Source organism: Lolium rigidum, chromosome 5 (genome assembly GCF_022539505.1).
Source record: "Lolium rigidum isolate FL_2022 chromosome 5, APGP_CSIRO_Lrig_0.1, whole genome shotgun sequence".
NCBI classification, from domain to species: domain Eukaryota; kingdom Viridiplantae; phylum Streptophyta; class Magnoliopsida; order Poales; family Poaceae; genus Lolium; species Lolium rigidum.
Genome location: NC_061512.1, coordinates 178,522,361 through 178,588,915, shown reverse-complemented (window position 1 = coordinate 178,588,915; position 66,555 = coordinate 178,522,361). Strand labels below are relative to the sequence as shown.

At 44.6% G+C, this 66,555-nt stretch overlaps 4 protein-coding genes across 6 annotated transcripts; 3 read left to right on the top strand and 1 right to left on the bottom strand.

Annotated features, from left to right (window-relative positions):
- Positions 1-36,532: 36,532 nt before the first annotated feature.
- On the bottom strand, positions 36,533-37,892 carry LOC124656760 (serpin-Z2A-like). Its single transcript, XM_047195447.1, has 2 exons — positions 37,494-37,892; positions 36,533-37,384 (listed from the first exon to the last, which is right to left on the bottom strand). Exons 1-2 carry the CDS (start codon positions 37,890-37,892, stop codon positions 36,533-36,535), a joined length of 1,251 nt encoding a protein of 416 aa, XP_047051403.1.
- Positions 37,893-40,754: 2,862 nt separating this feature from the next.
- On the top strand, positions 40,755-43,246 carry LOC124652765 (F-box/LRR-repeat protein 14-like). Of its 3 annotated transcripts, none has more exons than XM_047191806.1 (2): positions 40,755-40,894; positions 41,431-43,246. In XM_047191806.1, exon 2 carries the CDS (start codon positions 41,452-41,454, stop codon positions 42,877-42,879), a length of 1,428 nt encoding a protein of 475 aa, XP_047047762.1. In that variant the 5' UTR covers positions 40,755-40,894; positions 41,431-41,451; the 3' UTR covers positions 42,880-43,246. The 3 variants fall into 3 exon arrangements, with proteins under 3 accessions (XP_047047762.1, XP_047047763.1, XP_047047761.1); XM_047191807.1 differs by having other exon boundaries at positions 40,755-40,897; positions 41,439-43,246; XM_047191805.1 differs by having other exon boundaries at positions 40,755-40,897; positions 41,433-43,246.
- A 9,263-nt stretch (positions 43,247-52,509) lies between these two features.
- LOC124652446 (F-box/LRR-repeat protein 14-like) lies at positions 52,510-54,582 on the top strand. Its single transcript, XM_047191459.1, has one exon. It carries the CDS (start codon positions 52,716-52,718, stop codon positions 54,168-54,170), a length of 1,455 nt encoding a protein of 484 aa, XP_047047415.1. The 5' UTR covers positions 52,510-52,715; the 3' UTR covers positions 54,171-54,582.
- Positions 54,583-62,489: 7,907 nt separating this feature from the next.
- On the top strand, positions 62,490-65,343 carry LOC124653296 (F-box/LRR-repeat protein 14-like). The gene is made up of 2 exons (XM_047192364.1): positions 62,490-62,625; positions 63,540-65,343. Exon 2 carries the CDS (start codon positions 63,553-63,555, stop codon positions 65,011-65,013), a length of 1,461 nt encoding a protein of 486 aa, XP_047048320.1. The 5' UTR covers positions 62,490-62,625; positions 63,540-63,552; the 3' UTR covers positions 65,014-65,343.
- The last annotated feature ends 1,212 nt before the right edge of the window (positions 65,344-66,555 follow it).

Genomic DNA, 66,555 nt, shown 5'->3' with positions numbered 1-66,555 from the left:
TCGAACCATTAAGCTGAGCTCTATGAATCATCTTAGCTAGACAATTAACTACTAAATTGAACAAAGCAGGAGCAAAAAGAAAACTGCCGTTTATTTTTCTCCATCAGAAATATAACATTCCTGATTTCCTCTTCTCTAAATGGTTTGTCAAGCTCCATTCTGTCAAGGGAATCCAATTTTTCCCCATCTGACCAAATGTCCTCTCTTAATCTTGTTGCAACCGTCATTTTAGGGCCAAACAACCACTTATAAAAGGAAGTTCCATGTTTTAGCAAATCATGTATCCCTTGAACTACATTGGTCCCATCTTGGAGAGAGAAAATGTTGTTCTTCCTTTTGTGCCCATTAGCAATTCTGTGAAAGTACTCAGTGTTATTGTCTGCTTTCAGCAGCCACATGTCTATGGATCTTTGGTGCCAATATTCCTCTTCCTTCTCATATAAATGTAGAAGATCTTTTTGGACCCTGATTTTCCTTAATAACACTGGGCTCGGGAGAGATTGGAAATTTCCTCTAATTTTTTTAGATCAAGCAACTCTTGGGAAAGATCTTTCCTTTTCTTCTTATCATGTCCCCTCAAGTTGGCACCCACCCTTTCAGATCCTTTTTAATTCTCTTCAATTTAATTTGTATAACCTCCAAGCTATGTTCTGCAATAACCGGTAGAGATCAAATTTTGGAAACTCTAACTAAAATCTTCCGCCTTCAACCATCTCTTATTAAATCTGAATTATTTGGTGCTAGGAACAGAGTCTTACATAGTATTTAGGATGATGGGATTATGATGAGATATCTCTCTAGTTAGCTTGTGGACTGTGGTGATCTGAAACAACATTTCTCAATTCTTACTAACAAGGAATATGTCAAGTTTCTCCAAAGTAGGAGAGGGATGGTTATTGGTCCAAGTGAACTGGCCACAAGCCATGTTAAATTCTCTCAACTCATAAGTATTGATGACTGAGTTGAACAAATCAATCCATCTGCTAGGTCTTACTATCTTATTTTATCATCAGGACCTCTGAGTAGACTGAAATCATCACCCATAATGAGAGGCAAATCTTGACAACTACAGATTTGTCCCAGATCAAGCAAGAATTGTTCTTTATCACATTCCTGAGCAGCACCATAGATAATAACCATGCACTACTTCGTATGAATCTTGATGTCATATACAATTACTTTTATGTAAAATCTACTAACAAAGGTATCAAAAATATCAAATATGCACACTTCAAATCCTCCAAGGATGCCTCGTGCCCTACCACACCAACAGAAGGTGACCATTTCCAGCGGAACTGATCAAAGGGTTCGATTCTCTTGAAGAAGGAATGAGAATAATCTTTTTTGACTGTTGATGTCTACGGGTGCTTCTATTCTTGTAGACAGTGTTGGGCCTCCAAGAGCAGAGGTTTGTAGAACAGCAGCAAGTTTCCCTTAAGTGGATCACCCAAGGTTTATCGATCTCAGGGAGGAAGAGGTCAAAGATATCCCTCTCATGCAACCCTGCAACCACAAAGCAAGAAGTCTCTTGTGTCCCCAACACACCTAATAGGTGCACTAGTTCGGCGAAGAGATAGTGAAATACAGGTGGTATGAATAAGTATGAGCAGTAGTAACGGCGCCGGAAAAATGCTTGGCTGGCGTGTGGTTGATGGTGGTAATATTGCGGACGAGTAGAGATGCGAGTAAAACGAGTAAACAAGCAGCGATAGCGATATTTAGGAACAAGGCCTAGGGATCATACTTTCACTAGTGGACACTCTCAACATTGATCACATAACAGAATAAATAGATAGATGCTAGACTCTACACCCTCTTGTTGGATGATTAACACCACTAACTGTGTAGGATTACAAGAACCCTCAATGCCGGAGTTAACAAGCTCCACAATATTCAATGTTCATGTTTAAATAACCTTAGAGTGCATGACGGATCAACATAACCAAACCAAGTACTAACATAGCATGCACACTCGTCACCTTCACACTACGAAAGGAGGAATAGATCACATCAATACCATCATAGCAATAGTTAACTTCATAATCTACGAGAGATCACAATCATAGCCTACGCCAAGTACTAACACGATGCACACACTCGTCACCATTACACCGTGCGGGAGGAATAAACTACTTTAATAACATCACTAGAGTAGCACATAGATAAATTGTGATACAAAACACATTTCAATCATAAAAAGATATAAATAAGCACTTCACTACGCCATTCATAACGGTGAATAAGTATTATGTGAAATATAGCCTAAGAGACCCACACGGTGCACACACATCGTCACCTTTACACACGTGGACGAGGAGTCTCCGGAGATCACATAAGTAAAACCCACTTGACTAGCATAATGACATCTAGATTACAAGCATCATCATATGAATCTCAATCATGTAAGGCAGCTCATGAGATTATTGTATTGAAGCACATAGGAGAGAGATTAACCACATAGCTACCGGTACAGCCCCGAGCCTCGATGGAGAACTACTCCCTCCTCATGGGAGACAGCAGCGTTGATGGAGATGGGCTGTGGTGTCGATGGAGAAGCCTTCCGGGGGCACTTCCCCGTCTCGGCGGCGTGCCGGAACAGAGACTCCTGTCCCCCAGATCTTGGCTTCGCGATGGCGGCGGCTCTGGAAGGTTTCTCGTACCGTGGCTTTTCCGTCTCGAGGTTTTAGGTCAGGGACCTTTTTATAGGCGAAGAGGCGGAGTCGGAGAGGCGACGAGGCGGTGACACACTAGGGGGGCGCGGCCAGGGCCTGGGCCGCACCGCCCTGTCATCTGGGGGCCCAGTGGCCCCCCTCTGGCGACTCTCGGGTGTTCTGGAAACTTCGTGGAAAAATAGGATGCTGGGTCTTGATTTCGTCCGATTCCGAGAATATTTCCTTACTAGGATTTCTGGAACCAAAAACAGCCGAAAACAGGAACTGGCCCTTCGGCATCTCGTCAATAGGTTAGTTCCGGAAAACGCATAATAATGACATAAAGTATGCATAAAACATGTAGATATCATCAATAATGTGGCATGGAACATAAGAAATTATCGATACGTCGGAGACGTATCAGCATCCCCAAGCTTAGTTCCTGCTCGTCCCGAGCAGGTAAACGATAACAAAGATAATTTCTGGAGTGACATGCCATCATAACCTTTATCATACTATTGTAAACATATGTAATGAATGCAGCGATTAAAACAATGGTAATGACATGAGTAAACAAATGAATCATAAAGCAAAGACTTTTCATGAATAGTACTTTCAAGACAAGCATCAATAAGTCTTGCATAAGAGTTAACTCATAAAGCAATAAATTAAAGTAAAGGTATTGAATCAACACAAAGGAAGATAAAGTTTCAGCGGTTGCTTTCAACTTATAACATGTATATCTCATGGATAATTGTCAACATAGAGTAATATAACAAGTGCAATATGCAAGTATGTAGGAATCAATGCACAGTTCACACAAGTGTTTGCTTCTTGAGGTGGAGAGAAATAGGTGAACTGACTCAACATAAAAGTAAAAGAAAGGTCCTTCAAAGAGGAAAGCATCGATTGCTATATTTGTGCTAGAGCTTTTATTTTGAAAACATGAAACAATTTTGTCAACGGTAGTAATAAAGCACATGTATCATGTAAATTATATCTTACAAGTTGCAAGCCTCATGCATAGTATACTAATAGTGCCCGCACCTTGTCCTAATTAGCTTGGACTACCGGATCATCGCAATACACATGTTTTAACCAAGTGTCACAATGGGGTACCTCCATGCCGCCTGTACAAAGGTCTAAGGAGAAAGCTCGTATTTTGGATTTCTCGCTTTTGATTATTCTCAACTTACACATCCATACCGGGACAACATGGACAACAGATAATGGACTCCTCTTCAATGCATAAGCATGTAGCAACAATTAGTGTTCTCATATGAGATTGAGGATATATGTCCAAAACTGAAACTTCCACCATGATTCATGGCTTTAGTTAGCGGCCCAATGTTCTTCTCTAACAATATGCATGCTCCAACCATTAAGGTGGTAGATCTCTCTTACTTCAGACAAGACGGACATGCATAGCAACTCACATGATATTCAACAAAGAGTAGTTGATGGCGTCCCCAGGAGCATGGTTATCGCACAACAAGCAACTTAATAAGAGATAAAGTGCATAAGTACATATTCAATACCACAATAGTTTTTAAGCTATTTGTCCCATGAGCTATATAAGGCGAATGATGGAAATTTAAAGGTAGCACTCAAGCAATTTACTTTGGAATGGCGGAGAAATACCATGTAGTGGGTAGGTATGGTGGACACAAATGGCATAGTGGTTGGCTCAAGGATTTTGGATGCATGAGAAGTATTCCCTCTCGATACAAGGTTTAGGCTAGTAAGGTTATTTGAAACAAACACAAGGATGAACCGGTGCAGCAAAACTCACATATAAGACATATTGTAAACATTATAAGACTCTACACCGTCTTCCTTGTTGTTCAAACTCAATACTAGAAATTATCTAGACCTTAGAGAGACCAATTATGCAAACCAAATTTTAGCAAGCTCGTGTATTTCTTCATTAATAGGTGCAAAGTATATGATGCAAGAGCTTAAACATGAGCACAACAATTGCCAAGTATCACATTATTTAAGACATCATACCAATTACTACATGTAGCATTTCCCGATTCCAACCATATAACAATTTAACGAAGAAGATTCAACCTTCGCCATGAATACTATGAGTAAAGCCTAAGGACATATTTGTCCATATGCAACAGCGGAGCGTGTCTCTCTCCCACACAATGAATGCTAGGATCCATTTTATTCAAATAAAACAAAAAACAAAAACAAACCGACGCTCCAAGCAAAGTACATAAGATGTGACGGAATAAAAATATAGTTTCAGGGGAGGAACTCGATAATGTTGTCGATGAAGAAGGGGATGCCTTGGGAATCCCCAAGCTTAGACGCTTGAGTCTTCTTAAAATATGCAGGGGTGAACCACCGGGGCATCCCCAAGCTTAGAGCTTTCACTCTTCTTGATCATAGTATATCATCCTCCTCTCTTGATCCTTGAAAACTTCCTCCACACCAAACTCGAAACAACTCATTAGAGGGTTAGTGTACAATAAAAATTAACATGTTCAGAGGTGACACAATCATTTTTAACACTTCTGGACATTGCACAAAGCTACTGGACATTAATGGATCAAAGAAATTCATCCAACATAGCAAAACAGGCAATACGAAATAAAAGGCAGAATCTGTCAAAACAGAACAGTCCGTAAAGATGAATTTTATTGAGGCACCAGACTTGCTCAAATGAAAATGCCAAATTGAATGAAAGTTGCGTACATATCCGAGGATCACGCACGTAAATTGGCATAATTTTCTGAGCTATCTACAGAGAGGCAGGTCGGAATTCGTGACAAGAAAGAAATCTGTTACTGCGCAGCAATCCAAATCTAGTATGAACCTTACTATCAAAGACTTTACTTGGTACAACAATGCACAAAACTAAGATAAGGAGAGGTTGCTACAGTAGTAACAACTTCCAAGACTCAAATACAAAATAAAAGTACTGTAGCAAAATAAACACATGGGTTATCTCCCAAGAAGTTCTTTCTTTATAGCCATTAAGATGGGCTCAGCAGTTTTAATGATGCACTCGCAAGAGATAGTATTTGAAGCAAAAGAGAGCATCAAGAGGCAAATTCTAAACACATTTAAGTCTAACATGCTTCCTATGCATAGGAATCTTGTAAATAAACAAGTTCATGAAGAGCAAAGTAATAAGCATAGGAAGATAGAACAAGTGTAGCTTCAAAAATTTCAGCACATAGAGAGGCATTTTAGTAACATGAAAATTTCTACAACCATATTTTCCTCTCTCATAATAACTTTCAGTAGCAACATGAGCAAACTCAACAATATAACTATCACATAAAGCATTCTTATCATGAGTCTCATGCATAAAATTATTACTACTCCACATAAGCATAGTCAATTTTATTAGTTGTAGTGGGAGCAAATTCAACAAAGTAGCTATCATTATTATTCTCATCATCAAATATAGTAGGCATATTGTAATCATAATCAAATTTATCCTCCATAACAGGTGGTACTAAAAGACTACTATCATTATAATCATCATAAATAGGAGGCAAAGTATCATCAAAGTAAATTTTCTCCTCAATGCTTGGGGGACTAAAAAGATCTTGAAAACCAGCTTCCCCAAGCTTAGAATTTTCCATATCATTAGCAACAATGGTGTTCAAAGCGTTCATACTAATATGTTCCATAGGTTTTTTAATTTTCACATCAAACCATCCATGTCTTAAATCAGGAAATAGAATAAGAAGCTCATTGTTGTCCATTATGCCTAACTAGTGTAAACAAGAAACAAAAAGATGCAATTGCAGGATCTAAAGGAAATAGCTTCGAGTACTTACAACGGCAGAAATAGCTTAGTAGCCGAGATCCGGAGTGTGAGTACCTTTTACCTTTCCTCCCCGGCAACGGCGCCAGAAAATAGCTTGATGTCTACGGGTGCTTCTATTCTTGTAGACGGTGTTGGGCCTCCAAGAGCAGAGGTTTGTAGAACAGCAGCAAGTTTCCCTTAAGTGGATCACCCAAGGTTTATCGATCTCAGGGAGGAAGAGGTCAAAGATATCCCTCTCATGCAACCCTGCAACCACAAAGCAAGAAGTCTCTTGTGTCCCCAACACACCTAATAGGTGCACTAGTTCGGCGAAGAGATAGTGAAATACAGGTGGTATGAATAAGTATGAGCAGTAGTAACGGCACCAGAAAAGTGCTTGCTGGCGCGTGGTTGATGGTGGTAATATTGCGGACAGTAGAGATGCGATAGAAACGAAGTAAACAAGCAGCGATAGCGATATTTAGGAACAAGGCCTAGGGATCATACTTTCACTAGTGGACACTCTCAACATTGATCACATAACAGAATAAATAGATAGATGCTAGACTCTACACCCTCTTGTTGGATGATGAACACCACTAACTCGTGTAGGATTACAAGAACCCTCAATGTCGGAGTTAACAAGCTCCACAATATTCAATGTTCATGTTTAAATAACCTTAGAGTGCATGACAGATCAACATAACCAAACCAAGTACTAACATAGCATGCACACTGTCACCTTCACGCTACGAAAGGAGGAATAGATCACATCAATACCATCATAGCAATAGTTAACTTCATAATCTACGAGAGATCACAATCATAGCCTACGCCAAGTACTAACACGATGCACACACTGTCACCATTACACCGTGCAGGAGGAATAAACTACTTTAATAACATCACTAGAGTAGCACATAGATAAATTGTGATACAAAACACATTTCAATCATAAAGAGATATAAATAAGCACTTCACTACGCCATTCATAACAGTGAATAAGTATTATGTGAAATATAGCCTAAGAGACCCACACGGTGCACACACTGTCACCTTTACACACGTGGGACGAGGAGTCTCCGGAGATCACATAAGTAAAACCCACTTGACTAGCATAATGACATCTAGATTACAAGCATCATCATATGAATCTCAATCATGTAAGGCAGCTCATGAGATTATTGTATTGAAGCACATAGGAGAGAGATTAACCACATAGCTACCGGTACAGCCCCGAGCCTCGATGGAGAACTACTCCTCCTCATGGGAGACAACAACGTTGATGGAGATGGCGGTGGTGTCGATGGAGAAGCCTTCCAGGGCACTTCCCCGTCCCGGCGGCGTGCCGGAACAGAGACTCCTGTCCCCCAGATCTTGGCTTCGCGATGGCGGCGGCTCTGGAAGGTTTCTCGTACCGTGGCTTTTCCGTCTCGATGTTTTAGGTCAGGGACCTTTTTATAGGCGAAGAGGCGGAGTCGGAGAGACGACGAAGCGGTGACACACTAGGGGGCGCGGCCAGGGCCTGGGCCGCGTCGCCCTGTCATCTGGGGGCCCAGTGGCCCCCCTCTGGCGACTCTCGGGTGTTCTGGAAGCTTCGTGGAAAAATAGGATGCTGGGTCTTGATTTCGTCCGATTCCGAGAATATTTCCTTACTAGGATTTCTGGAACCAAAAACAGCATGAAACAGGAACTGGCCCTTCGGCATCTCGTCAATAGGTTAGTTCCGGAAAACGCATAATAATGACATAAAGTATGCATAAAACATGTAGATATCATCAATGATGTGGCATGGAACATAAGAAATTATCGATACGTCGGAGACGTATCAACTGTCTCTTGCAAAGCAACAAAATCGAGCATCTGATTTTTGATCAAATCTTGCAGAAAAGCACTCATGCCTTTCTTACCAACACCTCTGCAATTCAAACTGTCACCAATCATTGATATCAGGATTTTGTTTCCTCACTCTGGATCCAGACATAACCCATACAAAGGGTGGTTGTTGTGAACTTTCACCGAGGTGGCACTTGATTTTGAATGTGCTCCTCCATCAGATTTTCTAGCACCATATCTTGGCATTGACATTTTTGATTTGGAAGCAGATTTCATTTTCTTCCTATTTCTTCTGGAAACAACAGGAGTAAACCCTTCCTCATCAGTGTCTTCTTCACCAAAACCCAGTAGTAACACCTCATTGACTTTTTTGTTTTCACATTTCAAGAGCAATAGGAAAAATATCATCATTATCAGGTAAATCAAAGGAATTATGGGAATCAAGGTTAGCACCTTGAAGATTTCTGGAGGAAACATGCCTTTGAGCTCTTTCATCCACAACCATATTAAAGTTGGGTTGGGCAGCCAGTCTTGAACTAGCTCTGACATTTTGATTCACACTAGCAATAGCATCCTCTTCCCCATCTTCCACTTGAGAGCAAATCTTGGGTTCCTTCCACTTCAGGTTGAGAACCATCCACTGGAATGATAACAGCTGTATGTTCATGCTCAAGATGTGGAGCAACAAGATCCATGATAACCATTCTAGGATTTCCACCACCTTCCATTTCCTGACTGAGAATTCCACTGTCGGATGAAGAACTTTCATAATCCACTCTTTCTTCAGACATCTCACGTCTTCAGAGTTTTCTTCAACAATGGGGCCAGTCAGGTAGTTGTATTGTTTATGTATGGGCATCACTTTGTCACTGCTAAACTTTGCCATACCACGAACAAAATTTCGGAAGGAAGGATCATCCAGAGACACAATATGGGGCACTCCAGTCCCCAGTTAAGATTGTGCAACTTCACCAACAATTTCCAAGATAGCAGGATTCGTTTTTGGAACAGAGGAAGCAGTAGAGGTGGAAGCATCACCACCTTCCTATGAGGAGGTTACAGAGGGAACAGAAATAGTTCCAAAAACACTTTTTCCTAGTATCTCTGAAGAGAGCAGATTTATTGCAGTTGGTAATCAATCTCTGGGTACTCTGAGTTGATTGGAAATTGCTTGTGACTTTAGAAGGAGCAGACTGAGATCCTGTAGCATTACTCCCTCTAACAATTCTCTGACATTTTCGTGTACCATGTTCTTCCTCATCAAGTTGATTTTTGTCACCCACTATAATAGGAGTACCAGCTGGAGCACTGGGCTCAATTAACTCTCTAGTATATTGTAATTCATAAAATCCACCCTCGATTTCACCAATTCTGGTGTTAGGAACAAGGATAAATCAAAGCAGCCAATTTTTTATCTAACATAACTGAAATTCCTGAGGAAGTTTTTATCAAGAGACACAAGTTTGCCAACCAGACTAGCAGCATAAAAAGCAATATATATGTTTCTACATTTCATGGGAATGCCTTTGATCCTGAACCAGGCTTCTTCCATAAAAACTAAAGACTCAATGTCACTGCGACCATTTTTCTATGGTGATAATAGCATCAGGCACAATTTTCATAAACGACTTACCGAAGTGAGCCAGCTCTTCATCACCGCTGCTGCTCCCATGAGGAGGGAGTAGTTCTCCATCGAGGCTCGGGGCTGTACCGGTAGCTATGTGGTTCATCTCTCTCCTATGTGCTTCAATACAATAATCTCATGAGTTGCCTTACATGATTGAGATTCATATGATGATGCTTGTAATCTAGATGTCATTATGCTAGTCAAGTGAGTTTTACTTATGTGATCTCCGGAGACTCCTTGTCCCACGTGTGTAAAGGTGACAAGTGTGTGCACCGTGTGGGTCTCTTAGGCCATATTTCACGGAATACTTACTCAATGTTGAATGGCATAGTGAGGTGCTTATTTATATCTCTTTATGATTGCAGCATGTTTTGTATCACAATTTATCTATGTGCTACTCTAGTGATTTGTTATTAAAGTAGTTTATTCCTCCCGCATGTGTGCAAAGGTGACAGTGCGTGCACCGTGTTAGTACTTGGTTTATGCTATGATCATGATCTCTTGTAGATTGCGAAGTTAACTATTGCTATGATAATATTGATGTGATCTATTCCTCCTACATATGCATGAAGGTGACAGGTGTGCATGCTATGCTAGTACTTGGTTTAGTCTCGTTGATCTATCTTACACTAAAGGTTACTAAAATATGAGCATTATTGTGGAGCTTGTTAACTCCGGCATTGAGGGTTCGTGTAATCCTACGCAATGTGTTCATCATCCAACAAAAGTGTAGAGTATGCATTTATCCGTTCTGTTATGTGATCAATGTTGAGAGTGTCCACTAGTGAAAGTCTAATCCCTAGGCCTTGTTCCTAAATATCGCTATCGCTGCTTGTTTACTCGTTTTACTGCGTTACTACTGCTACATTACTATCGCTTGTTTACTCGTCCCGGGCAAAGCACTTCTCTCGGTGTCGTTGCCGTTGCTACTGCTTATTCATACCACCTGTATTTCACTATCTCTTCGCCGAACTAGTGCACCTATTAGGTGTGTTGGGGACACAAGAGACTTCTTGCTTTGTGGTTGCGGGGTTGCATGAGAGGGATATCTTTGACCTCTTCCTCCCCGAGTTCGATAAACCTTGGGTATCCACTTAAGGGAAACTTGCTCGCTGTTCTACAAACCTCTCGCTCTTGGAGGCCCAACACTCGTCTACAAGAATAGAAGCTCCCGTAGACATCAAGCACTTTTCCGGCGCCGTTGCCGAGGAGGAAAGGTAAAAGGCTCTCATACTACGGTCCCGGTGTAAAGTATTTTTCCGGCGCCGTCGTGTGTGTGCTCGAAGCTATTTCCTTTAGATCCTGCAATTGCATCTTGTTGTTTCTTGTTTACACTAGTTTGGCATAATGTACAAGAGTGAGCTTCTTATTCTATTTCCTGATTTAAAACATGGATTGTTTGATGCGAAAATTAAAAAACCTATAAAATCTTCTTTGCATGTCGGTAGTAATATTAGTATGAACGCTTTGAACACCATTGTTGACAATAATATAGAAAGTTCTAAGCTTGGGGAAGCTGGTTTTCATGATATTTTTAGTCCCCCAAGCATTGAGGAGAAAATTTTCTTTGATGATACTTTGCCTCCTATTTGTGATGATAATGATAGTAGTCTTTTGGTACCACCTGTTATGGAGGATAAATTTGATTATGATTACAATATGCCTCCTACATTTGATGAGAATAATAATGATAGCTACTTTGTTGAATTTGCTCCCGCTATTACTAATAAAATTGATTATGCTTATGTGGAGAGTAATAATTTTATGCATGAGACTCATGATAAGAATGCTTTATGTGATAGTTATATTGTTGAGTTTGCTCATGTTGCTACTGAAAGTTATTATGAGAGAGGAAAATATGGTTGTAAAAGTTTTCATGTTACTAAAACACCTCTCTATGTGCTGAAATTTTTGAAGCTATACTTGTTTTATCTTCCTATGCTTGTTACTTTGCTCCTCATGAACTTGTTTATTTACAAGATTCCTATGCATAGGAAGCATGTTAGACTTAAATGTGTTTTAAATTTGCCCCTTGATGCTCTCTTTTGCTTCACATACTATCTTTTGCGAGTGCATCATTAAAACTGCTGAGCCCATCTTAATGGCTAAAAAGAAAGAACTTCTTGGGAGATAACCCATGTGTTATTTTGCTACAGTACTTTGTTTTATATTTGTGTCTTGGAAGTTGTTTACTACTGTAGCAACCTCTCCTTATCTTAGTTTTGTGTTTTGTTGTGCCAAGTAAAGTCTTTGATAGTAAAGTAAGTACTAGATTTGGATTACTGCGCAGTAAACAGATTTCTTTGCTGTCACGAATCTGGGTCTAATTCTCCGTAGGTAACTCAGAAAATTATGCCAATTTACGTGAGTGATCCTCAGATATGTACGCAACTTTCATTCAATTTGAGCATTTTCATTTGAGCAAGTCTGGTGGCCTAATAAAATCCATCTTTACGGACTGTTCTGTTTTGACAGATTCTGCCTTTTATTTCGCATTGCCTCTTTTGCTATGTTGGATGAATTTCTTTGATCCATTAATGTCCAGTAGCTTTATGCAATGTCCAGAAGTGTTAAGAATGATTGTGTCACCTCTGAACATGTTAATTTTTATTGTCCACTAACCCTCTAATGAGTTGTTTCGAGTTTGGTGTGGAGGAAGTTTTCAAGGGTCAAGAGAGGAGGATGATATACTACGATCAAGAAGAGTGAAAAGTCTAAGCTTGGGGATGCCCCGGTGGTTCATCCCTGCATATATCAAGAAGACTCAAGCTGTCTAAGCTTGGGGATGCCCAAGGCATCCCCTTTTTCATCAATAAATTATCGTGTTCCTTCTCTTGAAACTATATTTTTATTCGGTCACATCTTATGTGCTTTACTTGGAGCGTCTCGTGTGCTTTTGTTTTTGTTTTTGTTTGAATAAATTGGATTACATCATGCTTGTGTGGGAGAGAGACACGCTCCGCTGGTTCATATGAACACATGTGTTCTTAGCTCATAATATTCATGGCGAAGTTTCCTCTTCGTTAAATTGTTATATGGTTGGAATTGGAAAATGATACATGTAGTAATTTCTATAATGTCTTGGGTAATGTGATACTTGGCAATTGTTGTGCTCATGATTAAGCTCTTGCATCATATACTTTGCACCTATTAGTGAAGAATACATAGAGCATGCTAAAATTTGGTTTGCATAATTGGTCTCTCTAAAGTCTAGATAATTTCTAGTATTGAGTTTTGAACAACAAGGAAGACGGTGTAGAGTCTTATAATGTTTACAATATGTATTTTATGTGAGTTTTGCTGCACCGGTTCATCCTTGTGTTTGTTTCAAATAACCTTGCTAGCCTAAACCTTGTATCGAGAGGGAATACTTCTCATGCATCCAAATACTTGAGCCAACCACTATGCCATTTGTGTCCACCATACCTACCTACTACATGGTATTTCCTGCCATTCCAAAGTAAATTGCTTGAGTGCTACCTTTAAACAATTCAAAATTTATCACCTCTAATTTGTGTCAATGTTTTATAGCTCATGAGGAAGTATGTGGTGTTTATCTTTCAATCTTGTTGGGCAACTTTCACCAATGGACTAGTGGCTTCATCCGCTTATCCTATAATTTTGCAAAAAGAGCTGGCAATGGGATTCCCAGTCCCAAATTAATTAACCAAAAATAGACACTCCTCCATGGTATGTGATTGTTGGACGGCACCCGAAGGATTCGGTTGGCCATGGCTTGTGTAAGCAAAGGTTGGGAGGAGTGTCATCATAATAAAACTAAAATAAAAGGGCACTCCTTCATGGTATGAGATTGTTGGCAGGCACCCGAGGATTCGGTTAGCCATGGTTTGTGAAAGAAAGGTTGGAAGGAGTGCCATCAAAAAATAAAATAAAATGGGAGCCGCTCTTTGAAGGTTTGTCTGGCAAGGGGGTTAGAGTACCCGCTACCATTCGTTGACAACAACATACACCTCTCAAAACTTTACTTTTATGCTCTCTTCATGTTTTCAAATAAAAGCTCTAGCACAAATATAGCAATCGATGCTTTCCTCTTTGAAGGACCATTCTTTTACTTTCAATGTTGAGTCAGTTCACCTATTTCTCTCCACCTCAAGAAGCAAACACTTGTGTGAACTGTGCATTGATTCCTACATACTTGCTTATTGCACTTATTCTTTGAAGGACCATTCTTTTACTTTCAATGTTGAGTCAGTGTTATTCATGAGAAGTCTTTGCTATATAATTCAGTTGTTTACTCATGTCATATACATTGTTTTGATCGCTGCATTCACTACATATGCTTTACAAATAGTATGATCAAGTTTATGATGGCATGTCACTCCAGAAATTATCTTTGTTATCGTTTTACCTCGCTCGGGACGAGCAGAACTAAGCTTGGGGATGCCGATACGTCTCCAACGTATCGATAATTTCTTGTGTTCCATGCCACATTATTGATGTTATCTACATGTTATATGCACACTTTATGTCATATTCGTGCATTTTCCGGAACTAACCTATTAACAAGATGCCGAAGTGCCGTTCCTCGTTTTCTGCTGTTTTTGGTTTCGTAAATCCTAGTAACGAAATATTCTCGAATCGGACGAAATCAACGCCCAAGTTCCTATTTTCATCGGAAGCATCCAGAACACCCGGGAAGGACCAGAGGGGAGCCCTGGGGGCCCCACACCACACCCCGGCGCGGCCAAGGGGGGGGCGCCCCTAGGGTGTGGGCCCCCCAGAGACCCTCCGACTCCGACTCTTCGCCTATTTAAGCCGTCGTGACCTAAAACCTCGACACCAATTGACGAAAACCACAGAAACCTTCCAGAGCCGCCGCCATCGCGAAGCCAAGATCTGGGGGACAGGAGTCTCTGTTCCGGCACCCTGCCGGAGCGGGGAAGTGCCCCCGGAAGGCTTCTCCATCGACACCGCTGCCATCTCCACCGCCATCTTCATCACCGCTGCTGCTCCCATGAGGAGGGAGTAGTTCTCCATCGAGGCTCGGGGCTGTACCGGTAGCTATGTGGTTCATCTCTCTCCTATGTGCTTCAATACAATAATCTCATGAGCTGCCTTACATGATTGAGATTCATATGATGATGCTTGTAATCTAGATGTCATTATGCTAGTCAAGTGAGTTTTACTTATGTGATCTCCGGAGACTCCTTGTCCCACGTGTGTAAAGGTGACGATGTGTGCACCGTGTGGGTCTCTTAGGCCATATTTCACAGAATACTTACTCAATGTTGAATGGCATAGTGAGGTGCTTATTTATATCTCTTTATGATTGCAGCATGTTTTGTATCACAATTTATCTATGTGCTACTCTAGTGATTTGTTATTAAAGTAGTTTATTCCTCCCGCATGTGTGCAAAGGTGACGAGTGCGTGCACCGTGTTAGTACTTGGTTTATGCTATGATCATGATCTCTTGTAGATTGCGAAGTTAACTATTGCTATGATAATATTGATGTGATCTATTCCTCCTACATATGCATGAAGGTGACAAAGTGTGCATGCTATGCTAGTACTTGGTTTAGTCTGTTGATCTATCTTACACTAAAGGTTACTAAAATATGAGCATTATTGTGGAGCTTGTTAACTCCGGCATTGAGGGTTCGTGTAATCCTACGCAATGTGTTCATCATCCAACAAAAGTGTAGAGTATGCATTTATCTCGATTCTGTTATGTGATCAATGTTGAGAGTGTCCACTAGTGAAAGTCTAATCCCTAGGCCTTGTTCCTAAATATCGCTATCGCTGCTTGTTTATCGTTTTACCGCGTTACTATCTGCTACATTACTACCGCTTGTTTACTCGTCCCGGGCAAAGCACTTCTCCGGTGTCGTTGCCGTTGCTACTGCTTATTCATACCACCTGTATTTCACTATCTCTTCGCCGAACTAGTGCACCTATTAGGTGTGTTGGGGACACAAGAGACTTCTTGCTTTGTGGTTGCAGTGGTTGCATGAGAGGGATATCTTTGACCTCTTCCTCCCCGAGTTCGATAAACCTTGGGTATCCACTTAAGGGAAACTTGCTGCTGTTCTACAAACCTCTGCTCTTGGAGGCCCAACACTGTCTACAAGAATAGAAGCTCCCGTAGACATCAGGGTCTTTCGCTCCCTGCTCATGAATTCCTCCTTCATCTTCTGCGGACTTACGAGATCCAATTGTGGCAACTTACTCCTAACTCAATCCTTCACGTTGCCGTGTTCATTACCCTCTGTGAGGCGTTTTTGGGCATCGAACCTCATTTTGGATTGTGGAAAAAGATCTTTTATGTACAGAGGTACATCAGTAGTAATGGATCCTTCGTTACCGGAGGAGTGGGGTTTGTGGCTCGTTCGGAGGTTAATTACTTCAATTTCCCAATGAGAGAATCTGTGCAAGGGTGGAGACTGAAATGGTTTTATGTTAAGGATTCCCTGTCACCCGAATCCCAGCTTCCTTGCTTTACCGACGTCCTCGAAGCCAAGCCCAAGAATTCCTGGAAGAACATTCTCTCTCCCGGCGAAAGAGTAGCAGCGGATGAATTATTTGCCAAATTTCTTCGAATCAAAGAGGCCGATGGCCAAACTATGGTCGGCACAGAGGTGGCAGCGGTGTTCCTGAGACGTCGAGTTCAACCAGTCATGGCCAGAGTTCGCCCGATGTGGTTGTATTCAGGCCCAAAGGATGAAACCAGGATTAATGCTGCCAAACTGTCGGAAAAGGAGTTGCTTGATGAAGTCCGTCGCCTTACTTCCTTTAGCCAGGAAGACTCGATCCCATTAATACCTTCTTACACTCCTCTCGATGCTGATCATCCGCCACCAGAGGTAACTTTCCTTTTGATATTCTTACTATGCTATTTCCACTTGGCCAATACGATTACTATTATTCTTATTTGTTCTTCTTTTCGACAGGTCCCCATAGCCTCTGGAAACTTGCATGATTCGCCAAATGATACTTCTGAGGGAAGAGGCTCCTCAGTACCAGTTGATTTTCATACTGTCGAGCACGCAGGCCCAGTGAGCGAACACGAGGATCCGATAGATTCCAAAACTGTTCACAGCGACCTTCCTTCTTCAGCCGACGACGCTTGCAACACAGAGGGATCAGTGCGTAATGATGACGCTGATCGTGATGCCTTTGTTAATGCAGCTGTGGAGGCGACCAGGGCTTCGCCCGCGAAGAGATCAACCGGCGGCTTTGCCGACAAAGACGATCTCTTCGACATGTGAATACCTTCTTCCTTTCCGCTGTGTTTTGTCCCCTTGTTTCTCGCATTCTTTTCATAACTTCTGTCGACCATTTCCTTTTCGCAGTGACGAAGATTTTGCTGAGCCTCCGCCTAAGAAGGCCAGATCTGATGCTATTCCGCCGGCCGTTGCTGCTTCCGAAGCTTCGGCTCCTAAAGCAGCCCCCGCGGCCCAGGCATCGACTGCTTCTTCCCTTTCCAAGGGGAAAGATGTTCGTGCTGCTACCACGACTCCTCCTTCTGTAAGTCCTTTTTCGAATACAGCGTGAATTTCTTGAAATGTGCTTTGTCTAATGCTTCTTTGTAAAACATCCTTTTTTTCCTTAAGGATCTACGAGGTGTTATATCTTCTTTGGAGGCCTTTGCCTCTCAATTTACCTCTCTGGAAGCGGACAAAGTTCGACTGCAGGAGGAAGTTAAATCTTCCTCTTCGAAGTTGGACAGTGCCATTAAAAAGGCTGCCACAGCTCGCCAAGAGGTCGACTCCCTGAAAGAGGAGCTGGGTAAACTGAAGGAGAGGCTAAAAGAGGAGGAAGTTCGGGCAGCTGAAAAGGATGAGCTCCTTCGTCAATCTTCTTTGGCTTTGCTTGGTAAGCTCTTTCGTACACCTCTGTCGATTGTTACTCTTATGGATTCGTTCCTTTATCGATGATCCTTTCCAATTCATTTTCTTGTAGAAGCTGCCAACATTCCTGATGCTTCCTTGGACAAAGTTCCAAACAACTCTCCGGCAAATGGTGTGTCGATGGCTCTCGCCTCCCACCAGCTTACGCGGGAGCTTCTTGAAAAGGGAAAGGTTGCCCTGGCGCGGATGCACCTGATGATTTTCCCTAAGATCAAGCAGGACAAAACTCTAGGGCAGTTGATCGATGCCTTCGCGGTTGACACCAAGGAGGTTATCGAGGTATTCAAGCGTACTTCGCGTACCTATGGTGCCCTTCTAGCCTTCCAACTTATGATGGGTTACGGCTTTAAGGCTGACATTGAAGAAATGACTAAGGAGCTGCCAAAGACGCAAGATGGGCAATTTGTTGACTTAAGCGCCTTTAAAACGTCTGCCCTTACTTGTGCTCGCCAGCTCCTTGAACTAGTTTCATCAAGGAAGTCATCGGCTGGACCCAGTCCATCGACTCAGACCCAAGCCCCTTGATTCTTGTAACAAACTTATCTTTGAGCTGATGTGAAACATTGTTCTGTTGCAAAACTTATGTTTGTAATAAACTCCGTGCTGGCGATGTTGCTAGTACACCTTTATTACGATATTTTTGCTTGCACTTCTCCCGATGGGAGTTACTTCGGATGCTCAGTTTGACCATATCCGTCATCCTTTTTAACGTTGTTTCCTGCAGGTTTTCCCAGTGCCCTCGTTTGTTGATGATTCTTCGGGTGCTCTTCCTGAAGGTGATCGAGTCCAGCGTATGAAGGATCGGATCACTCAGATGGAAAAGGACCTGCGCAGCACTTATGCCTTAGCTGCTATTGTCAGTAAGAAGAGCGAGATTGCAGCCGAAGTGGAGCGGTACGCTCTTACTGAGCTGCATAAAGCTATCGAGAGTTTGAACTGTAAGCTTCTTGATTCCTGCGCCCTTTTGTCAACAACGCCTTGTCTGATCCTCTATTAATTTCTTTGCCAGTCATAGCGCTGAACCGTGCGGAAGAGAACAAACGGATTCACGAGCGTGTGCATGCTTTAACCCAGCTATCCTCATCCGAAGAGATTTTCTGGCGGGAACACTCGAAGGCTTCGGCTGTCGCAAAATTTCAGGATCGGGTTCAGCAAGTCCACCATTTCTTCGACAAGTGCTACAAAGCTATGAGGGTGGTTTGGAAGACGATGTTCCCTTTAAACGCAGTTCCCCCTACGCTGCTGACTTTGATGTCTGAGTTTGGGAATGCCAAGAAGATTCAAGACTTGGTACAAGCTCAGGTTTTCGCAGGGGCCAGGTTGTCGTTTTCCCTTGTGCTTGCACGTTACCCCTCAGTGGATCTGCTTGCTATCGCCAACGCTGTTGGTGACTTCGATACTTTGTATCCGGAGGTATTGCTTCCTACCAATATAATTGTCAACAAGCTTGAAGAGCATTCGAAGGTACCTGAGGAAAGAGAAACTCCACAAGGGTGATTTCGTGGATTAGGGTTGTTTTGTAAATAGGTTATTTTGACTACTTCATCCAAGTGTTAGGATTGTTGAGCCGATAATTTTTTTTATTCGGTAGATACATGTATATGTATTTTAACCGTATTGATGCCGTTGGCAATTTTTGAGGGAGCAAATCTTAATTGTCCGCTTAAGAATTTTTCGTATTTGTTGGTCAGCAAACGTTTGAGTGATCAGCTCGTGTTGCAGGTCTTGCTAAACCCGTTGTATGTGCAACTTTGCTTTCAACCAATGTATGTTGCGACAATCACTCTCGAATATTTCGGGTGTAGTGGTTCTGCCGATGATCCCGTTGTTCATTGATATTTCCATAAGTAAAATATCGAACGTGGGTTGTGTTATATATGTATTTCCAAACTCTTGCTATTTACGGCACTCGTAGAGGCATCTATAGCCGAGGGAAGGATTAACATCCTTGTTTGCTTTGTAACTTTTAGCACTCGTAGAGGCTTTTTTTTACGCACGTTCTTCTGCTGCGTACTGGTGATGCAGCTTAGACGTTTTGAAGTACTGCAATGATCAACAAAGGATCGAAACTTAGGTTCTCATTAATAAGGTAAGCACGAGACTAGAGGGCGAAAAAAGGAAGGCCCTGTTTATAAAAAGGGAAAAAATTAACACTAATAAATTGCTTAAGCAAGGAAAGGGTTCTTCTCATCTTCTGGCTTTTTCACCACGTTAGTGGTTGCTGCGGCGTTGTTGACTTTACCAGGGGTCTGGGCAATGATTGCCAACGTCTTGCTATCTCCTGTGCCTTCTATGCCATCAGCTGCCGAAACTTTTGGTGCCGAGGCTTTCGCTGCCGAAGCTTCTGCTGCCGAAGCTTCGAGAGCAAGGTCGGCTGGCTTCTTTTTGGTTTCCCTGACATGTTTTTCCTCCTTGATTTCACGTATCGACAGCTTGGGCAGAGGGTCGACAATTTCTCGTTGTGGCCCAAACTTCGCAGCAATCCTTTGAAAGTCACGATCACAATTGTCCGAGCGTGAAAAACTTCCATAGAATGTGATGTTTGTCCCGTTGTTCCCAGGCATTTTCAGCTTGAGGTATGCATAGTGCGGCACAGCCATGAACTTGGCATAAGCTGGTCTCCCGAGTATAGCGTGATACTGTGACTCCCAGTTCACTACTTCAAACTCGATCTTCTCCTTCCTGAAATTGTCGGTTTTGCCGAAAACGACGTTCAGGTAAACTTTGCCAAGAGAGTAGCCCGGTGCGGTTGGAAGGATCCCATGGAAGCAGGTGTCTGTTTCTTCTAGCATTTTCATGGTGATCCCCATACTTTTGATTGTGTCGACGAATATCAGGTTTAACCCGCTTCCACCATCCATGAAAACTTTGCTCATTTTGAACCCCCCAATTTGTGCCTCGACTACTAGAGCAGCGTGTCCTGGTTTTGGTATGGTCATCGGGTGATCTGCTCGACTGAACGTGATGTTCTGAGAAGACCACTCGACATACTCGGGGATGTTCGCCATGATGCTTTCTGCCAGATTAATCTCTCGGGTGAGCTTCTTCATCTCTCTTCTCGAGACACCTGTCATATGGATCATGCTCATCTGCCCCCGTGGTGGTGGAAACGCCTCGTTGGGCTGATTAGGCTGAGCCTGCTGGATTTGATGCTGCGGTGGAGGTGGAGGTGGTGGTGGTAGCTGTAATATCCCAGTATCTGGGGTTACAAAAATAGAGGAAACAGATGTGTGCATTGCATTCATGCATAGAAAATCCGGGGAATTTTCGCGCTTTTGCTTAAACCCATCAAAGTGATCGGGGTTTCTTTTACATCGATGGAATTGAGTTAGTAATCGACGTGAGTGCGATAAACATCGACGTGACCTTTGTAAATTCATGTGTTTTAGGGGAACAATTTGAATTCAAATTTAAATATGAAAGGTAGAAATTCAAATAAGAATTTGAATTGGAACTTTAAATCTAAACAAGTATATAAACATAATATGTAATAGTAAACACATTTAATAATTCCAAATGAATAAATAATTCAAACTTTATTACAAATAACATTATTCAATACATTACAAGTTAGAAAAGAAATAGAAAATTATAAAATAATACAAGAAATTGCTAAACTAAATCTTCATATTCCATTCCCAATTTTCTTATCATTTATCTGCAAAATAAATAATAAAGACAAAGAAATGTTGTGTTAAGGTTAAAATGTCTGTCTCCGCATTTCGGGAGACATTTTAATATTGGAAACTAGCTATTAGGAATTAAGAACTTGTCTTAATACCCAAACGGTGATTAGAGGGAGTAAATCTTTAATAGGCAACAAGAAACAATCCGAGAAGGCTGATCACTATTCCATCGGAGGCAACAACAAGGCATATTCATTGACAATCACTAACAATCTCTCAGACAACAAGGGACAAGCAGGCAACAACTGATTGATTCAGTTTATTTTTAGGCAATAAGGCAACCATCTTAATCTCCCTCTAATCTAGCTAGAAACCGTAATGTCCACAAAAAGGTATTTATCTAGATCATGTTTGACATTGAAAAGTCAAAATGATCATAACATTTAAAAGCATCTGTTAATTAAGCAGAAGCTTAATTAACATCATAGTCACACTGGATTTATTTAGCTCACATAATATTAGCCAATAAAGATTAACCACTTGGCAGCACATAAAAGAATGGTCTAACAAGGGATAAAGATCACTCAGCCGTTGCTTGCACTAGGAGGAGAAGCAAACCAACTTGTTAACATACACATGGAAAGGGGACCACCTGCAAGCAGCACAGTCACAGAATACAGGGCATGTGTTGTCGACACCACAGCAGCAGCCCAACTGTTTATAAACAGCACCCCATCTGCGCCAGCAGCCTTTCTAGCACACACACAACTTTCCCAGCCGCACCAAATGTCTCTCACTACAGCAAAGGCAGTACCAGCAGTTCGTCTAGCAACTACTTGCAATACCTAGAATCATTAGAAAAGCAACACCAATACCAACAGTCTTAGAACAGTCAGAGGACTGCAACTAGATCTCAGGAGGCATATTAAGCAGCTAGGAGGAGCAAGCATGCCACCAGGAGATGGAAATATCATAAGCTAGAAGAATAAGCTATCAAGTGCATCAGCACTTAAATCCAACCACCCTGCTCTAGTCCAGGAAGAATTATTCCTCTCAAACGTGCATAGAAGTGCTATGCATGATCATCACCGAGAAATTAGAGAGGCACCTGTGAGTATCTGTTCTTATTACCATTATTTTTGCCTCAGCCTTTGCATCATAGGCTGTGCTAAGAAAGCAAGCATAGTATCTGATCTTATCAAGTAAAACACATCAGAAATTGTATAGGAGTGAACAAATAACTAAAACCTACCGATCTGCAATTAGATCGAGTCTAGGCGGTCAAGAGGGGTTACTTTGCACACATACCAACACAAAGTTGTTCAAGATCTTACAAATATATGATTGGATAGTCCAAAGACCATCTAAACTAGCTTTAAAGCTACCAAGTAATTCCCTGGAATACCACAATAGTAGCCAGCCACAATCTGAACAAGCATAGTTGTATTTGTTCTTATCACATACATGCACTACAACACCTTATAAATATATGTGATGATTATGAACATTTTAATAACATGAACTAGATTAGGCAACAAAACCACCACATCAAGCTCAAGTTAAAGCTTGGGACATTCACAAACATCCTTATATATATCTGGCAGTCAGTTTATAATAGGAAATGCATCTGCAATCATCAAGTAACCAACCACAAATAAATATATACACCACAAGCAAGTGTAAACACGTAAAACCATTTCTATTGCATTATTTCTATAAGAATAAGTGCATGTAATTTGCAGGAATAGATATAGCAATTGTTACAGCAAGTGAACTATAATACAACATAAATATTTCCTCTATGATCACTCATGCACATCACTTACACATGATCTGAGAACTAGTTTGTGTGGATAGCCAAAGTAACTAGAGACCATTTCTTGTAAAATAGCATCAAGGAACTAATCACCAGATTGCTAAACAAAGAAAAGCATTTGTTCTATTTTGATAAACACCTACATGTGTATATATTAATTAGCAAGAACAAAAGGAAACCATGAATTTTCAGTTATAAATCTTATAGCTAGAAACATCAAACCAGCAACATATCATCACAATAATTAAACAAATATCACTTATCGAGTAGATCACCAAACATCACCATAACCTGTCCTATGGTCCTAGCACATCATAGAACTAGTAGGAGTCTAAACCGTACAGATTTATCAAACACCCAACTAGATAGCATCATCCTATTCCTTGTAGATCATTATGAAGGAGACTATTTATACACCAAAAATCCCATGGATTAACACCATAGCTCACTAGCCAGATCACTGAATCATCACCATGTATTAGAGAAAACTGGGGAGAAGCAGAGATTACCCTTGAAGCGTGACCAAGACGGTAGTCGAGGGAGATGGCGAGGGAGTCGTAGCAGGAACCGAACAGCTGCAGCCTACCATCACGCTATTGTATGGGAGCCATGGCCAGCCCTGGGGGGGCAGCAGCCGCATCACAATCACCACATCACCATCGCCACACGGAGGAGATCGACACGGGAACCGGGAGGAGGTCATCGGCGTCGGGGTAGTTGAGCTGGGGCTCGAGGTCAACGACGACAAGGCATCGCGGCGGAGTATCCGGAGGCGCGAGAGCCGGGACCGGCGACCACCGTGGCCGCAACGGCGAGCCCAAGCCACGACTAGGGTTTCGTGGGGCTACGTATGGGGGCGCGGGCGAGCGCCGTGGCGGCGGGGAAACAACCGGGAAGGCAGAGCCGGAGTTGCGGCAGCGTGCAGCGGCGCCGGACTTGGCCGGCGTACGGCGGCAAGGGCAGGTGGCGGCGACAGCGTCGCAGGGGCGTGTTAGCCTGAGGTGGGGATCGATAGGAGAGGCGTGTGAGCGTGAGGGCAAGGTCGTGTGCTCGTGTTGGTCCAACCAGCATGCGTGCGTGCGTGCTGGACTGCTGGTGTTTGGCCCAGCCGAACTTTTGTGCATGTGTTGAGTTGGGTTTGAACCAACCCGTTAGGCTAGTATGTGTGTGTGTCTATTAAGCCCATTAGTTGTAATCAAAATAACTAGTCTACTAATGTGTGAGCATGCCTTTGTTTAAAAGTAGTCCTACTAAAACATACACACTTATGTGTTTAATATTTAAATGTTAAATAAAATTGTCCTCTACATTTTGCGAGATAACTTGTATAATTATTATATCATCATTTGGAATATAAAATTACTTCACACTTTCTAGAAAAAAATGAGTAGTAATATTTCTTTTGAGAAAATATTAAATATAATTTCTAAATGTTTGAAATACTATTTCAACCTTATTAAGGTAATAAATATTACCATTGTGATTTTAACATGGTTTAATAAATAGGACTTAGTATTTTTTTATTAATTAATAAAAATCAGATAAAAAATCCATAAAAATCTAGAATCAATAGTAACTAACTCTAAATTATACTCTGGCCCTAGCTTATATCTTTAATGAATATATTTTATTTAACTTAAAGTAGTTAGCTAAAATCTAACATAATTTGATACTTCAGGAAATTCCTAAAACCCTAAAACCTTAGGACTTATGAAATATAAGTGTGTACCTTCATTTGCATTCATATATTCATGACTAGTAACTCAATACATGACCATGTCCACATAAAATATAGAAGCCCTATCACTAATAAGTTGGTATTCCATGTATGCATATCAATCAAACTTAGATGATCAAATAGGGTCAACCAAGTGTAAACCCTAGTCCTATTACCAAGGCCATCATCCTTAATTGATCACCTTTAGTATCAACCCAATTTGATCAACCCTAATAATAACCATGATTGATGATAGCCCTTACATATCATACCCCACTAAACTCTACTAGTGTTAGATACTTATGAACCATCATATCTAAAAGCCAACTATTCATTACTTAATGAATTCAATAGCAAACCCTAGACAACCTCAACCCTAATTGAAATACTTCTTATTACTTAAGAAGTATGTTCTTCAAAAGTTATTCTTTTGAAGTAAATAGGGAGTAGCCATCAAACCTACTTATTATGATCTATAAACCCTAACCAACTATCATTAGCAAGGTATACCAACCTTGATAGCACCTATGAATAATGATTTGCTTAAGATACTTAGGCTTAATTAAAACCATACAAGCCCTAGTAGTTGATGAATCCAACTCTGTTGGGATCCATCTAATTCTTACTCCAGAAACCAATTGGAACCCTAGAAACCACAGACCTAATTATCATACTTGTTCTTTACTAAAGAACATGTCCTTCAAAAGTTATTCTTTTGAATTATATAATAAGTAATCATCAACCATGCACTATAGGACTCAAAGTTGACAACTGCTCTTTACTTATTATACAACTACTATTCATTGGTGTGGATGATTGTTACTATACATTTTACCACTTGCTTACGATTCTAAAACAACACAAACCTGAATAAGAACCTTGTTTGTGAATCTCTCTAAAAGTGCAACACACCCTGAACTAATCATTACCACTCACTAATCCTAAATCATCGGGGTTAGGTCACGCTTAGAGCGATTGCATCTCATACTTATGCATTATTGCATCCTTGCCAATCTTTTAAACATCGTCCTTACCGGACGATGATGCTATTTCAGAATTTGGAGTTATTACGCATCGAAGACCTTGTCTGCATAATCTTGCAGCCAAGAAAGGCAAGTTCATCACTTGCTCATGTCATTTGAGTATTTTTACCAAATTACTTGCAAAGTACTATGTTTATCACTATTGCATAAAAAGCAAAACCACTATTTTCATAACTATGAATATGACTATGTGGTGGGCAATGGAACCATGGATTGTGTTGATATGGTGGAGGTTCCATTGCAAGGGTTTATATCCATCTAGGATTAACAACAAATGTCGCCAGTGATTCTTGTGCCGTAATACCCGTGTTAACCATAAGATCTGGAGTGGGACGGAATAGTCAATTGTATTTCCACCTCTTGTACATCAACGGATGCGCTTTACCGTAGACCCTTGATCCAAGAGAGGACAAGTGGTACCCTTGATCCAAGAGAGGACAAGTGGTAGGGTGGGGGTCCCGATAAAGTCCCCACGGTAATTGCGGTCTATGATGGGTTGCGACTGCCGGCGAAGGAGTTCATGGTAGAGACCTGAAGCTGTTGTCGTGGTCGGGGTCCATCCTTAATTGGAGTAAGAGGACCGGCGAGGACCCGGGGTCGGGGTTTGCAACAACGGGTGGGTGTATGAGGCGGCGGAGGAATATGATTGGCTATGACCTTATACCGGGCCTCACACCAAAGGAAGTGTGGACGAGAACTTAAGCTCGGTTGGCACCAAGGTTAAGATCTCTTATGGGTAAAGCAACACACCTCTGCGAGTGTAAAGAACCGTGACTGTCACTCCCTGTTCCGGGATATGGAACTGCGAACGCTGCTGGAAAGGAGCTCCATGAAGTTCTAGTAAACCGGTGAAGGCTGACGGACATAGTTCTTCTGAATAAAAGCAACCTTTTGAAGAAATGGTTATGAAAACTTGCATTGGTATTATACTTTCAGGTCTAATGCCGTAGCTAGTGCATTAAACACCTCTTTCCTATAATGAACTTGTTGAGTACGCTCGTACTCATCCCACTTTTAAATCCCCTGCTTAGATATGGAGGCATCAAAGGAGGATCTACAGTACAACTCGAAGGCCGAGGATTCAACAACTACTTCACGAGACAGGACCCTGTCAGAGGAGGCAGATACCACATCCAACAAGGAGAAAACCTAGTTTAGCCATAGAATGGAACTAGCTCCCTAAACCTAGCTCCTATTTAGCTAGAATCTATTCATAGCCTCTATAGCTAGTCAAATACTCTACAAATAGAGTTCGTGATAGGATTAGACTACGAGTCGTTCTTCTGGAGTTTATTTGCAGATTTACCTCATTTTAAAGTAGGAGGTCTGTGATGATCTTATGTAACGGAGTCGGTGTTGTAATTCTATAGACATGCCTTGGACCCGCATATGTTTCTGTTGTACCACTCTGAGCGATATAATACTAGTGGAACGGTGTTTCATTGGTGTTATATCAGACTTGCATACTACACCATGCAGTGGTATGCCGGGTCACCACAGTAGCGGTTGTTGGCCTCCCTGCTGGATGAGTTTGTGCATGTCAATGAACTGTCGACAGTCCCTGAGCAGGTGACTCGACTTCGTTTTTCCATCTTTAGAATCGGTATACGAGTGCAAGTAACAGGGAGCGTTGATCTGCTCAGCGTAAGGCAGTTCGGGGGCCCTCTGCTGCCGCGGTTTATAATTGCCACGGTTCCCGGAGTTGTTCCGATTACCGTCCTGTCGATCGTCTCTTCTGTCGTCATATCGATCATCCTGCCGATCAGAGTACCCTGCGGCTACTAGGTTGTTGTCGTCATAGTTGCGGTTCTTCCTTCTCTTGTGACGATCCCTTCGGCCGCCCGAGTCGTGCTTCGGCTGGTCATCGTCTTCGTCGTCACTGCGCTGTCGTGGCCTTCGCACGTTGTCCTCGCCATCAGCCCAGCTATTGGCGATTTCCATTAACTTGGTTATGGTTTTTGGCTTTTTGCGTCCGAGATCCTCTATGTAGCTTTCACGTCGGACGCCATCGTTGAAAGCGTCGATTGCTCTGTCGACAGATACATCTTCAGCAGCGTTTAGGAGTTTGGTGAATCTCCCGATGTACGAGCGCATCGACTCCTTTTGCTTTTGCTGGCAATTCCGTAGTTCTTCAATCCCGACGGCTCTCTTGTATGTTGCTTGGAAATTGGCAACGAAGGCGTCTACTAGATCGTCCCATGATTTAATGGAACCCTTCGGCAGCCCCCTTAGCCAGGCTCGCGCTGAATCTTTGAGGTAGAGCTGCATGCACTGCATTGCTGCTATCTGGTTCCCCTTATGCAGAATCACGGTCTGCAGGTAGTCGTCTATCCAAGATCTTGGCTCCTGCTGCCCGTCGTATTTGGCAGCATCGGTAGGAGTAGGCTTGAATTTTTTGGGCGGCATTTCTTCACGGATTTTGTAACTTAGACAGTCGGCTCCCCTGAGCTCGCCATCGTACTCTTGATCCTCGTCCGAAGAATCACTGTCATTCTCCTTCCTAGCGGCGCGTCGTCGCCTTGCTTTGTCGATCCTGCTCTGGGTGATTTCATCCTGAGCGTCTCTCGCATGCTGCTTTGAGCCACTCACCTGCAGCGTGGTCTTTTCCTTTTGTGGAACTAGATTATTTCCCAGTATCGCGAGACTTTCCAGGGTGCCTCGATGAGCTTGAGCCATGGATCCTTCAGGGCGCTGGTTGATGAGGTATGCATCAAGGTTGGCAGTTGCTCCTGCAATGGTTTTCGGCCGTGGCATGCCTGCGGTGTCCGTAGTCATAAAGGACTTGGTCAGGTTCGACGCGATTTCTCTGGCGTCATCTTCCGAAAGCCTGGACAGCCTCGACCGGTGTTTGCCTGCCTCCTGGGTATTTCGAGAGACGCTTGCCTGCGAGCCTCTTCGCCGTTCACTGGATCGATCTGCCGCAGATAGGCGTCTCTCGAGGGTGGCTTGTTCCTTCGACAGGTGCTCCCGGTTTTTCTCTAGTATAGAGCGATAAGCATTGAGGGTTCCAACCGAGGTTCCTGCGGGGAGCGGTGTGTTGTTGAGTACTGCTGCCCTGGCGGCTGCCCACTCCTCGTCCGCGATGGTGTAGTCGCTATCGTGGTTGCTGGCGCTGTTTTCGAAACTCGCCCGTCTACTGGAACGAGGAGTATGGTCTCCGTTTCCTCTGTGCCTTGTGTTATTGGCGACATAAACCTGATGGTGTGCCGTTCTTCGGGTGGTTCCTTGGACGATGCTGTCGATACTGTCCTCTCCCGATGAATACTGGGCATTGCAGATGAACGGCGTGTCGCTCGATCCCAGCCCGTGCCTGGTGTCGCAGTTCAAGCAGTAGTATGAGGTTAACTCCGAAGATGTGGGGTCGTCCGATCCTACCGACATGGAAGACATGGAACGAGGAGTCGAGGGCGCGGGCGAACTTGTCGAGCCTGTCAGACCAGCCGAAAGGTCGAGTGATGATGACGCGCTTGGACTCGTCGATCTGGAAGTGGGCGATCCCAGCAGTCGAAGGATTCCCTCCGCGTTGACGTTGTAGTGGACGATGCCGAAGGTCATCTCCGTGTTTCCTTGTAGATCTGAGAAGTTTGAGCGGGAGGAATCGCTGTGCGGGGTGAACTCGTAGGAGCCGAACCGAATCGGGCTTCGCAGGTTCGGCGATGACGGTGTCGATGAAGTTGCTGGTGAAGTTGCCGGTGAAGTCGCCGGTGTCATGATTGGATCTGCCGATGACCGATCTTGTGCCGACAGGGTTCCCACAGACGGCGCCAATTGTCGAGGGTGCTCCTCGGCAATGCCCTCCGATAGGGGCTTAGGGTTGATGGAATCCTGTAAGTCGACACGAGACATCGGTTCTCGGACAAGCGGGGAGAGCGATTTACCCAGGTTCGGGGCCCTCGATGAGGTAAACCCTTACGTCCTGCCTGTCTGTTCTTGATTATGATGATAATGGGATACAATGGGGTGCCGAATAGTTCGGCTGAGATCTCGTCGAGATGGCTAAGCGCTAAGGTGACCTAGCTTTAAGCTTCTGTTGGCTAAGATTGCTAAAGTTGATTGTGTCCCTCGACAGCCCCTCTCCTGGCCTTTATATAGGAGGCCAGGTCTCAAGAGGTCTAATCGAGTACGACTAGGTTTACAGTAGATCTATCTCTAAGCTTTCCTTGTTCGGCTCCTTCCGTGTCTTGTACTTCAAGGAATCTTCCGTTGCACCGTCCTAGCGGCCCATCTTGCCGTCGAGTGCCTTCATGGGCCTCCAACTAGGAAATATAGGGTAGGGCAACATTGGTTACCCGAAGGGTAATGCCCACGTCACCCCCGAACCAAATTCTTCACTACCAAAAAAGGTGCACAATACTCCCACGGATCCATCTTCTGACAAACAACAATGGTATGAGAGCCACCACATCTTTCACATCCGGGGATGAACTGGTGAGATGCAGGGGTAGCAACCGGAGCGGCCAGAGGTACAAAGGACTCTGCCGGTTCCGGCACAGAGGAGGAAGAGATCACAGCAGTCCCAACAACTCTTGGAGGATGAGCATTGTTGGCAGGAGATCAGAACTAACCAGGGTGATGGGCGCAGGAGCATTAGGGTTAGCAATGGAATGAAGACTGACCTCCATTGATCTCGCTAACTCCGCAGGGGTAGAGACCAAATCCAGATGCCTCTCCGGACGATGCGCCCACCGATCACGGGATCGAGCAGTTTCCTCCCCACTGTGATTCCTTTCTGCTAGACCCCTCTCCCTTGCGAACCTTCTGAGCTGCGGAGAGCCTCCCTGCAGCGCTCGTCGTCCAGCCTGCGCCTCTCCTCGACGCAACGGTGCTCCTCATCCCGCAATCATCCTTGATCCGCCCTCCGCCGTTCATCTTCTCTTCTTTTTTATTCCTCGCGCTACCAATCCTCTTGACGTCACCTTTCGTCCTCCCAATAGCACTGCTCTTCGCGCCTATCAGCTTCTGAGCCAACCTTGGTCTGCTCCTGAAGTAATTTCTTGGAGGAGTTCTTCTAGGAGGAGACCGACGAGATCCACCGAACCGGCGATCCATCACCACTGGGGAAGCAACTACCTGAGCAAAGGATATGTTGTCGCCAGAAAAAACTCACTGCCATATCTGGGGCTACGGAGCAGGTGTGGTGGATCTTGGCGGAGTGGGACACGGAACAAACACGACTCTAGAATGGGATCTAGGGTTGAGCCTTACGGTAGGGGAGGGGAATTTGTTGGGTGCGCACGCTGTCTCGAACGGTCCAAGATTAACAATATTAGGTTGTAGCCCAGCCGGTGGAGTAGCAACCACCATTGATGGGCACCTCGGGCCAAGCCGCACCACATCACACAAACGCGCATAGGGCGGAGCGGGATGGGTCACAACCACACCATGGCCCCGAGCAGGAGATCCACCAAGAAATGGCCCAATTGATCACGAATTCCTGCCATCGATAATCTCAAACCGGATCGAATCGTTGGAAAGAAGACGATCCAATATCTGATGATAAAACTTCAAAAGGATGGATCACCGTATTATCCCATCGAATTGAACCCTGAGGGTGAAGGAAAGATGTGCGCTAGAATCCTGACTCGGGTGGTGGGGGTAGCGGAGCGGAGCTCCCATCCTCGCCCCAGGGGTGCTGGTCTTGCCGTCGCCCGGGGAAACCCTAGACGGGGAAACCCTCATCTCTATCTTTGTTGTCTCGCTAGAAATTCTTGTCTCCTTACTTGGCCACAAATTGGTAACATAGGTGACAAGAAGCGACGGCTTCCTGGTCCATGGTGCTTCCCCTTCATCGGAAGCCCCAACCACCTCCTGGCGTCGGAGCCGCGGGTGGCTCTCCGCGACTTGGCCAAGAAGCACGGGCAGGTGATGTACCTGCGGCTGGGCCACGTTGAGACGGTGGGGATCTCCTAGCTGCATGAGGTGTTGCGGGATAATGCACTCAATTTCGCGTCGAGTCCAAGCATTCTGGCGGCAGAGATACTCTGCTACAGATAGCAAGACCGGATGAACGGTAGGCACGCCACAATCACCATTTTTCTATCTTTTAAATCTTATGAAATCTAGATAAGTATGTTTATGTTCTCTAATTAACTTCGAGGATGCGCCGATCGACGTCGAGATTGGGCTCCGCTACGACTAGAACAAGTTCTACGTTCTACGATCTCGTGGGACAGCGGCGCGTTCTCTGGGCGTAGATCAGCGAGTTCAACAGCGAGCGCACCGACGTCCTCAAGGGTTGGTCGTCCCTCCAGGTAACAACAATGCACAACCTTTCGTTTCGGTTCATTTCATTTTTGGTATTTCGATGTACTAGTTACTAGTTACGTGGAAAGGGTGTCATGCATCGGCGGGATGCGGGATTACATACATTAGCCCTACACTAATTTTTATCTGATTCCATACAAACATTTGCCATGATTTTGCTTATGCAGAACAAATTCGGATGATAAACAGATTTAATCGGTCCACTATTAATCGGTATAACCTATACAAATTAGCACCCAAAACACGTCTATATTAGAAAGAAACAAATATTCTAGGTCATGAATGACAGAGAAGCCACCAGCCACCACCATGCATGTTCCTTCCTTTCGCTTCTCCTCCTTTACCATTTAAAGTTTCTCTTCTCCTGTATACAAGGTCTGGTCGACAACAGTGAGAAATTGTCCAGCGACAGCAGGAATTGAGCGCCTGGATGCGAGAATCGAGTTGAAGTTTCGCAAACCTACTTGATTTGTACAGGGTAGCAGCTGGACGGGCAATTTGCGCTTGAAAATTTTGCATCTTTTTTAACCAAAGTGGACTAATTAATCGAGAATATTCCTAGTAATCAACTTGTTAAAGCAATTAATCAGACTAAAGGATTAAGACAAGCGACTAGAGGTAATTGACACGGTCAGACCCCTAGTAGCGATTAATCGGCCTATTAATCGCTGATTCCGCCTAGTTTTTGAACAATGCACATAACCTTTTATAACTATTTCATAACTATTTTATGAAAGCGAACTGAACGAGACACCGATGATCGATCGAGAGAGATCTCAACTTGTCAACAACAGAACTCGAAACGTGAAGAATTCTGTGCTACAGTTGAGACAAAGAATACTCTGACGAGATAGAACCGCGCTTACTATGCATCAGTCTATGCCCCTCTGACCTGATCCATGGATGACTATGCAACAAGGCCCTTTCCCAAGAACCACCGTACAATACGCCTTAAACTCATTGACCTGTCCACAAAAACGCTCATTGACTGTCCACCGGCCACTATGTTCATGCGGGCATATAGAAAACAAACCAAGTTCTTCAAGAACTAGGCCCCGCTTCTATTTATCCAAAACTAGCTGCACGTCTCTTACCTTGCTTAGTCAAGATAACTGTCAAGGGGACAAGGGACCTATCAGGATCTTCATGCATCCAATAGACTGGCGCAAGATTGAACTGCTTTTGCAATGCTGTAGGCGAATTAGCAAATCATTTTCCTGCTGGGTGACCGACTTTTCTCCGAATGTTAGAAGCAACTTGGTACCCTAGTCCGTAGCCATGCCAGTAGGCTGGGAGGAGCCAGAGGCTCCAGCCAGGAGGGTTTTACATGAATGCTTTGCTTATGCACTTTCATTTAGGCTTTTCTTGATGGTAAATGTTTTAAATTGTTCTCAAGCTTAAAACTTCAATTTAGAATGTTTCCATTTGTACATCCTACGTATTAAGTAATCATCACATCGGCATGGTTTCTTATTTTACTTCTCATTTTTTGTAGGTGGATAAACTCTTTTAGATAACACAGCGGCATAAGACAAATCTAAGTCCCTAAATAATAAGAAAATGTGCAAAAAATACTTTTGTACATATTGGCCTTATGCATTAGTCAAGTCTTTCTGCCAAAAAAATGTCATCTACTCCTACTTGAGAAAAAAACATCCCGGAGGAAATGGGTGTACTTATCCCTCATCTTCATAGTATGGGACGCATTTGTTTTCATCAATACACCATTGACTAACCACTAATATTTTGTTTATCTTCAAAGTATAGGGCGTATGTGTTGTCATTATAATTTTATCATATGATGCAGTATTTTCTATATTTTCTTCTTACAATACTCGCTTTATGCATGTTTTACTCATAGTGTTCCTTAATACTTCAGTATTGGCATACTTACCGTGTTCATTTTTGTGTACTTGATCTGCAGTCCACCAAAGTATGCGTGAAATAACATGATTTCTGAGATCAGAGAAGAGAGCTAAGTGACTTCTCACATTTTCATCCAAACGCTTCACCACAACTTGTCTGATATATTTTTGGCAAACGTAGGTATTCTAGAAAATCCACATAGGTGAATATCTCTAAAAATAGACACCAATATTTTACTTTGTTTCTTAAAAAAATGATGAAGCATTTATATACAAGAATGCGTCGAGTCACAATATTTTTTACATTACGCTCTAATGGGATGGTAAAGAAGTGGTTCATCCAATATGCACGGTAGGTATCATACATTGCATTTCTTTTCATGTGAATTATAGATGGCAATAAAAACATTGTTTTGCAGGATGTTTACGAGCACAAGATTTTTTGGTATGCTTTCTCAAGTACCATGAAAATGAAGCATAAGAAAATATCCTTAACATTCTAAGATAATATCTAGGGAGCATTGAGGAATAGATATTTATGAATACAAAATAATTAGTCGAGTGCTTATTTCATATTCAAACGATGCCAATTATATCAGTTGTTAAGATTTAGTTCAAACGAGGTACAATCTTATGAATTTTAAGAATACATTGTGGCTTTTTTCATACATGTGATTTTTTGCATGTATTTTATTAATATGTTGCGAGGAAAAATATAGTAGATGATGGCCATATAGCCCATAGGGCCCATCACTGGATGCACTCACGTGGGCGACTGGGTTGGAGGCCTCACTCGACCCGCTTGGTCCGGCTGGATCGGGAGTGAAGCAACGACTGGATCTAAAGGAAGCCGAGGAGAGCAGCTACATAGCCCATCGGTCCCACGAGTTGACTAACCAACTCGCCGTGATTACTGTAAACCCGAATCAGGGGTGCTCATATAAACCCCAGTGTGGAAACAGTCGTTGTAACCGACTTGCGACCCACGTTGTAAACTTACCAATCTACATAGACAAGCAGGAAGTAGGCCTTTTACTTTCCGAAAGGGCTGAACCTTGGTAACTCCATGTCACAGTGCAATCTCGATCCATAGATGACTACATCACCCTTGCTCCGCACCTCTGAAGGGCTATAACCTGTAGCATCTGCAGCAGTCACATCCACGACAATAGCCATAGCAACGCACAAGCATTTGTAACAAAACCTCGTCAGCGGGCGGGGAGCACCCGCATTGCATTATAAGAAGAGGGAAAAAAATTCCAATTAATAAGGAGAACTGGACCCGAAAACCATAAAACACAAGGTTAATTAAGAAAAACCGGCGAAAAACCACTCACACATGACTAGAACCTAGGGAACATCGTCTGAGCCAGATACAAGTCTTCCTAGACCCTCACAACCAACCAGGCCTATCTCTGCTACCTCAAGAGCACTCTCGCAATAGCAAGGAGAGAACTTACAGCTAACCTTAAGAAGACAACGACTAAACATTAGTAAATACCAACAACTCACGAACTGTCTGGGCCGCCATCGATGCAGGCTTCTTGCACAGCCGCAGATATGACTTCATCTTCCCCAGAGCCTTTCTTTGGGATAAAAATAATCAAATCGAAACGACCTGTTGCAATGAATATTTAGTACATACTAGTGATGGAGTTCAATATATTAATGACGGAGTTAGCAGTACAATACCTTAGCGAAATCAGAGGACATCGTCCTAAGGTAAAACTTCGACATAAATCATACTAATACCACATCAACAGCTGCTACATGAGACACATCATACCGAAATGTTCAACTCAAAACAACCCGTTGCAATGCATATTTATTATATACAGTTCAATATATATACTAATGACGGAGCAAGCAGTACAATGCTCAAAAGACACTTCAAAAAAACAAGGAAGATTACAAAAGGAGCATGATGGTGAATTAGACGAGAACTTGGACGAAGCATGATGGTGAATTAGATGAGAACTTGGACGCTCAGCCACGAGCCCACGACCGGAGTCTTCAAGTGTCTTTGAACATGTGCTCGCTGATGAAATCCCGACGGCTCTTTCAGCGAGCGGATTGGCATATGTTAACCAGGAGTTGAAATGAACCGGGCTGAAGATTTTCTTAGGTATCACCATATATAGAACATCCGTATGGAAAGTTGGAAACGCTATAACATTCTCAGCCAAAGCATCTTCCAACCAATTTCTGATCAAAGGCGAACAAGAAAAAGACTGATAATTGTGCTCATAATTACCAACTTGCATTAAGAGGGCACATGAAAAGAGGTGATGTACGAACCGGTCGGTTGCCTAAGGTCACTAACAAAAAGTAAAGAAATGTCTGTGTGAATTGCATATAAGCTTGTTCATACTTCGAAGACTAACATGAAAACATAGGTCGATTATTCCTTAGCAGGGTCCGAGTTTCCTCGCTACTTGGGACTCACTACTCCGAGTTCTTAGACGGATCAAGGACGTGGCCTGCGAAGAGCACCGCGCCGGACAGCTCCTCCACAATGAAGAACGCAAACGGGTGGTCAGCAATGAAATCCAAAGGCATTCTGGCGGCGCAGTACCGGACGCTGGTGGCGGCAATGGAAGCGGCCGCCTCGGTACCTTCCTCGTTCACCTCGACGACCGCCGTGTGGAACACGTCCTCCACCCGCAGCTTCATGTCCCGGCCAGAGTCGTCCGCCGCCATGTAAGACAAATCGGCCTCCATGGAGAATGCTGCCCGGAGCCCAAAGCTCTCGAGGGTATTTTTCATGCTGCAGGAGAATGACAGCTTAAACCTGGGTAGCAGGAGATTTCTCACGCTGCTTCGCGTCGTGGGCAAGTGGTCGAACAGAAACGCGGCGCCGCTGGATGCCATCTCGCTGGCCAGGCTAGGCAGACCATCGTGTGCGTCGGGGAGGAAGACACACATCGAGTACCTCCCGCCGTTCACCGCCTGGTAAGGGAGCTTGAGCACCTGGAAGCCGTCATGGCAGGCAATGAAGTACTTGACCTCCTCCTCTTCTTCTAGACAGAACTCGTCCTCCGTGTCGGAAGTGGGAAGCCTCCCGGCGGTCATGAAAGGCACCCTGACGGGGCTGCCGTCCAGAGGGTAGAAGTCGGCGTCCTTTGTGAGGCTCCGGTGGAAGCGATCCTCCCACTTCCCCTTGAAATACATGGCGTTGGCCAGCACGAGCATGATGTATGGGTGCACCGACCCTGGAGGGAGAACGGACGTGATGAGCTTGTTCGTGGCATCTGCAACCCAATTGTTGATTACCTTCCTTGAACCCTCCGGATCTCCCTGCGTGCAGTACGGAGATCAACTGAGAAACGATCGAGATCACAACTCACACCAACATTCTGATTAAGGTTGAGATCGCAGCATAATATATGCACACGTATGTACGTACGTGGAAGTCGACGGCTCGTGCCTCCGCCTTGTAGGACTCGACGGCGGCGTCACGGTAGGCCGTCTTCAGTGCAAATCCTTCCTGATGCCACACGCTGCACGCGAACGTGATGGTCAGCGGCCCGGATCCGCCGGTGGCGAGGGCGCTCTCCGCCAGGCCGCGCACGATCTCCGCCACCTCCTCGCGCGACGATGCGCCAAGCACGTCGAGGAGCTCCTCAAGGGTTCTGCCCCGAGCGCCAGCCGCCACTAGGCCCAGCGCCGTGAAGATGGAGAACGGAGAGAAAATAATATTCTTCCCCTCGGAGAACGTATTGGCGAGGCGGAGGGCCAGCGCCGTCAGGCCGGAGGAGTCGACGGAACTACGAGCCTTCTTGCTTGGCCGCGCCTCCTTCTCCATGGTGCCCTAGCTTGCCGATGCCGATGGGCTGGAGCCTGGATGGGCCGTACGTCACTAGCTATGCCAGTCAAACAAGACGACGAGGGGTTTAACCTAAACACAATGCGCCCAATTTATACAGTATGTGGCGTTTCGGAAATTCAATTGTGCATATGTTCCATCTACCAAAAAAATATGTTTTGAAATATCGAAAAATTGTGACAAAAAATTCTACATGTACATCGCTGCGGAATCCCCATGCCGTCTTCTTCCTTCTCACCACCACTAGGGGCAAGACTTCGTCTTTGTGAGTCTGTTTGCTCATCGCATGGAGGGCAGCTGGAGCGCGGCGGAGACCAAACCGGACCAGGAGGCCACGGACAGAGGAACGTAGCGGCGGGTGGTTCCGGAACTGGAGGGCGGAGCCGCGACTTCGCAAGCCGCTGCAGCGGCCTCGTCGGCAACTCTAGACGCAGATGCCTTGTGAGGCAGAGTTGTATGTCGCGCGCCACTAACCGAGCACATTTGTTCCTTCGTGGCAGCTCCACCCTGAGGCCCGAGCCCAAACTCGAGGATGGCCGTCTAGGTGGGCTTGCGGCGTGCCCATGACGGTGGTCGCGCCGTCCTTGTTACGGACGACCTCGGAGCCCGTGCACTAGAAGATGCCCTCCAACAGCAGCTTCACGAACACCTCCCATAGCGTTGTGGATTTGATCTCCTCGAAGTCCTTGGTGGTACTCACAGTGGTCGCCGCACAAGGGGGCCTTGATCTTCTCGACGACCATGTGGTTGGTGGTAAGCGTGCCGGTCGTGTCGGTCCAAAATGCCGCTTGCTGACCTCATGGTCTTGCATGCTGAGAGTTGCCGAACGATCACGTGCTCTTGCATGAGCTTCTTCCTAGCGAATGCTAGGCTGAGCGTCACGGCGAGCGACAGGCCCTTTGGGACGGCGAAGATGATGATGGTGATGACCACGCTGAAGAAGTTGAGCAAGGAAAGTGATGTCATCCATCCCCACGTCAGCAGTCAGTAGTCTGCCGGGGGAATCCGCCTGCTTGGCATACAGAAACAGAACCATTAGCATGATGAAGGTTAGCAACTGAGCACGGCGAACGAGAGCCCGATTTTTTCAATGATGGTGGTGACACCGTTGAGGTTGACCTGTAGCGGTGTCTCATCCTCGCCGCCGTGGCTCAGCGTCTCCGTGAAGTTCTCAATAGGGATACGAGGGGTACAAATAGGATCATACAAAGTCGCGAATATATGTTGTATTACTATTTTCCTTATGGCGTAGAAAAGCAACAACACTGGAGCGCAACATGTATAACCGTGGGATGCACAAAGAACTGTTCAGCTGTACAGATCGTCGGCGTCGCACAAGGATGATAGTTATAGTACAACACCGCTCCCTCCATGCCAAGGCCCACGCGCATCTAGCTTCCATCAAGGCCTTTGCGCCTCGATCAGTAGGCGAGGAGGAGAAGTCGTAGCAGGCGGTGGACAGCTCGAAGAGGCGCGACAAGGTGAACAATGGACATAAGGCGGGCATGGTGGTCGACGTTCTTCGACTCGGAGGTGGACACGGTGGGGATATGTGTCGTCGTGTACGAGAAGGTGCAAACTAAACATCTGATTCGTCCCTCACCACTCAGCATCACCACATAATGGGTCACTGTGCTGCCAAAACAGGGCACTATTGCAGGCCACAAGGAGACGTGGTGGAGCCAGTGCGGCCGTGGAGGACCAAGGAGGTGTGGTGAAGGAAGACAACACTTCGGATTCTGTTCACCTGCGTACCCGAAGTTCTAATGAATTTTCTATCCATTTCAGCATTACCTTTTAGTTAATGGACCGGATTCAATCCTCACATGCTTTCTTTGATGGATAGGGTTGTTTCTATTGCATGATGTTATTATTGAGAACATTTTGAGTGGCAAAAAGTTGCAGCTGTATCTAATGAGGTAACATCCGAATTCTGTAATAATATTTAGAACTTCTTTATATATTTGATTACTCCAAGGAAAAGATTGGTGGGCGTCTTCTAGGACTCAGTTAGTCTGAATTATGGTCTGTTTGTTTGCTGGATTTTATCTGAAGCAATTTCTTCATTGCTTCCAACATTATTTTATTTTCTCGTTCAACTGCAGGGAAGAACTGCCTCTGGCTTGGGCCCTAGGCGGTTTCCCATGGTTATACCTGAGCATTTCTCGAGCCGGGCCGACCAATGCCCGACACGGAAAATCTCAGCCCAGGCCCAACCTGACCGTCGGGCCAGAAAAATAGGCCTAGGCCCGACCCATCACATAGAAAGTCCGTCGGGCCTCGGGCCAGGCCGCTTCACTAAATCGCACAAAATCAAGGCCCAAGCCTGGCCCATCCTGACCATCGGGCCAAAAATTCAGGCCCAGACCCGGCCCAGAGGCATGGTCGGGTCGGGCTTTGCCCGGGAATTTCAGGCTGCGCCGGGCCGGTCTGCCCATGGCCAAGTATACCCATGGTAGCCATAGGTCAGGGCGGCCCTGTGGACAGCTCATGTGGTTCGCTGGCATAACTAACTTGACCGAACCTGTCATTAGCTGCATCAAGAATATCCCTTGCCATGTATCTGCAGCTCTTCACAATGCCGGCTTACATGACTTTGTACAGTTGTACTTCATGTTATACATTGTACTTAGCCGAAATGAAATACGAAGAAGGCTATTGTTCAAACTAGAAGTTATTCAAATTGTGAGTTGGTCAAATTATCAGTGACATGTTTTAATCATCTCAAAAATCGAACAGGTAACCTTACATGCCAAAGGTATACACACCCAACCAAACAGCGAACTGGGTTCGCCCCACCCATTCCCAGTAGCCAATCAACCAGGAGTGAGGGAACAAAACGCACCCTCCACTGCGGCCTAGGGCATCAGCTACGCGCACTCCTCCGAATCTCGGAAAATCCCGCTCCCCTCTGCTGCGGACTAGGCAGATCTATCGACGTCTCCAAGTCCAAGGTCGAGCGGCGGCGGAGGTCCCCTCCAACGGTATAATCTCTATCGCCGCTGTTTTTATCCCCCGGTCTTGCTGAAGGTACCGCCTTTTCTTGGTGCTCTTGCCCCTGTTCGTTGGTTCAGGTCGATATGTACATGTGTTCTTTTCTAGATTGAGACTTGCCAAGAGGAAATCGGTAGTATCATCCACTTTTAGCTGTGAAGCTATCTCCTAGTTAGAAAGTACGTTTTTTTTGCAATGGAGTACTAGCCCAGGGTGCAGCAAACAATATTTCTAGTTGAACAGATATTAGATCGGTGATGTATCTTGTGGCGGTAGTTTAATTTAACGAGGTGGGTTGTAGCTTCATTGTTTCTTGCTAGCAATCTGGAGAAAGATAAGGTCCTTGCTACTTTAATTAATCTCCATTCTTCTGAAGAACACACAAGTTCTCGACGAATATACAGTAAATGCTCAAAGTTCATGAATATATTCTTCACAATTAGCGTTGCCAGTGTGAAATCCATCTTCAAATGCTTTACTCTGATGTATTTTGGTTGTTTTCTGAACCTTGATATTACCTGATAGGGACAGCTGAATTTGTTCAATGGAGGACCTACCGGAGGCTCTGGTGACAGAGATTGTCAAGAAGATCACCAGGACAAGTGATCTGAATTCTCTTTCCCTCGTGTCAAAGCAGCTCTACGCGATAGAGGGGAATCAAAGGGGTGCTATCCGTGTTGGTTCTGGTCTTTGCACTGCTACAGAGGCACTAAAATTATTGTGCGCCCGGTTCCCAAATTTGTCGAAAGTGGAAATCGATTACTCTGGTTGGATACCTGTACATGGAAAGCAGTTGGACAACAAAGGCCTTTTTGTGTTTTCATCTCACTGTTCCTCGCTGATTGACCTCACCTTAAGCTTCTGCTCATACATCGATGACTCTGGGCTTGGTTGTTTAGCTTCTTGCAAGACATTGGAGTCACTCAGGGTGAACTTCACACCACAAGTAACTTCACTTGGGCTTTTCTCGGTTGCAGCTGGTTGCACTAGTTTATGTGCTCTCCACCTTATTGATTGCGAGAAAATCGACAGTGTAGAGTGGCTGGAATACCTTGGCAGGGATGGTTCGTTGGAAGAGCTTGTAGTGAAGAATTGCGAAGGAATCAATCATCATGAGCTCCTAAAGTTTGGTGCAGGATGGATGAAGCTCCAGAAGTTTGAGTTTGAGGGGAAAATAAGAATATCTCGTATTTTTCCAAGTGATGTCTATGACCCCTCGTATGATGCTCACAGCACGGCTATATATGACTTCTGCTGTGAGGGTTTGAAGGACTTAAGGTTGGCACATATTAAAACTTGGCCAGATATAGGACTTCGTGTTGTCCTAGGGAAGTGTAAAGCATTGGAGAACCTTTGCCTTGAGTATGTTAATGCCCTAAATGACAATGACATGATTGCATTATCCCGGGGCTGCAGCAACCTTAAAAGCATCTCACTTTGGCTCAACCTTCAGCGGTACCATAATGAAGCCACGACGTCATTTACTGATATCACCCTTTACGCTCTAGCCCTAAACTGTCGTAAGCTTCAGATCTTAGACCTCAAATTTGTAGGATGTTCTCCTGACTGGCCATCAGAAATTGGATTCACACAAAAAGGTTTTCTGGTGCTCATTCAGTCCTGCCCGATTCGAGTTCTTGTGCTACATAGTGCCAACTTCTTTGATGACGATGGGATGAAGGCCCTCTCATCCTCACCAAATCTGGAGACTCTTGAGCTTATACGTTGTGAAGCAGTACCTGATGTTGGGATGCGCTTCATTGCACACGCCCCATGCTTGAGTAATCTCACACTTCGGGTGTGTCATGAGGTAACTGATGTTGGAGTGGCTGAACTGGGACATGCACATAAGTTAGAGTCTTTGGTCATTGAGTGTTGTCGTGGAGTCTCTCTGCAAGCTATGCAGGGTGTTGCCAAATCAGTTCACTACTCCAGTGAGGCGGCTTCAGATGCCCTTAGCAAATTGTTTTGAGTGGTGTCTGTTCATGAAATGGTATCCATATTTTTCAGTATAAATTTGCTGGTGAAGTCATTTAAGTTGTTGTGTGTGCACCATTGGACAAGGTTGTGCATCATCCAACCTAGATTCACTTCTGTGAACTTTCTATTGGTTCTAGGTTTACTGAATTGACTATCCTGTATGACAGTCTAACGATGAACTTTGGCCGGTATCTGGTTAATGAGACTTCAATAGTAGCCAGCACTTGTGTACTATAGTATATATCTACTTCCATAATTTTTGTTGCTTAATTTCTGCTCTCTATAGCCGTTTTGAAACAAGCATAAAATCGGCTCCAGGATTCCTACTCTCTAAGCAAATGTCATGAACCTTTTTTTTATATCTGTCTGCTATTATTGCGTGGCAATTTTGGTTTGGAGTGTATTTATGGTCAATGTTTCACATGGATCTGTACTATAAAGATTGTATGCTTGTTTTGTTTATATTGATTCTATTTGGGGATGTCTAATCGTTGCTTCTCAAAAGGAAAGTTACTATTCCTCTGATCCATATTTTACTTGTGGAGGTCGGTTTGAAGCGAGAACACTGTCTGTGTCTCTGTTGGTTGCTCGAAATTCTCTTGCTCATTCCGTTCCAAATGGACCCTAGACCCTAGTGGAGGAGTTTGAGTGCTGGTCTGGCATAACTAAGTTGACTGAACCTGTCATTAGCTCCATTTTCAGCTCGTAGGAATACCCCTTGCCATGTATTTGTAGCTCTTCAAAATGCCTGACTCGCATGGCTATGTACTTCATGCTGTATGTTGTACTTGTGCTGAAATGAATTATGGAGAAGGCCTACAGGTACAACGTCAGGCCGATTGCTCCGCACATCCTTCTTAGTTCCCTCCTACCTTTGTCTTGTGTCGTAGGGCACTAGTCTCAGCCGGGCATCGCACGCCTCGCATGTATTTTCGTCCCCAGCTGTGCTGCTTCGTGGTCGTCGATGCTGCCTGTTTCTTCTATAACGTTTTAATTAACTTATGCCTATGGTGTTTCAGTTTTCCATGCTTTCCGGTTCTAGGTAAAATCAAATTAATGATGCTTGAGTTTGTCGGTGAAGACAGTAGTGTTGTGCCCTTGTGCCTGCACGTTTGCCTACTTTCGATTCGATTGCATATACACGAGTCAAGACGGTGTGGAAGGCTTAGGCCCCCCCTAAGATCAAGTTGTTTGTTTGGTTGGCAATTCAAAATAGGCTTTCCACCGCGAACCGTCTAGAGAAAAGAGGGTGGACAAATTGCAGTTTTTGCCCTCTTTGCAAGCAAACCCTAAAACGTTGCCTCATCTTTTCTTCCAAGGTCGCTTCTTCAAGAGGCCATGTGGGCTATGCTAAAGATTGGATTGGGATCCCTTCTATTGATGTTGCCGATTGGTCCTGGAAGCTCTCCATAGCTGATTGGTGGTCTATAGCATGTCTCTAGCGATCATGTTGTGCCAAACCGAAAAGCTTTGGCCTCTATCATCATGTTCGTTATCTCGACGGTTTAGAACGAGCGAAATGCAAGAGTACGCCACAACAAGTCTGGCCCGCGTTTGTTATTCTAGCCTCTATCAAGAGAGATGCAAATCTTTGGATCACCACGGGTGAAAAAAACAATCAGGCATGAAATTTTGGGAGAGTAGTCTCACGTGGGAACCTTTTCTTTTCAGTTTTTTATCACCAAAACTTTTCTCCTTAATAAGTTCATGGATAGAGGAAAATCTGTCGCCTCCGTTTTAGAAAGGAAAATAATGTTTTGTTACATGTGGATTTTCTTTCTTGAGTATGCATGGAACATTACTTTCGCAAAACAAAGTATGCATGGAACCAAAATTCGGTATTGAAATCAATTAAGACCACACATGTTTTGCACGAACCACGTGATTTAAGTTATTAACATAATAAAAACGACGAAAGAAAAACCCACTTGTGTCGATCAACACGAACTACGTACTTAGAGCATCCCCACTCGTTTGGGCTCCCCACGCCCAAATCCGGCGAAATTTAGCGCCGGATGGATGTAGTTTTTGGCCTGGGGAGGCCCATTTTTCCAGCCGCGAGCCCATGGACGCGCACCCACCGCGTGCATAGCGACGGCGCAGTCACCGGGAAGGGCAATCGTCGGAGTTCCCTCGCCGCATTGAACCGTCGCGAAGTGGACTGGAGAGCCGAAACGACTCGTCGGGAACGGTCGAAGTGGCCTCGATGCGAGAACCGCCGTAATGGAGCACGAACTCCGCGGAAGAGCAACCGGCGCTCTCTTTCGTCGAGAGACCTACATAAACGGTTTTCGACGGGCTGAGCCATTCATCTGTTCTCTCGTCACCATCCTCCGTCAACCATGAGCGATATCTCTTGGCCATCGGACACCGACGGCGAGGGGAAGCCGCCCGGATGGTGCCATTGGTGGGATCCAGCTGCATCGTCCGAGCGGCGACGATTCCCCCCGCCGGCCGGCGAGGACGAGTGGGACGACGAGGAGGAGGACGAAGAGGCCGTGGAGCAGGCCGAGGAGCAGGCCGAGGAAGAGGCCGAGGAAGAGGAGGAGGAGCGAGGAGCGAGGAGGAGGAGCGGGAGGAGGAGGACGAAGAGGCCGATGAGGACGACGACGAGGAGGACTCAACTTCCTCCGACGAGGAGGTGACGAGCCGGAAGCGTCGCCGCGACGACGATGAGGCGGGGCCTTCTAAGAAGAAGAAGAAGTAGTTTAGTTTTAAAGTTTTTATATGTAATTTTTATGTTTATTCGAATTATATTCGAAATATATATATAATCTATCTATGTTGCACCACTTGAGAGTTCAAAGCTTTCGTTCGACGAGGGTATTGCCGTAGATCGGGAAGACGAGGGTTTTGCCGTAGATCGGGAAGACGAGGGTTTTGCCGTAGATCGGAGGCCATTGTCGCCGACAAGTTGGGGCCACGCCCGCTTTTCACTCGTCCGGAGTCCCCGAGCGCTCCCGGGGGCCGGGGATGGCGTGGGATCGCCGGATGGATTTAGGCCCAAATCCGGACGAAAACGAGGAACCGGGGGCGCGACTGGGCCGAATTACGCCGTCCGGATGGAAAAAACGCTCGCCGGGGGCCTCGTCGGGGGGACGAGTGGAGATGCTCTTAGTCATCAGGAACAAAAGCTTCACTACGCCTCCTAGAACTGATTGGCCCTGTAGCCCAGGAAGAGATTGAAGAGGCCGTCGTCGCCGAGGTGGTGCGCGGCGTGGATGAGGTCGATGGCCGTGTCATGCGTCAGCCCGCCGACGAACCCATCGTCGAACTCACCGACATCGGCGTCGAGAGCCTCGGCTTCGGCGCGGGCCTTGTAGTACTCCACCGCTGTGGCGAGGCCCTTGCCGGAGACCCCGCGCGGCAGCTCGACAACACGCTCCCCGGCGCCTACCGCCGCCGCGACGCGCCCCGCCCGCACCGCGAGCGACGCCGGCACGGCGAACTTGGCGAGGTCCGCGCTCCGCAGCAGCACCTTCTGATCCTGCTCCGCCGCCATATCGACCGCTACGGCTGCTGGACTGGTCCGGACGAAGTTTTGATTTCTGTGCGCGGCGCGGGGTTGCAAAGCTGCGGCGACGACAATTTGTTTCGACTATATGGGTACCACGAGTAGGGCGCGAGGTGCCGTTATGGCTGTATATATGGTGCACTACTGCCACGACGCAATCAAGTCCGACTCGGCCGGTGTGTAAAGCTTTCCGTGCCGTTCGTGGCATGATTTCGAAAGAACGGCCCTGATTCGACATCTTTTCCAGCAAGAATAAAAAGCCGTTTCGCCTATGTATAGTGTGCCCGTAGAGGCGAAGAAAGGATAAAATGTCATTTGGGTCACTCTTGTAAGCGTATAGTGGGTATTTTTTACATGGTATAGTGGGTATTTCATTAGTAACAAGTTTTATTGGGCTATTTGAGGTCAATGCTTGCAAATAGGGTGAAAATGGTGCGGAAACCTTGCCGATTTTCCTCAGAAAAACAAAAACATTGTAAAAATACCGAAACGGAAACCTTTTTTTTTTTTGGAAAGCAGAAACAAAAATAGAACAACCTTTTTCTTGAATTGGGATTTTTGTTTCTGGGGGAATTTCCGTTTGATGGTTTTTCTGCATGGCAAATCTAAAAGGCCAAAAAAATGACCTTGACAAACTGAACTGTCTAAGCAACCCATTCCCCACTTTCCAGTACACCGAGCAATTCTACTAGGGTTATAAAATATGACCTTGTCAAGTTTGTTGGCTTACTTGAGTTGTTTGAGTTTTTTTTTCATGAGTCTAGAGGTGTCTTGGTTCCGGTAATTATCCACATTTCATTCGTGTCCGCACCGTATTTGATCTATAAATGTTTTCGCTAGTATTGGTTTTCGTTTTGTTTTTGATATGTCTGTATTCTTTTTGCTTTTGGCAAAAAAATGAAAAACAAAATGTGACCAATTAGCTCCATCTGGTTCCACTCTGTTTTCATCAATACTAGCAAAGCGTATTTTCCTATTCATTTTGTTCCTAGACACGTTATTTGCCTAGGACTTCACTTTGCTAGAGTACCGCGCAGGAACCGAGCACGACACAGTAGTACACAATAGTTGATAAAATTGTTGAAGATGATGTATTTGGTTCAAGATTGAAGTTGTTGGGATATGCTAACTAGGTATAGCACGACAAGGTCATTCCGGCAAGCCCAGGTGTCCCAAAGATGGTGGTGAGACATATAACCCACTAGGCAGCTCAGTTGCCTGAGATTAGGTAGGATCCAACCTGTAGACGAAGTTGTCGGATCCGGCCCGTATTCAACGATGGTCGTATCGTGCCGCACAAGACAAGAAACCTTGTACCCGATCCTGCGAGCCCTTAGGGTAAGACACAACTCATTGTAATCGTGCATTGCCTTATAGTGAATTATAGCAGCACGCCAGCACCTCGGACAAGTAAAGTATCGCGCGACAAAGGGAATTGGTATCGTATGTTAATGGTTCTTTCGATCACGAAGTCATCGTTGAATGTGTGGGAGCCATTATGGATCTCCAGATCCCGCTATTGGTTATTGGTCGGAGAGGAGTCTCGACCATGTTCGCATAGTTCTCGAACCGTAGGGTGACACACTTAAGGTTTGATGTCGTTTTAAGTAGATATGGAATATGGAATGGATCTCGAATGTTGTTCGGAGTCTCGGATGGGATCCGAGACATCACGAGGAGGTTCGGAATGATCTGGAGAATAAGATTCATATATGGGAAGTCATTTTCCGGGGTTCGAAAAAAGTCCGGTGTTTTGACCGGAGCTTCTAGAAGGTTTTGGAAGAACCAGAATAGTCCGGAATATTGTGGAAGGTTCCGGAAGTGTCCGGGACGACCCGGGCTGTCTAAGGAAGTCCGGAGGGTTCCATAATAGGTGTATTCATGTTTTCTTTAAGGGTTAAGAAGTTTCCCCTAAGGCAGATTCGGATTTGGCAAAACAGTCCTAGTTCTATTAGGTTTCGGCTGACATAAACCTACCGGAACTCTCCCAAACTTTGGGGGCAGGTCTTGGACGACCCAAGGACCTTTTCCACCTATAAAAGGAGGGCAAGGGGATCCCCAAGAGGCTCCCTCTCCCCAAACCCTAGCCGCCCCTTCCTCCTCCTCCCTCTTGCACGCCTATGGTGAAGCCCTGCATGATTTCTCCACCACCACCGCCACCACGCCGTCGTGCTGACGGGATTCCGAGGAGGATCTACTACATCCGCTGCCCGCTGGAACGGGGAGAAGGACGCCGTCATCAACACCGAACGTGTGACCCAGTACGGAGGTGTTGCCCGACTGTGGCACCGTCAAGATCTTCTACGCGCTTTCGAAAGCGGCAAGTGATCGACTACAACAACAACGAGATCTAATCTCGTAGGCTTTGGAAATCTTCGAGGATTAGTCTCATGATCTTCTCATTGCTACCATCTTCTATATTGGATCTTGGCTTGTTATTCGTTCTTGCGGTAGGAATTTTTTTTTTCTATGCTACGATCCCATCGTTAGGGTAAGACACAACTCATTGTAATCGTGCATTGCCTTATAGTGAATTATAGTAGCACGCCAGCACGTAGGATCTCGCCGCTACTATGAGGTCTGAAGCTAGATCACTCGTGTGACCCCCGTCCGGGTGACTCCTCGCCCAATGGCTCCCCCCTCTCTCTCTCTCTCCTATCCGTGAGGCTCCCCTCACCGGAGACTCGTCGAATACGCAACGATAGAAGTGGACTGTAATGAATCAGGTCTACATATAGCACCCATTATTGTTGGTTGTGAGGCAGAGTGATACCTACATGTCCCTGGGAAAAAATATATACTTTTAATACTACCTCTATCAACAAAAGGATGTGCTAAGTTTATCTAAGTTTAGATGTATCAAAATATTTTTTTTAGTATATAGATACATTCTAATTTAGAAAAATCTTTGCCACCTTTCTATGTGAAATGCACCGATTCCTTTAAATCAGTGGAATGTGGTGTAACCACTGCCTAACCACCTCCGCAGACCAGCCTCTCCTAACCTCAGCCGACCGACCCAACTATATTCGCGGAGGGTTGGTGGTCGAGGTGTGCGCAAGCAAGCAACAAGTGAGCGTGTTAGTGGTACCACATGCGCGTGAGCAAGCAACATGTGGCCAGGGCCGTCCCATATGGGCGGGGTAGAGGGTCACTCGCCCTAGGCCCTAGAAGTTAGCGCCCTTGCCCATGATTTATTTATGTATTCGTATTATAGTACAACTTCTACTTTTGAGGCCCATAGCTCTTTCATAGCAATGGCCTTTATGTTTGCCCAACAGTTAAAAGATGGCCTAAGTTGTGCCCTATCATGCCTCTACCCCATTCCTCATATTGAAAAAAACTCCAAAATTTCCGAATAAGTTTTCTCATTGCCACAATTTATGTTCAGCCTCCCCAAATGTACATAACAACATCGGCTCTCGTTTTCCGACATTGTGAGTACTTATACGTGGAGTCTAACGAATACAATCACATAACTGTACTATTTTCACAAGTAGCCCTCATCTGATTCACAACAATTATACGTGTCCCCATCATACATATATGTTGAGAGACCATATATTCCATCTTCTTATTAATTCATTACCAAATATGTCTACTCTTATACTCACTTTTTGCACGAGCATATGAATCAGTTACTCCCCTATTTTATCCTATAATTAGTTATAGAGGTTCATATGTATACATACATTTATAAATGAAATAATATTAGAAATAAGTATCATGGTATGTAGTTCGCAATCAATAAAACACTACTGCACAAACGCTTACTAGTGACAAGAACTTTTTGTTCATCAGTGATGGGCAAGCTGCCCGTCAGTAATATGTTGTCACGGTATGTTAGTTACTAGTGACGGGCCGTTGAAGACGGTCGGCTAAGCCAACTTCTCTAGGAGCTACATCATCCTCTACCCAGTGCCACTCTACGACAACATGAGCGTTGTCTACATGTCCACGAATCCTGTTCAGCATCAACGCATTAAACACAATGAGTTTGACCTTCATTTTGTTCGATATCGTGTTGCACTGGGCCATATTAGAGCTCCTCATGTGTCTTCGTCTCGAAAATTCACGGACATCTTCACCAAATGCTTACCATCACCTTGTTCCTGAAATTCCGATCCAATGTTAGTGTCCGAGAATCTTCATATCTCTGCATATTCGGTTATGCCGTGCCATATTTAGTGCCGAAGATCTTACATGTAATCATGCCATTATGGTTGGGATTATGACTGATTGTTTTCCATGTATATATATGAGAGAATATGATGCCACACTGACCGTGGTCAATCCAAAACCATTTTTCTTATTCTATCATAATATATCACTAATTGGTTACTTTGACACATGCTAAGTGATTTTCTAACAGGTGGACCTTGGGTGACAGGCTTTCGTGGCATGATGAAATGGTCAAGGAAGACACAATTAGACTGGTGATGAATTCTTGTTTGTTTTTGTAAATTTTACGGGACCCATTTTTATCTCTTCAATATGTACAAAAATAAGCCCCCCCCCCCGCCCCCCCGGGACATAACCGCCTTCCTCGTCCTCGGAAAACATCGCCTGTTGCCACCCCTCATGATTCCAGCCGTGACATATTTTTTCCGGTTGATTGCACCGACTGTGGCGTAGGTATGCTTCGGGAATGGAGCTCATGCACATCCCCATGGAGTAGAAGAGTAGGAGAGCCTATGGCGCGGGCAAATGTGGAGAGAATGACAACTTTAATGTAGAGGAGAAGGCTCACCTGATGGCGGAGGAGACAAGGAGGTTGTGATCTTGTTGTGTAGGTGAGAAGCATGGTAGTATAGACCTGGAACATGAACGTGAAGTTGACACAGTTTGTGAGTTTCTTGTGTACGCATTGTTCCTTGACCGACGACATGATCTAGGTCAAGGGGATGGGGGAGGGGGGTCATCGTTGTAGAAGAAAGTTAAGATGAAAAGAGAGGCAAAATGAATATTTAGTAATAGTTGTAACCGAGAATTCAAAATTGTTCATACTTAAAACAAAGGAGTAAATGGAAGACTGAGATTGCTCAAGAGGAGCGTTACTCAAATTTGCAAATTAGTCAAATTGTCCAAAACTGAAGTTATTCGAAGTGTGAGTTGATCAGATTATCAATGTTTTTTTTTTTGAAACTATTATAGATGTCATTTTGATCATCTAAAAAATCGGAAGAGGTAACCTCACAATGTTACATGCTAAAGGTGTACACTAATACACACCCCACCAAACACCCCGCTGGGTTCGCCCCATCCATTATCAGACTCTCAGTAGTCAGTAGCCAACCAACCAAACACTGAAGTAATGGCTACGCCACCAAAGAAGGCGCCGCCCTGCTCCGTTCCATCCATTGCGGCCTAGGGCTAGGGCTAGGGCATCGGCTGCGCGCTCTCCTCCGAATCTCGGGAGGAGACACTCCTCCGCTACGGCAAAGGCTAATAGATCGATATCCCAAAGGTCGAGCGGCGGCGTCGGCGGTGGCGGACGTCCCCTCCGACGGTCTATTCTCTATCGCCGCTGTTTTAATCTCCCGGTCGCGCTGAAGGTACCGCCGTTTCTTGGTTCTCCTGCCCCTTGTTCCTTGGTTCCCCGACGACATGTACATGGTTGTTTTTCGATTCACTTTCTTGATTGAGACTAACATGTAGCATCATCCATTTTAGTTGTAAATCCATTATTCACGTTGTCCCTGTGGACGATTCGGTTGAGGAAAACCGATTTAAAGGGCCACAGTCTACTGTGGCTTGACCACCTAACTTTGGTTTGTGAGCATCAGTTTGAGTAAGATATACAGGCGGGGATCCTAAAAAATGAAGATTGGAGTTATCTAGTAGAAAATCAGTTTTTAATTCGTTTTGGTTTAAATCCCTACTTTCTTACCCTAGAGGAGCTACAAGTACTAATTTGCATGCTCTGGTTTTCATGTGATTAATTAGGTACCTCCAAATAAGTAGGTTCAGATCTGGAATTGCTTGGGTAGATTCTACTAGTTTGTTTGTTTGTTTCTATTCTCTTCATTCATTCATTATATGGCGGTAGTTTAATTTACTGATCTAGCTTGTAGCTTCATTGTGTCTTACTAGCAATCTACATACAGATAAGGTGCTAGTACTTTAATTAATCTCCATTCTCACGAAGAAAACACAAGTTTTGGATGGATACAGTAAATGCTCAAAGTTCAGCAGTATATTCTTCATAATGAGTTTTGCCAGTGTGATCTCCAGCTTCTCATAAGTTTTAGTCCAGCTCTTGGGTTGTTTTCTTAACCTTGATATTACCTGACTGGTACAGCTGAATTTGTCAAATGGAGGACCTACCAGAGGCTCTGGTGGCAGAGATTCTCAAGAAGATCACCAGGACCAGTGATCTGAACTCGCTTTCCCTTGTGTCAAAGCAGCTCTACAAGATGGAGGGGAATCAAAGGGGTGCTATCCGTGTTGGTTCCGGTCTTTGCACTGCTACAAAAGCACTGAAATCATTGTGCGCCCGGTTCCCAAATTTGTGGAAAGTGGAAATCGATTACTCTGGTTGGATACCTAGACATGGAAAGCAGTTGAACAACAAAGGCCTTTTTGTGTTTTCATCTCACTGTTCCTCGCTGACTGACCTCACCTTAAGCTTCTGCTCATACATTGATGACTCTGGGCTTCGTTGCTTAGCTTACTGCAAGACATTGGTGTCTCTCAGGCTGAAATCCGCACCAGAAATAACTTCAATTGGGCTTTTCTCGGTTGCAGTTGGTTGCACGAGCCTATCTGCTCTTCACCTTATTGATTGCAAGAAAATCGACAGTGTAAAGTGGCTGGAATACCTTGGTAGGGATGGATCGTTGGAAGAGCTTGTAGTGAAATATTGCAAAGGAATCAAACATCATGACCTCCTAAAGTTTGGTTCAGGATGGATGAAGCTCCAGAAGTTTGAGTTTCAGGGGAATGGAGGAATATATGGTCTTTGTCAAGGTGATGTAGTCTATGACTCCTCGTACGATGCTCACAGCAAGAATATATATGATTTCTGCTGTGAGAGTTTGAGGGATTTAAGGTTGGCACATATTAAAACTTGGCCAGAAGTAGGTTTGCGTGCTGTCCTAGGGAAGTGTAAAGCATTGGAGAAGCTTCGCCTTCAGTATGTTCATGCCCTGAATGACAATGACTTGATTGCATTATCCCGGAGCTGTAGCAACCTTAAAAGCATCTCACTTTGGCTCAACCTTCAGCGCTACTCTAGTGATGTGAGATATTGTGAAACCAGGACATCATTTACTGATAACAGCCTTTATGCTCTAGCCCTAAACTGTCGTATGCTTCAGACCGTAGACCTCAGATTTACTGGATGTGCTTCTGACTGGCCATCAGAAATAGGCTTCACACAAAAGGGTTTTCTGGTGCTCATTCAGTCCTGTCCCATCCGTGTTCTCGTGCTAAATACTGCCAACTTCTTTGATGACGAGGGGATGAAGGCCCTGTCATCCTCACCATGTCTGGAGACACTTGAACTTATGATGTGTGAAGCGGTAACTGATGTTGGGATGCGCTTCATTGCACACACCCCATGCTTGAGTAGTCTCACACTTCGGTTGTGTCATGAGGTGACTGATGTTGGAGTGGCTGAACTGGGACATGCACATAAGTTAGAGAATTTGGTCATTGATTGTTGTAGTAAGGTCTCTCTGCAAGCTGCGCAGGGCGTTACCAAGTTAGTTCACTACTCCAGAAACATTTCAGATGCCTTTATGACAGTTGGTTTGAAGGATTGTTGATGAAGTGGTCCCCAAAATTTTCAGTATAAATTTGCTGCTGAAACCATTAAGTTGTTAAGTGTTCCCCATTGGACAAGGATGTGCATCATCCGACCCAGATTCACTTCTCCGAACTTTCTATTGCCTTCTACCTTTACCGCAATGATTCTCCTGTATGACAGTCTACTGATGAACTTTGGAATGCATCTGATGAATGCAACTTTAATAACCACCACTTGTGTACTTTGTACTTTTGTAATTCTTGTTGCTTAATTTCTACTCTCTGTAGTCGTTTTGGAATCCGCATAAATCGGCACCAGCATTTCCTGTTTTGGCTGTGGATGCAGTATATGACTGTGGGTTTTTATTGTTTCTATTCTCTAAGCAAATGTCATAACCTTTTTCTTTTGTTACGGAAGTTATTTTCAAGTCTTGTTTATCTGCCTGCTATTTTCGCGTGGCAATTTTGGTATGGCATGAATCAGTGTAGTAGCATGGACATGTAGAAAGGCAGCAATGCTTGTTTTGTTGATATTGGTTCTATTTGAGGATGCCTTTTCACTGCTTCTCAAAATAGAAGTTACTGGTGGTTACTAGCATAATTGTGGATGTTTAGATCCCAGGGTGAAAAAGTCAGTGTCCTCATCTCATCGATCTATTTCATGAGTAGACAGTCATAAGAAACTAAGACCATGGCACCCAAGCAAATTGTTGTGTGTGAATTGAATATTAGCTCTGCACTGCTTGGGCTCCATGGTTCCATGTACATCAGCGGACGTCGCGTCATGTGGTTGTGACAACATTCATGTTTTTATTACCTCTAGTTGCAGACGGTCGTGTTTCTCTTTTACTTCTCAAGGGTATGGAGAGTGTATGATAATTCCAGAAACCAAGTTCGCCATTTGAGGTGACGACAGTCATCTGTTTGTTCGATTCGTCGACTTAGTACACAGATCCTGAAATTGTGAACCGGAGACACAGCTCAAAGGAAGGTTGTGACTGAATCCTATTTTACAAGACAACTCGTTGAGGGAAATCCATTTTGGATCAAGGTGTAGATGTACCCACTAGCTAAAAATGTATCTTAAAATGTTCGAAAAATTCTGAAAAAAATAATCAGGATGTACATCCAAACATTCTATAGGCGCACATAAAATTTCGTGGATTTTTTTATTTTTTTTGTAAATTGTGTAAAAGAGATAATTTGTAGTGCTCCAAAATAACATTTTCACCAGACATGTTTTGTCTTTTTATGTAGGCCACAAAAAGTGTTACTTTCTCGCGAAACTTTGTGTGCGAACAATAGAATGTCTAAATGTACATCCATAATGTTTTGTCTACTTCTCCTGAAATTCTAAATTTCGTTATTTTTTTATAACGGATGCATCTGCACCTATGAGCCAAAATGCCATGTCCGGTTGTTGATGGTTATGTATTATTAAAATCCAGAAGAAAACAATGTTTATAGGACGCGCGAAACAATGTTTAACCCGCGACGAACGCCGTCGATTGCCCTTTCATCAGAGAATTTTTGATGATGCTCCGTCGCTAAATATACGTTTTCATCGATTCATCCAATTTCTGCTTGTAAGTTCTTAGCTGCTCTATTGATGCTGGTTTTTTGCAAGTAGACCGAAAATTCTCCACAAACAGGTTCTCGAAGGTTTTCTAGCAATCTATGGACTGCAACTTCCTCATCCAGGACTTTCGGCTCCACTGAGGTGGACCTGGATGCTTTGCATGGCTGTTGCTCTCGTGCCGCCCATCAACTTTACTGTCTCCAGATAGTCGACTAACCAATCCTCTGGATTTTGAAGTCCGTCGAACTTTTTATAATTGTCGGGTAGCTTGAAACTAGTGGGCACTCGAGTTTTGCGAACCCTTCGGGTAAAGCAAGGGAGTCCGCACAAGTCCTCATCGCTATCTTCCGCTATTTGACGACTTTCGCGAGTTCTATTTTCTCGACCTTTTTCTTCGCGTGCTCTATCGACTCGAGCTTAAGCTATTGTGTTTCTCGCGTCGCCTTCTCTTGAAGCGTCTCGAGTTGCCGCCACAGTATGTCAGGGACTATTTTTTCTTGGGCTGTTCCGGCGCAGAACACTTTCGGGTTGCGGTGCTATTTCTCTTCCTGCTATCGCCGCACCATAACACCGACTCCTGCCATAGCCATCTGGTACAACAATGATTGAGGATCTCCTTGAGGTGGCCTGGATGCCATCAGATATGTGTGTGTTGCCATGTACCCTGCCTCTGGCATTTTCGGGATTATGTGCCCTCTCATATCTATCGACATGAAGGACATATCGAGGTTTTGAATCAGGTTATCCCGTTCTCCTTCAGGTATGCCTGCCAACTGAGATCTTGCTCTTCTGCGGCTATCTCTTTCATTGTTTGCAGAATTTCTAGAGTGTTGACTCAAGTTGTTTATGCGCTCGCTGGAAGCATCTGCTGCAGCCCTTCTTTCATCGAGTTTTTGCTGTAGTTTTTCTAACTCGCGTCTAGAACGACTAAGCTTCTATTGATATGCTTGTAGTGCTGCTGCCGAGACTTGTGTAGTCACCGGCTCCGTGCAATTCATGGCTCTTGTGGCTCTATCACATGCTTCCTGCGATAACTGCACTTTTTCTCGTGGTTTAGCTCCAATATATTTGCTTCCTGTTCCCGCGTGAGGTCTGCGGGATCGACATAAGGGTTGCCCAAATCGTCGAAAGCCTCAGACTCTTCATCAGCTTCAAGACCGCCTACTCCCGTGATTACACATATATCTGGTGAGATGTTGCAGTTGTATTTTCGTCGGATTCAGGGTAGGTGACACCATCGTATAGATCGGCGAAGACCTCCCTACTAGCAGTAGAGTTGTTGGTGTTGGTGAAATCGAAGTTGGTGAAGCTTTCCGAGTCGCTATCTTGAGATAGATCGGTTCCCGTGAACGACCCGAAAGTCATGTCACCGAACAGATCGGCGAGTGCCTCGCCGTCGGCGGGCTTGGTGAAGCATGGTGGCGAAACTTCTTCGTCACCTGACCCGACAGATGATGTTGACGATCCCGAGTAATCGGGCTCGACCGCCAACGGTCCCGAAAAAATCGATGCCGCAAGACGGTGCGATCCTTCTTTCCCGACGAGGAAGCGGAAGCTTCCGAAATCCATCTCCGTCGGCTCCTCCAGATCGGCATATGCATGCAAACGGGCGGGAGGGTGAGGAACAAAATCAGCGAGATCAGGTTGGACTCGTTTACCTCCGTCCATCGCGTTGCTTGTCGTTGATGATGATGTTGAATATGCCATCGGGATCAGAACCTTGCAACCTCCAATTCCCACGGACGGCGCCAATTGACGAGGGATTAACTCGTCAATGCCTACGTATTGTAGACTTAGGGTTTCGTAAGTAGAGGGCAAGTAGATATCGAAGGTTCAGCCGAACAAAGGTGCTCAACTCAATATTACGGTGGCCACGTTATTTCGGTCCCCTATTTCTCCCTCGGCTTCCCCTTTATATAGGAGGCGAAGCCGAGGCTTTTCCGTGTCGTACAAGTTACAAACTGTCGAGCCGCATTGGGCTTTTCCTATATTGATTCAAGTTTCCTATAATAACTCTACTTTCCTAACCCGAAAGCCTCGAACCTTCTGGGCCTCCGATCCAAAGCTTCGAGCCATGGGCTTCCTGCTTTTCCGTGGACCTAGGGTACTTATTCGACATGCCTCTTAGACATACCTATGTCACCAAGGTAATGCTACCTCCTCCTCTCCCGCTCCCCCTCCCGGGCGGCGGCGGAGGATCCGCCCGCCCCGCGCCCCACAACCGCCCCCCTCGACCACCACCGCAGAGCCGCCGCTGCTGCCGGCCTCGGCCACAGCCCCGGCCCCGGCGGTGGTGGCGGCGCCCCTTCCGTCGAACGACGAGGTGGAAGAGAGGGTTTGTAAGCCGAAGGAGAATGGGGGCCTTGGAATTGTGAATTTTCGGAAGGAGAACGAATCTTTATTGATGAAACACCTGCACAAGTTCGATAACAAGTCGGATACCCCATGGGTGCAACTTATTTGGAGTACTTACTAATTACTATAACAACTCGGTGCCACATGTTGAGCGACCATGTGGTTCATTCTGGTGGCGAGACATCATGCATCTTGCTGGTGATTTCTTATCTTCTTCCTCGGTGGTACCTTGCAGTGGTGACTCCTTCTCATTTTGGACTGATAGGTGGAAGTTCTTGGGCTTGACTCAACCTTTGTCCGCTCGTTTCCCACAAATTTTTTCTTTTGTCCTGGATAAAGCAATGTCGGTTGCTGAAGTTTTTGTTGAGGATGATTTCACACCTCTTTTATAGACTGCTTTGAGCCTAGGCCCATATGGAATTATATGTTGTTCGGCAAGGTATGACTTGGGGTGATAATTATCTGCCTTCGAAACATTATGCCCTAGTTATATAAAAAAATAGAGTACAACTTGATTTGTTTAATTTAACTACAATATGAACATGAAAAATCTTGTTTGTTTTCTCTTAGGAATCTGAAAGGAGAATGTGAAAAAAGCTTGAAAGATTGAGGGTGTTGTGCAAAAATTGGTTGGGCTTAAGAATGAGGTGGAAGGGGCATTCTCAGAAACTGTTTGCACAAATCTCCAACAAATTAATGGCAAAAGATAGTTCTAGGGGCCCTTCTTACATCAGGAGATGCATTTCTCTTTTTAGACACGGCCGCAGTTTGCAGCTACTCTATTGGATTTGGAGATGCTCTACTTATGGATTTTTTTTAAAATTTGAGTTTGTCACTGAAGGTTTTCATGTCGATGATGTTCACAGCGCACGGGTTTGGCTACTTTCGATTCGATCGCACATGCACGAGGATTTTATTGCTAAAACATATGAGTACGAATTATGCGTCTCGAACAAAGCATACATGATTAATCAAGGTAACATCCATACGATGAAAAAAGAACACTTTTGCCGATCTACACGAAGTACCGAAAAAAAGCTTTTACTACGTACGTCTCCTAGAACTGATTGGCCGGATCAAGTCCGACATGGCCGGTGTGTAAAGGTTCCGTGCCGTTCGTGGCATGATTCTCAAACAAACGGCCTTTGGGTTGGGTCGATAGCTTTCTCAGCAAGAATACAGAGCCATTTAGCAGTGGTGGAGCTTGAAAACTTTACTTGGACAGGCCGGCTTAAGAAAACTTAAAAAAGAAATTGTTCTCAGATACACCGGTTCATTAAAATTAGTCATCGATCCAATCATTTTGGTCCTAGTGCTTACAATATCAGGAGAATCATCTACATATGTAATACTACTATACACAAAAAGAAGGTATACAACGATAAACTAGACACAATAGACACAATAGATGTGTTTAGGTATGGAGATACATACTACAAGTCAGCTGCCTGATCCTTGATACTTTTAAAATAAAAAAATGACATCATCATACTTGTAATCCTCTAGAATAGCACCCTCTATGTGAACTAACATGTTATTGGCTTGATTGTCATGTTCCATCTTATTGTGCAACCTTATTTTAATAATCTTTAAACTAGAAAATGCACGTTCAACACTTGCCGTAGAAACTGGAAGAGTAATAAGACAATGGAGTAATCTATCGAATTTTTTTGAAGTAGTAATCTATCAATTAAATTGTAGACAATATGTCTTTCCGTCTCCGCAAGCCATCGACAAAGATCAATGAAGGTTGATCAGAGAGAGAGAGAGGGGGGAACGAACAAGGCAACCAGCACTGGCGAACAGACGACCTGGAGCAGCCTACATGGAGTGGAGGCACATGCGTGCTTGTGGCCTTGTGGTGTTGGGCTGGGCCATAGAGGCTTAGGGTGTGTTTGGTAGCTCGGTTGGACTCAGAAAATCTCAACCCAACCGAGATTTGGATGTTTGTTAGCCCGGTTTAGCTCTCTGGGCACTGCCCACCTCGTACCAAAAACGTCTCTCAGCCATGCCGAGTAGAGAAGCTCAAATCGAGCTTCGCTACTCAGCCTGGCCCGACTCGCCCCGCAACTTCGTCCCGAGCACGCTAGGGGTCAGCCGCCCGCACCTTCCCACCTCCTCATTTCCCCCAACCCCATCTCCTTCCAAGACCGCTGCCCATCGCTGCCGCCGGACGCGAGCACACCGCCGCCGTTACCGAGCACCGTCTGCTTTGCGCCGCCATGGACACGCAGTCCGCCGCCGCCAGGACGGCGCAGCCATCCGTCGCGCCAGGACGGCGCCGCCTCCACACGCCTCCATGCGCCGCCAGGACGTGCAGCGATCCGCCGCCGCAAGGATGGCGCCGCCTCCAGGACGCGCAGCCTCCACGGCCACGACCCTGTGCTCCGCCGAACTCTTTTGCCAGGACGGCGCCGCCTCCACGTGCCTCCATGCGCCTCCAGGACGCGCAGCCTCCACAGCCGTGACCCCGTGCTCGCCGAGCTCGGTTGCCGGGACGAGCGCCACCGGGGCCGACGACCGCGCCGCCACGGACGACGAGCTCCACTCGCGCTGCGACGGACGAGCCGACGACCACGCCGTCGCGGCCGAGCACCATTTGCGCCGCCGGTCAAAGTTTCCAGGAAGTGCAAAGGACCTGATTGCTTTTTTCGATTTGTGTTCAAGGTTGTTTGTGTAAGAAATTGGACCTCCTTGCAAATTATTTAATTTATGTAAATCTCAGCAGAGATGGACTACGAAACAAACTCTTAGCTCAGCACGTCCCAACTGAGTCGGACTACCAAACAAGTGACAAAAATCTCAAACTAACTTGGCTAGGGTCAGCATGTGTGAGGAGAGATAGACTTTCTCATGTGACCCGGGCTACCAAACACACCCTTAGATGCATAGGGGTTGATTTTTCTTTTGCAAAATCATGAGCGGGCTATGGTCCGGTTTAGCCCCAAAGGAGCTCCATCAGTGCCTATATGGTGTGCCCGTGCATGGCATTGGGATGCTTGCAACTAACCTTGGTGTTAACCTCTCCATTTCAATGAATGAGGGGCTTCAGTTTTATGTGTTTTCTTTGACTAAAATTTACTCTTATATATATAGGTTATTGGTATAAAACTAGAATGATTAGAAAGTGTTTTTAACACGAATTCAACGGTACTAATTACTCCCTCAATCCTATAAAAGCTGTCTGAAGTTGATCTACGTTTGGATGTAACTAGACGTTAATTAATATCTAGATATATCTAAATTTTGACAAGCCACAAATTTCATGGAACGGAAGGAGTCCATATAATATAATTAAGATTTTGTTAATCATTTTTTCGGTAAAAGGCAAACACACGCCCCGTACGGTATTAATGGTATACGGCTATACTGTCAGGCACTACTTCCTGACTTGTCAAAGCGACCATCCATTGTTTATCTGTTGGGTCCTTTTGTAATTTACCTTTTCCAGAACTATTCAGCACTAGTGGCATATCTTGTAATAAACCAGACATCTCGTGGCTCTGGGTCAGATATAAGCAATGGCGGAGCCAGGAATTGCACACGCCACGGGCGAACAGAAAAGGCAAAAAAAAAAATTGCACGAAAATGACCCCAGTTTTAAGGCATAACAGAATACAAAATAAGTTGTACAACCAATACGAATTTAAGCATTTTATTCAATAGTTTGTCAACTCAAAACAAAAGACATTATATAATTTGTAGCTAAATTAACTAAAACAGCTACGAGTAGAGGAATTAGCACCTAACTAAATGGAAAATCTAAACAATCTAATTGTAAGATGAATTGGGGAAATAAATTGCAGAGCAAAAAAGGGAGATAGGGCAAAACCTAGCTCCGCACCGGGATGCAGCGACGCGAGCTGCGAGCGAGTTGCCGGGACCGGGAGGCGGGCCTACGGAGGCGTGGTCGCGTGGAGGTGGGCGGAGGTCGGAGAGGCGCCGGTGCTGGACGGCCGGACGACGGGACGAGCCGACGAGGCGACGAGCCGGCGGCAGCGGCAACAGCGCGCAGCGCTTTCCGTGCTTGTTCTCGGTTCGCCTGGCGGCTGGAGCCTGGAGCCTGAACGAGTCAATGCATGCAAAGTTAAGTGCGTTCCTTCTCAGCTGGGCTAAACGGTGACAAAATTCGTCCAAAACTGGGCTGGGCTGGGCTACGCCACGGGCCAAAATTAGGAATATAAGCCTGCTAGGAAGGCCACGCCCCAGGCCATGGCCCGTGTTGCCTGGGGCCTGTCTCCGCCTTTGGATATAAGGCTCAGAGAGGGGTGGAAGTGAGGCACGAGAATATCAAAACCCTAATTTCCTATGTCCTTTACCTTCCAGTTTTGCATATCTATTCTTCAGTTTTGCCTATACTGTCTCAGTAGCCAACCAACCAAACACTGAACTAATGGCTGCCACCAAAAAGGCGCCGCACCATTCCATCCATCCAGGCCTGGGCTGATAGATCGACATCCCCAGGGTCGAGCGGCGGCGGAGGTCCCCTCCGACGGTGTATTCTCAAGCGCCGCTGTTTTTATTTCCCGGTCGTGCTGAAGGTACCGCAGTTTCTTCGTTCTCATGCCCCTTGTTCGTTGGTTCTCCGGCGACATGTACATTGTTTTTTTTTTCCGATTCGATTTCTTGACTGAGACTTGCCAGAGGGAAATACGTAGCATCATCCAATTTATTTAGTTGTAAAGCCATTCTCCTAGGTACTGTAGAAAGCAAGCTTTCCGCGACGGACTGCTAGCCTAGGTTGCAGCAAACAGTATTATTTTCTAGTTGAACAGATACTAGATCGGCACTATTTATTGACTGCTGTGGACTAGTCGGTTGAGGAAAACCGATTTAAAGGACACACTCTGATGTGGCGTGATCAGCTAACTTTGCTTCTTGCGAATCTGTGAGCACAAGTTTGAGTAATACATACAGGTGTGGATCCTACAAAAAAGATGATTGGTGTTATTAGTAGAAAATCATTTTTAATTCGTTTTGGTTTAATTCCCTTCTTTCCTGCCCAAGAGCGACAAGTACTAATTTGCATGCTCTGGTTTTCATGTGATTAATTTGGTGCCTCCAAATAAGTAGGTTCAGATTAAGCAGTGAGTCTTCTTGCGGAATTGCTTGCTTCAATTCTAGTTTGTTTCTTTGTATTTGCTTCGTTCATTCATTATTCAGGCTCTCCTTATAGCGGTATTTTAGTTTAATGATGTACCTTGTAGCTTCATTGTGTTTTACTATCAATCTACATACAGATAAGGTGCTAGCTACTTTAATTAATTTCCATTATTACGAAGAACGCATAAGTTTTGGATGGATACAGTAAATACTCAAAGTTCACCATTATATTCTTCGTAATTAGTGTTGCCAGTGTGATCTCCATCTTCACATGCTTCATTCTGATATATCATTAGTTTTAGTCCAGCTATTCGGTTGAGTTCTGAACCTTGATATTACCTGATTAATACAGCTGAATTTGTTCAATGGAGGACCTACCGGATGCTTTGGTGACAGAGATTCTCAAGAATATCACCAGGACAAGTGATCTCAATTCTCTTTCCCTCGTGTCAAAACAGCACTACAAGATGGAGGGAAATCAAAGGGGTGCTCTCCGTGTTGGTTCCGGTCTTTGCACTTCTACGGAAGCACTGACATCACTGTGTGCCCGGTTCCCAAATTTGTCGAAAGTGGAAATCGATTACTCTGGCTGGATACCTGGACATGGAAATCAGTTGGACAACAAAGGCCTCTTTGTGTTTTCATCTCACTGTTCCTCGCTGATCGATCTCACCTTAAGCTTCTGCTCATACATCGATGACTCTGGGCTTGGTTGTTTAGCTTACTGCAAGACATTGGTGTCTCTCAGGCTAAACTCCGCACCACAAATAACGTCAATTGGGCTTTTCTCGGTTGCAGCTGGTTGCACGAGTCTGTCTGCTCTCCACCTTATTGAATGCGAGAAAATTGACAGCGTAGAGTGGCTGGAATACCTTGGTAGGAATGGATCATTGGAAGAGCTTGTAGTGAAGAATTGCGAAGGAATCAATCATCATGACTTCGTAAAGTTTGGTTCAGGATGGATAAAGCTCCAGAAGTTCGAGTTTGAGAGGAAAAGAGAAAAATATGATCATCGTCTTGGTGGTGAGGTCTATGACTCCTCGTTTGATGCTCACAACACGGATATATATGATTTCTGCTGTGAGAGTTTGAAAGATTTAAGGTTGGCGCATATTAAAACTTGGCCAGAAAAAGGACTACGTGTTATCCTAGGTAAGTGTAAAGCATTGGAGAACCTCTGCCTTCAGTATGTTCGTGCCCTAAATGACAATGACATGATTGCACTATCTCGGAGCTGCAGGAACCTTAAAAGCATCTCACTTTGGCTCTCACTTCAGCGCTACCATTCTGAAGGCAGCCATTATGAAGCCAGGACGTCTTTTACGGATAACAGCCTGTACGCTCTAGCTCTCAACTGTCATATGCTTCAGACCGTAGACCTCAAATTTTTAGGATGTTCTCCTAGCTGGCCACCAGAAATAGCATTCACACAGAGAGGTTTTCTAGTGCTCATTCGGTCCTGCCCAATTCGTGTTCTCGTGCTAAACACTGCCAACTTCTTGGATGACGAGGGGATGAAGGCCATCTCGTCCTTACCACATCTGGAGACACTCGAAATTGTATTTTCTCATGCAGTAACAGATGCTGGGATGCGCTTCATCGCACACACCCCATGCTTGAGTAATCTCACACTTCAGATGTGTCATGAGTTGACTGATGCTGGAGTGGCTGAGCTGGGACGTGCTCATAAGTTGGAGTCTTTGGTCATCGAGTATTGTGGCGTGGTCTCTCTGCAAGCTGTGCAGGGTGTTGCCAAGTCAGTTCACTACTCCAAAGACTGTTCAGCCGCTCTTAGGAAGAAAATAGGTTTCGGTAACGGCTATTGATGAAATTGTCTCCAAAATTGTCAGTATAAATTTGCTGCTGAAGCCAATAAGTTGTTGAGTGTGCACCATCGGACAAAGCTGTGCATCACCCGACCCAGATCCACTCTCTGAACTTCATATTGCCTTCAACCTTTACTTCAATGATTCTCTTATATGACAGGTCTAATGATGAATTCTTGTTGCTGTGGATGTAGTATATGACTGTTTGGTTTTTATTGTTTCTAACTATCTAAGCAAATGCCATGAACCATTTTTATTACGGAAGTGATTTTGATGACATGCAGATCTGGCTGCTGTTTTGCATGGAAAATTTGGTATGCATCAAGTGTAGTAATGGTCAAAGTTTCTTATGGACATGTAAGATGGCGGCATGCTGTGTTTTTGTTGATATTGAGTCTTTTCGAGGATGTGTTTTCATTGCTTCTCAAAAGAAAAGGTACTAGTAGTTTTTTTTGAACATCAAAGGTACTAGTAGTTACTAGCATAATTTGGGGTGTTTAGATGCCATGAAAACAAGGTCAATGCAAAGATAGACTGGATGTCTTTCCATTGCTTCCCATGGATTTATTTTATCAGTAGACCTTGCATGACAACTTCGCATATAGGCTGGACGTCGAGAGATAACGGAAACTTGAGCGACCACTGAAGGAAAACTTCAAACGGAGGTCGAGCTACACGAATCCCTTTATTTTCAAACACTTAGAATTTGTATTTTAAAAAATTTAAAAAATCTGAATCAAAATTCTAGAGATAGCCAATGATATATACTACAATGGTGTAAAATCTCAATACAAACTACTTTATATTCTAGGCTACATAAAAATGACAAATTCTTACAATTTTTTTTAGTGAATATTACATATTTCAGGACTATTAATTTCGTGAGATTTTGTCAATTTCGTGTAGCCTATAATACAAATCATTTTGCATTGAGATTTTGCACCATTGTAGCATACATCATTAGCTGCCTCTAGGATTTTGTTTCAGATTATTTTAAAACTTTAAAATACGAATTTTGAGTCTTTGAAAATAAAGAGCTACATGTAGCTCGGCCTCTAAAACGCCACACTTGACGACTGAAGGCATATAACACAGCTGTGATCTAATTAAAGGTAGTCACATCATGTCGTTGTGACTATGCTCTATGCTTCCAGAAATTTATGTTTTTACCTTTTAGATTACAGGGTATCGGATTTCTCTTTACACTAATCAAGAGTATGGTTACTATGGTGAGTGTATGAGGATTGAGGAACCCAGAAACCGCGTACACCGTTGGAAGTGATGAGAATCATGTGTTTCGGTGTTTGCATGATGCATGATTAGTTCGTCAGTTCAGTGTCGAGATCCTGAAATTCTGAAATTAACACACGTCTCAACGGAGGTTTCTCACTCTCCAAATCCTGATTTCGACCAGCTCTCTGCCATGTCCTTGTACTTAATTCACGAACCCTGTACAGAGTAAGGGCGCAATTGTCCTGAGGCTGGGGTAAAATCTCACGGTATTGCTTGGGTCCCTTTACAGGAAGCCAGGAAGCATTTGTC

Excerpts from the sequence above, each read along its gene's own strand:
- LOC124656760 (XM_047195447.1), bottom strand. The coding sequence starts at position 37,892 with ATGGAGAAGGAGGCGCGGCCAAGCAAGAAGGCTCGTAGTTCCGTCGAC. Across the intron at positions 37,385-37,493 it reads CACGAGCCGTCGACTTCCAC|GGAGATCCGGAGGGTTCAAG; the intron begins GTACGTACATAC and ends TACTGCACGCAG.
- LOC124652765 (XM_047191806.1), top strand. The coding sequence starts at position 41,452 with ATGGAGGACCTACCGGAGGCTCTGGTGACAGAGATTGTCAAGAAGATC.
- LOC124653296 (XM_047192364.1), top strand. The coding sequence starts at position 63,553 with ATGGAGGACCTACCGGATGCTTTGGTGACAGAGATTCTCAAGAATATC.
- LOC124652446 (XM_047191459.1), top strand. The coding sequence starts at position 52,716 with ATGGAGGACCTACCAGAGGCTCTGGTGGCAGAGATTCTCAAGAAGATC.